At 45.0% G+C, this 56,116-nt stretch overlaps 1 protein-coding gene and 2 long non-coding RNA genes across 3 annotated transcripts; 2 read left to right on the top strand and 1 right to left on the bottom strand.

Moving 5' to 3' along the window:
- Nucleotides 1–10,660: 10,660 nt before the first annotated feature.
- Nucleotides 10,661–34,465, bottom strand: LOC147652056 (uncharacterized). Its single transcript, XR_015288929.1, has 3 exons — nt 34,339–34,465; nt 26,293–26,439; nt 10,661–22,460 (listed from the first exon to the last, which is right to left on the bottom strand). It is a non-coding gene; the product is annotated as an uncharacterized LOC147652056 (long non-coding RNA).
- Nucleotides 34,466–34,587: 122 nt separating this feature from the next.
- Nucleotides 34,588–39,629, top strand: LOC111922443 (uncharacterized). Its single transcript, XR_015288930.1, has 2 exons — nt 34,588–38,655; nt 39,489–39,629. It is a non-coding gene; the product is annotated as an uncharacterized LOC111922443 (long non-coding RNA).
- Nucleotides 39,630–40,622: 993 nt separating this feature from the next.
- On the top strand, nt 40,623–43,486 carry LOC111931770 (sushi, nidogen and EGF-like domain-containing protein 1). The gene is made up of 6 exons (XM_023930489.2): nt 40,623–40,639; nt 40,989–41,101; nt 41,495–41,625; nt 42,097–42,384; nt 42,516–42,653; nt 43,074–43,486. Exons 1-6 carry the CDS (start codon nt 40,629–40,631, stop codon nt 43,353–43,355), a joined length of 963 nt encoding a protein of 320 aa, XP_023786257.2. The 5' UTR covers nt 40,623–40,628; the 3' UTR covers nt 43,356–43,486.
- The last annotated feature ends 12,630 nt before the right edge of the window (nt 43,487–56,116 follow it).

Genomic DNA, 56,116 nt, shown 5'->3' with positions numbered 1-56,116 from the left:
CCTTTAAGGGAGTTGGAGTTGCAGGGAAGTGCTTGGAGTCTTTTCTCCTGACCAATTATCGGTCATTGCTGGGAATTGACAGCAGTTTAGGCCATTGAAAAGTGGGATCAACTTGTGAACCCTACCTTAAAGTGTAAAAGCAGAGCTCTCTGGGTTCTCTTTGTTTTCTGGCTGTGGAGGGTGGCGGAGCTCCAGGCCTCCCGTTCCCTGCCCAGGCCATGCGGCCGGGCGGGGATGGGGCCGGGCCTGCCCCGTCTCCCGGCCGGGAGATGGGGGGGCCTGGGGAAGGTTTTCCCGGGCCGGGCCGAGCCGATCTCTGGCTCGGCTGCAGATTTTGCTGTAACTACATTCACTAGAAACTGCCCAGTGAAGAAAGAGAGAGGCCCTGGACTTGCAGCAGGTTGGAACAGCGACTACACGCTCCAGAGCAGCCATGAGGAACTTCCCATCGCAGACGGCTCCAGCTCCTGTTCAGCAGAGATCTCCGAACCATCTACAAAAGCCTGGGCAAGATGTTAACTCTTTCATTACCCAGGTGAGACTTGCGGATTAATCTTTTTATCCAGAGAGAGAGAAAAAGAGAGTGATCAACATGAAAAGAGACTTTATAAACTACCAGTGACAGGAAAGAAAAGAAGCTTCAGGAAAGGTAGAGAATTAAGAAGATGCTTTAATTAAGCTGAAATATCTCCCTGTTAAAACTATGGAGATGGACAATGAAGTCCTGAAAAGAACTCATTTAATTCATGATATAGGATCTAGAGAAGAATAGTGTTCAAAGTGTAAATTTGAGTAAAGAGTAATTATAGTATAGTGAAGTGCTGGGAGATTAAAAGCCTTGAGAGGCAATGAGAAAACTGTTGAGAGATTTGAAGCCCTGAGAGGCCATGAGAAAACTGTTTTCTGGTGAAGCTCACAGAAACAGATGAAGAAGACTTTTTTTTTTTGCCTTTGAATAACTTATCCTTAAAAATGCTATCTCTAGACGCATGGCCCATACACACACTTCAGAGTGATGTGAAAATGGGAAGAGTGAACTCTAATAATAGCAGCTCTGAGCAGCTAACATTAGGGCAATAGAAAACTATAACAAAAATAGTTTTCTTGTGAGAAACTCCATAAATTAACAGGAAGAAACTTCTGTTTCTCTATAAAGATAGGTGAAAAGACTAGCAAGAATTGGGACTGTTTTAACCATCAGAATTCCAGAGTTTTTGTCTCTGTTGTCATGTGAACAAGGGAATAGTGGGTAGATGGGGGATGGAAAGGTTTTTCTGGAAGTTTATTCTGGTGTTCTTATTATTGTGGTTTGTCAATAAACTTTTTTTTTTTTCCCTTTTAAGTTGTATGCCTGTTTTGCTCTTATTCTAATCCATATCTCACAGCAAAAAGTAAGTAATTTTCTTAGTTAGTGGTTTAAAACCATGACACCTCCCCTCCGAGATCCTTGCAAGTCCCTGCACTGCTGCCCCAAGGAGCGCTGCTGGCCCCGCGGTACCCAACCCCCTCTGTGTCCCGGCCCTGGTCGCCAGGTGAGCCACACTTCCGCACCTTAGATGGCATTGACTTTGACTTCCAAGGAACCTGCACCTACACCATGGCTGAATCCCATGGGAATGACCCTGGGCTGGTGCCCTTCAGGGTTGAGGCCAAGAACAACATTCATGACAGGATCCAATCTGTGTCCTATGTCTCCTTGGTCATTGTTGACCTCTACGGACAATGCATCTCCTTCCGCTGGAATGAAGATGGAAGAGTCAGGGTGAGTTGGGTGGAAATGTGAGAATTTGGTCTTTTTCCCAACTTTTTGCTTCATCCAGCTCTTCCCTACCTCCTTCTTCATCCAACCAGTGCCAATGTTATTTTGGGATAAATCAGTCAGATTGGGAGGCACATTGTTGAAATGTTGGGATATTTTAGGAATAAAATGTTGGGCCACATCAGCAATAAAAAGTTGAGAAATGGTGGGAACAAAATATGTGGAATAGAATATTTGGATATGTCAGGAACAGAATGTTGTGTTAAGATTGGAATAAGATTTTAGGATGTGTTGGGAATAAAATGTGGGTATACGTCAGCAATAAAACAGGATATGACAAGAATAAGATGTTGGGATAAACTGGGATAAAATGTTGGTGTGTCTAGGGAATAAAATATTAGGATATTTCAAGAATAAAATGTTGGGATGCAGCAGGAAGGGTGGTTGGATATTTTGGGAATAAATTATTGAGTCATAGTGGGAATAGGATGTTGGGGTATGTCAGTAATAAAATATGTAAGGAATAAAATGTTGGGATATGTAAGATGTAGAATGTCAGGATATGATGGGATTTAGTGCTGGAATATGCTGCGAATAAAGAATTGTGATATGTGGTGAATAGAATATTAGGATACATTTGGAATAAAATATTGGTGTATGCTGAGAATAAAAAATTGAGATAACTTGGAAAGTTGGGCCACCAGTAGGTGAACAGGGAGGTGACACTGCTCCCAGTGCTCCTTGTGGATGGGAAGTTGCGGGTCCATCCCAATGAGCTCTGTGTTGCTCTGGAGACAGATTTTGGTCTCCAGGTCTCCTACAACTGGAACTGGCACCTCCTGATCAATCTCCCCAGCAGCTACTTCTGCCATGTCCATGGCCTCTGTGGGAATTTCAACCTAAAGCCCCTTGACAACATCCCTGTGGCTGGTGGCAACATCACTGCCATTGTCACATGGGCCAAAAACTGGAAAAGTGCTGACTCCAAGGGTGACAACCCAATTTGTTTGGATTATTGTGATGGAGAATGCCTGGTGTGTGATGAGGAGAAGAGGAAACTTTATGGTGGGAACCACTATTGTGGGATCATAAAAAAATCCTTCCAGGGGCCCTTCAGAGCATGTCATGACATAGTGAAACCTCATGACTTCTATTGCAACTGCCTGTCTGACCTGTGCCTGAGTGATGGGGTGAGGTTGATCCTCTGCCAGGTGCTGGAGACATATGCGGGAACGTGTCAGAAGCGTGGGGCCATGGTCCATGACTAGAGGACGCTATTGGGATGCCGCAAGGGCTGGGGTTTTCTTTGGGAAGGAAAGGAGCCAGAGTGGTGAGAGGAGGGGCATGGGATGGGATCCATTTTGGGTTGAAGCTCTCAAATCCCTCAGGTGATCTTTGGAAGTTATCTAGAACTTTCTTCTGGTGCTCCAGCTGCTTCTTGGGTTCCAGAACCCACCCCATTCCACATTTTCCAGGTCTTTCCTACATGATCCAGACCCTTATCTTTGTGTCCCAGACATATCCCAGACCCCATCCTGCATTTTCGAGGTCCTTGCCACATGTTCCAGGCCTTTATTCTTATGTCCCAAACCTCATCCTGTGCATTCCAGACCCCATCCTGCACGGCCCAGACCCTTGCAACATGGCTCAGACCTCATCCCCCTTGTCCCAGTCTCTTCCCACATTTCCCAGACTTTTCTCCTTGCAATCCAGACCCTTCTTCTTTTCCAGACTGTTCCCCATGTTCAAGACCCTTTCTCAATCCCTAACATTCACTCTGTTGAATGCTGTCCACTCCCTTAATCTCTCCAGTTTGACCTTGCCTTGAAAACAGCCACTATGAGCCTTGTGGCAACACCTGTCCAGCCACCTCTTCCAGCTGGGACAGTCCAGCCACCTGTGACCAGCCCTGTGTGGAGACCTGTGCCTGTAACACTAGCCATGTGCTCAGTGGCAGACACTGCATGTATGTGTCCCACTGTGGCCACACCCATGATGGCCACTATTATCACCCTGGCAAGGAGTTTTGGCGGATTACACCTGTCACTCCAGGTGCAGGCGTAACATGGAGCTGGGAGTAGTGATGTGTGGGGACTCCAGGTGTAAGCCAGGTGAAGTGTGTGCGGTGGTGAAGGGCATGTGGCGGTGCATGGCCAACAGCCGTTCCATCTGTGTGGCCACTGGTGACCCCCACTATACTACCTTCGACGGGCACCACTACAGCTTCATGGGTACCTGTGTCAACCTGTTGGCTGGGCTCTGCTCTACTGACCCCACCCTCATCCCCTGTGCTGTCACTGTGGAGAACAATCACTGCACCTGGTCTCCTTCACCAAGGTGGTCTCCTTCACCAAGATGGAGGTGTACACAAGACCCTCAGCCTCAGCCAGGAACATCCCCAGGAGGTCAAGGTATGGATGAAGGAGATGATGGGGGTGGGTCAGTATGGCATCTGGGGAGGGCTCAAGGTATGGTCTTCAGGTGCATTTTAAGGTCATCACATGACACCTGGGCGGAGTTTCAAGGCCCTTGTAAGGTGTTTAGGTGGGTTTTGAAGTAATTTCAAGACATCCAGTGGGGTTTCAAAATCCTTCTGTTGTGTTTAAGCGGATTTCAAAGTCATTGGGGTGGCATCTGGATGGGCTACAAAATCACCTTGGTGGGCTTCAAAGTAATTGCATGGTGTCTTGGTGGGCTACAAAGCCCTTGTGTGGCATCTGGATGGGTTTCAGGGTCATTCCATGGCATTGGGTTAGGTTTCAAGGTCACTGTATTGTCTTCAGGTGGGTTTCAAGGTCATTCTATGACACCTGGGTGGGTTTCAACTTCATTGCATGACCTCATGCCACCCACAACTCTCTTTCCAAGTTAATGGTGTCCTGTTGGACCTTCCCTGCACCCACAGCCACCAGCTCCAGGTGTCTCTCCGTGGCATCCACAACTTCTTCACCACTGACAAGGGTGTCACTGTCACCTTTGACTGGTACAGCAACGCCCGTGTCATCATTCCCAATACCTATGCCAGTGCCATCTGCTGCCTCTGCAGCAATGCCAATGGCTACACCCATGACGGCTTTGTCTCCTGCGATGGCCACCGTGCTGACAATGAGACCCACCTGGGGGACAGCTGGAAGGTCAGTGAAGTCCCTGAGTGCTCACCTGGGTGCAGTGAGGGCTGCCAGGTGCACAGCAAAGCCCAGAAATGTGCCTACTGTGGGGACAAGCGCTGTGGGCTGCTGGGGAAGAAACGGGAACCCTTTGACACCTGCCACAACATCATCGACCCCCCCCCCCTAGTTGGATGACTGTCTCTTTGATGCCTGCCTATACGAGGGACATGAGGACACAGTGTGCCAGGCCATTGGTGCCTATGTTGCCATGTGGCTGAGCCAGGGCACTGCCATGCAGCCGTGGTGCAAGGCAGCCTTCTACAGTATAGGGGGTGATAGTAAAAGGTCTTAAAATCTTAGAAAATTCGGGGACTTAGAAAGAAAGTTAGGTTTGGAAAGCCCTGGGAAAAGTAGGTCCTGGGAAATGTTAGCCCTTGTGCTTGCTAAAGATCAGGTCAAACTGCACCTGTGTAGTCAGTATATGATAAATGATGCCATTGTTAGATGTGATTAGATATAATTATTGTTTAGAGAACATGAGGAACAATGTTAGGGGGCTAGAGGGGTGTCTTGGTTCTAGAAGACAGGTGTCTGCTAGGGAGATCAGGAGCCTCCCTTGGGATGAAAGAATGTAGACCCCCCCCCCTCTGAATTATTATAATTTTGAAATCAAGGGGCCTTTAGGCACAGATCTGGGGATAGGAATAACAGTTCTTTACTAGTATAACCAGGCAAACAAACAACAATAACTACAGCATTAGCAACAAAACAGAACCAGGGACCCCGTGACAGCTTTCTCAGCTGAGACGGGAAGGGATGGAGGAGAGGCTTTGCTTCACAAACCCCTCGGGCGGGCAGTCCCGGTGCTCCTGCAGGGCTCCAAGAAACAGTCGGCTGGAAACAGCAGGGATGAGCTGAGATCCTGGGCCGGTGGCTGAGGTGGATCAGCAGGGATGAGCTGAGATCCTGGGCCGGTGGCTGAGGTGGATCAGCAGGGATGAGCTGAGATCCTGGGCTGGTGGCTGAGGTGGATCAGCAGCTCCACGGTGGTGCCTGGCACTGCCACACGTCCCAGCAGGACAGGGGGTGTGAGGCCACCAACGAAGAGGGGAGAAGGAGAAGAAGCAGCAGCTCCGTCTGGGTGATGGCGAAATTCCCTTCTCCCCACCGCAGCTCCGCAACCCAGCAACCGAATGTCTTTCCCCGAAACCAAAGAAAAACCCGCCAAAAACTGTCCCCACCCTCCTTTTTTCCTGCCCCTTCCTCCCCTGGGCCCGGCCACTCTTTGTCCTTTGTCGAGCACCCACTAAATATCCACAGTTAGGTTGTCTCCGCAGCTAATGGGTAAAAATTCCACGGGCAGGCCAGAACAACAAAAAGGACACCTAACCCTCAACAGGGGGGATCACGAAAAATCCATGCTTGGGTAAAAACAATGCATACAATACAACAATGTAAGTTTAATAATTAACATGTAAGTTGTATAACAATAGAGTATAAAAACATGTTCAACTCAAAACCAAATCGGGTCAGGTTTGGGTTTGTGTACCCCTAACACCCAGAGCTCTTTAAATAAAGCACCTTCATATAATCATTTGTGATTATGTGTGATCCTGTGAATGCTAACAGGGGGACTTGGGGGGGCTTGGGAGAGGAGAGGGGGTTTTGGAAGGCAGAGAAGGACACGGGGGTTTGGCAAGGAGTTTTGGGCTGTCCATGGAGGATTTTGGGGTGTCTGGCAGGGAGAAGGGGGGTTGGGGCTGTCTGTAGAGGCTTTGAGGTGTCCAAGGCAGGTTTGAGGAGTTCCCAGGGGTTTTGGGGTCTCCATGGAGAGCTTTAGGGTATCAGTGGGGGTTTTGGGGTCTACACAGGTGTTTTTGGGCTGTCCATGGTGGGTTTGGGGTCTGCATGATGGAGCACTGAGGGGTTAGGTTTTGGGGTTCAGACAAGGGAGTTTTGGGCTGTCCATGGCGAGTTTGGGAATTCGGGGGTCTGCATGGGGAGTTTTGAGGCATCCATGGGAATTTGGGGTGTCCATGATGGTTTTGAGGGTTTGCAGGGAGTTTTTTTGTGCTCATGGGGGTTTTGGTGTTCCCAACCCTTTTCCCTTCCTGACAGGCCCCATGAGCCCCCCAAATCAGCAGTATGAGCTCTGCAGCCCCCCCCACCCCCCCACCTGCAAAGGTGGAGCTGGACCTCAGGACTGCTCTGATGCCTTCACATGCTCTGAAGGTTGTTTCTGCAATCCTGGATTTTTCCAGAGCAGGGATTGCAGTGTGGCTGTGTTTTGGAGGGCTGCTACTACCCCCAGGGGGTGAAGTTTTATCCTGAGCCCCCCTGCACTCAGTGTTGTGTCTGCTCTGAAAATGGGAGGCTGGAGTGCCACCCCAGTCCAGGCTCTTCCAGTGATGAGGAATGCACAGTGCAGGATGGGATGCTGGGGTGCGACCCCTGCACCTGCAGACAGTGCCAGGTTTTGAGGGCAGGGGCTTACAGGAACTTTGATGGGAACCTGGGGAATTCTGGGGGGTCCTGCACCCTCCGGCGTCTGGAGTTGGAGAGGGGTGAGCCCGAGGAAGATCTGTTGCCCATTGAATTGTCTTTAGAGAAGGAGGACACAGAGGTGCAGCAGGTGACGGCAATGGCACATGGGGATACCATGGTGATGGACAGGGGACAGCAGTGGGAAGAGATGGTGAGTGGAGGTCCTGGGGGCTTAGGGGTATAAGCCCTGGTTTTGGGGGCAAAAAGGTATTTAGGGGGCAAAAAAAGGAATGGAAATGGGGTTTTGGGAGATGCAGCAGTGAGGAAAGGCCTGGTTTAGGGTGAAAGCTCTGACTTTAAGGTGCACGCCCTGTTTTGGGGGTGCAAGCCATCTTTTGGGGGCAACACTTTTGGGGGTTCTAATCTGGTTTGGCAGGTACAAACCATAATTTTGGGGGTAAAAAGGGGTTGGGTGAAAAAGAAGGGGGTGAAATTGGGGTTTGGAGGGCTATGGCAGTGGAGAAGGAGCTATTTGGGGGTGCAAGAGATGCTTTTGGGGTGTACACACCACTTTCGGTGTGCACTCTGAGGTGTACAGACCCTTTCTGGTGTGCTAAACCTAGGTTTGGGACACAAATGATGATTTTGGTGTTGAAACCCCTCTTTTTTGGAGTGTAATCATCATCCCTTTTTGTCATATAAACCATGGGTTTGAGGTGTGCAGAAGGAAGTCCAGATTCTGGTTTTGGGAGTGCAAACCCTGTTTTTGGGGATGCAAACACTATTTTGGTGGATGTGGTGAGTTTTAGCACTAGCTAAAATCACTTGCTCATTTCTTGCTGTGAGATATGGATTAGGAGAAGAGAAAAATAGGCTTAAAAGGAATAAAGAAACTTTATTAACAGGATTACAAGAATAAGAAACCAGAATAAAACCTCCAGAAACCTTTTCTCTCCCACCCAACATTTTTCCTTTCCCACCTGATAACGTAGATACAAAACCTAGGATGTTATAGCAGTACTAACTATACAACAGTCTTTTCATCAGTCTTTGCAGGGAGAAGAGTTTTCTTTTGTCATTCCATGGGGACTTCTCCAGAAGAAACAGTTTTCTCGTGGTATTTCTTTTCTACAAACGGCACCTACCCAGGAATAAATTCTACCATCATAGAGGTATATATCTGAATATATTTACTAAATTGTACTCTTCTACTAAATTGTATTCCTTTCTATATCACATTGCTATTTACTATTTTTGTATCCAATTTATTAATTAACTAGACCTAGTTGTCTAAAATTTGAAAGTCATTAATAACAGTTTGGTGCATTGGCCTGGAACTCCAATCTAGGGGAAGAGCAGCTAATCATGGGAAGGAGCTCCTCACCAATCTTGTAAGGTGGTGCCAAGGTTAGATTGTGCTAGGAAATAGGAGTTCCAATTAGGATAAAGCACAGGCAAAAGAAGCCAGCTGTAGGAAGCGTGCAGAAGAGCTCCCGTAGGGGTGCCAGCCAGAGATAAAGGTGCCTGTAAAAATGTCTTGTGCACAAGAACCGCATGGGCAAATGGAGTGTGTGAGTACCACGGGGCTGGGCAGGGGGGAGCTGTGTGCCTGTGTGTGTGTGTGCAGTGTCTGAGACGGGGCTGGGCAGCCCGGACCCCCAGAGGGAGTGCAGACCTCCAACCGCACCATGTTTTTGGCTCTCCATGAGAAGACCATCCAGGAAGGGAGGGAAGTGAAAGAGAAGAGCGAGTGAAAATCCCTGGGAGGGACATGAGGGAGAGTCCCAGTCTTGAAACCCACGGGAAAGTCTTTGAGAAGAAGAGAGCGATCTGATCGCTGAGTAAAATGACTCAGGAGGAGAGTCAGGTTCAACTTTCTTTGATAAGAGAAAATAGTAGGCAACTTAAGTACGTAGTTAAGAGGGATTGCGAAGGAAGTAGTCAGAAAAGAAGTAGTGGGGGGGGGAGGGGAACAAATTGAGAAAGAGAAAGAATTAGGTGGGAGGCAAGTAGATGGCAAAAGATGGGATAGTGCAACAGGATAATATTAAGGGAGGGGGAAGGTTGAACCAGGGAGCAAGTGAGGGGGATCAAGATTCTCCTGGTACTGGAGATTTCTTGGTTGGTTGCCGCCAGAAATGGGTTCAAGGGAGAGTAAGTCCTTGAACCCAGGGGCTGCAAATTATAAGGGAAATTTGCAAGAGCCCAGAATATCTGTGAACCATGAGGGGGTTTCTCAGGCAGGGAGCCTTCCTCAGGACAGTCCACTGGGGATGATGTTACAATTTTGGGATACATGGGAATCCTGGAGAGGAAAAAGTAAACAGAAAATGATTAATTATTGCATGTTGAGATAGACAAAAGAAATGACCCGAAAAGATAATTTATATTGGCCAAAGTTCAGATAATTTGAATTGTATTTGTCAAGCTTTAAATCAGTATGTAAATTCAAAAGAACCTTTTAATCAGGAAAAGAGTGGTTATACTGCCCTGTGGCTTCCCCGGGGGAAGGATGAATTGATTACTAGAAGACAGGGAAGCGAGGGTTATCCCTTGTATCCTTTACAAACCAAAGAGCAAGTAGCCAAAAAGGATAGACAGGAACCATGGGACCTCCCACCTAGATCACCTCCCACCCCCTTACAGGCAACCTGATCAGCCCATTCAGCCCCAAGTCCCCAAAATTCCTCCTGTAAATGCAAGTGCACCCCCCATTCAGGAGGAGCCAGTAGCACACAGAACTAGAGCTAGAAGGGGATGAGGAGAAGAAAGGGATGAGGGAGACAGAAAGGGAAGGTTGATTATATCCCCTTAGGGAAGTTCCGATGGCAAATCCAGGGCCAGAGCAAGGACCTATTGGTTATGTGAGTGTTTGTCTGAATACAGGGGATATCAGAGAATTCAAAAAGGAGATGGGAAAGCTGTTAGAGGATGCTATTGGAGTGGTAGAGAGGTTAGATCAGTTCTTGGGACCAAACATATACACCTGGGTAGAACTGCAGTCTATCTTAGGAATCCTATTTACAATAGAAGAATAGAATAGAATAGAATAGAATAGAATAGAATAGAATAGAATAGAATAGAATAGAATAGAATATAAATGATTAGACATTCAGGAATGCGAGTTTGGGATAGAGAACATCAGGGGCCAGATGGGGGAGACCAGAAATGGCCTATGCAAGATCCAAATTGGAATAATCAGGAGGCAAGAGATAGACAGAATATGAGTGATCTTAGGTGGATGATTATCAGAGGAATCCAGGAGGCAATGCCTATGTCAGCATTCAGGAACACACATAATCATGGATTGGTTATATGCAGGTGCTTTACTGAAGCATGCAGGAAATAGGGGTATCAGCAACCCAAATCTAGCTACATCGTCTTTGTCCAAAGTGCACATATTTATACAATTTCAGCTGTAGCAGTAATTACTATAACAACCTTATCAATATTGCTTCATTAATAAATCTTCATTGGCTTTATCAATATTGCTTCATGAGAGTTAGCTCATCCTTGTACGAACATGTACAAATCTTATCTCTGAGTGGGTATCTTGGAGACCCCAAGTACCAGTTCCTGTTACCATAAACATTCCAGCTTGCTAGACCATCCCTAATACCAAGCATTCTTGCAGCCTACTTTTACAGAATTTTAAGAAACATTTTCAGAGACATTTAACCCCATAGTAACACCTAGGGGAAAAAATATAGGGAAAGCTTTGAATGAGCATCAAGGAAAGGATGAATCCCCAGCAGACTGGTTGGAGAGACTGAGAAAAGACCTGCAGTTATATTCAGGCATAGACTGTGACACTGCAGCAGGGTACGTCCTTTTGAAGACACAATTTGTAGCTAAGTCCTGGGGGCACATTAGGAAGAAGCTGGAGAAATTAGAAGATTGGCAGGAGAGGGGGCTTTAGGAATTGTTAAGGGAAGCGCATAAATGGTATACAAGAAGGGAAGAGGAAAAGCAAAAGATGAAAGCATGGATTTTGATAGCAGCAGTCAAAGCAACACAGGCAGCTATGAAAACAGGGAAGCTCACAGGAAAGTTTAAACAACAGAAAAAGGTGGGTTCCACCTCTGGAGACACAAGACCTGTATGTTTTTCCTGTCACCAAAAAGGACATATGCAGAATTCCTGTCCTGCCTCAGGGGGTACAAGACGCACCTGTTTTTATTGTCACAAAAAGGGACATCTGCAGAAATCTTGTAAAAATAGACAACAGGACGTAAAAATAATTTAGGAAGATTGGGGGGGGGGGGGGGGGGGGGGGCGGGGGGGGGTCAGGGGCTCTATTTACTTAGGACCAAAACATCAGAAGAGCCCTTTCAAGTTCCTGTAATTAAGCATGTGCAAACAGAAACAGATAAAAAGTTTGAATTGAATGATTTGTTGTTCATACATGAGACTGATAATAATTTATTAGGAAGGGATCTAATAATAGCCTCAGGGATTAAAATAAAACCCTACGAAGGAAAATTCAGAATCTAGTCTCTAACCGAGAAAGATAAATTGGAGATTAGCAACACTGTGTGGTATTCTGGTGAAATAGGAAAGCTGAACATTCAGCCCATCAAAGTTGAAATAAAGAACATGAAAATTCCTATTCAAGTAAAACAATATCATTAGAAAGTCAGAAGGGATTGAAACCGGTAATTGAGAATTTAGTTAATCAAGGAATTTCAGAACCTTCTATGTCACCACATAATACCCCCATTTTGCCGGTAAATTAGCCTGATGGTAGCTACCAACTAGTTCAGGATCTCCGAGCAGTAAATCAAAGAACATGCTTCCAGTAGTAACCAATCCATACACATTACTAAGTCAAATACCCCCTAATTACACCTGGTACAGTGTAGTAGACTTAAAGGATGCCTTTTGGGCTTGTCCACTGGACGAGGGCAGTAGGGATTATTTTGCTTTTGAATGGGAAGACCCAGACACAGGCAGGAGAGAGCAGTTAAGGTGGGCTGTATTACCCCAAGGTTACACTGAGTCACCAAATCTTTTTGGAAGAGTGATAGAAAATTTTCTAAAGTCCTTTGAATTACCCAAAGGAATTAAGTTATTACAGTATGTTGATGATTTGCTGGTAGCAGGAGAAACTGAAGAAGAAACCAGAAGGGGTACTTTAAGCTTTTACATTTTTTAGGAGAAAATGGGCTGAAGATATCCAAGTCAAAATTACAGTTTGTGGAATCAGACGTACAGTACTTAGGTCATTGGATTTGTAAGGGGAAGAAAAAACTAGACCCCAAAAGAGTTTCAGGGATACTAAACATGGGACCCCCAAAGTCAAAAAGAGAAATAAGACAGTTCCTGGGTCTTCTGGAATACTGTAGGCAGTGGATAGAAGGGTTTAGTGGAAAAGTGAAATTTTGATATGAAAAATTAACCACAAATCACTTAAAATGGACTAAAAAAGACCAGAAAAGCTTTGAGCAAGTTAAAGAAGCCCCATTGCATAGACAAGTCTTTTCAATCATTTGTTAATATAGCTGATCAAATGGCTTATGGAGTATTGACCCATATTGCAAGATTGGGCGAAAAAACGTAAGATTTTAGGGTATTATTCCAGATTACTAGATCCAGTTAGTAAGGGCTGGCCAACATGCTTACAAGCTCTGGTAGCAACTCCTATGTTAGTGGAAGAAGCCCGAAAGGTAACCTTTGGGGCACCACTAGAAGTATACACCTGCCACAATATTAGGGAAATTCTTGCTCAGAAAGGTGAAAAATGGTTGACTGATAGCCTAATATTAAAATATGAGGCTATTTTGATAACCTACCCAGAACTGGAACTAAAAGTGACAAATGTACAAAGCCCTGCTCAGTTTCTCTACGGAGATCCAGGAGCGGGATTAATACATGACTGCATAGAAGTTATAGAATTACAAACAAAAGTACGCCCAGACGTAAGAGAACGAGAATTACAAACAGGAGATGAATTATTTATAGACAGATTATCTCAAGTAATAGACGGGAGGAGAAAATCTGGGTATGCCATAATTAGTGGAGAAGAACTGGAAGTAAAAGAATCCGGTCCTCTTAGCCATCCTGGTCAGCACAAGCCTGTGAGCTCTAGCCACTATCACCTGCATTGCAGTTATTGAGAGATGGGGAAGGGACTATTTATACAGACTCGAAATATGCCTTTGGAGTAGTGCATACCTTTGGAAAAATTTGGAACGAAAGGGTACTTATAAATATTCAAGGGAAGGAATTAATACATCAAGGATTAATAACTGAATAATTAATAATTACTATTATTATTATTTTTATTGTTAGATACTTGAAGCATTGAAGGGTCCAAAAAAGATAGCAGTAGTTCATGTAAAAGGCCACCAGAGGGGGAGAGATATTAAGACATGAGGAAATAATTTAGCTGATGAGGACGCAAAGAAAGCAGAACTGAAGGAGAACAGAAGTGTAATTATGACTTCCCAAGAAGCAGAAATACAAAATGAAACACCGTATTTTTCTTGGGCAGAAGTAGAAGCCATAAAGAAACTAGGAGTCACTCTTAAGGAAGGAAAATGGATTCTTCCTGATGGTAGGAATATGATACCAAAGCCTCTGGCCCGACAGATCCTTGACAATTTACATCAACAAACTCACTGGGGAACAAGGGCACTTTGTGATCAATTCCTAAAATTTTATGGGTGTATTAGAATATTAGAGATCAGAAAAAAAATTAGTAGGGGATGTTTAACTTGCTAAAAAATGAATAAAAGGTTGTTGAGGAGTCCTCTTTCTGGAGGCCGCCAGACAGCCTACAAGCCTTTTGAAAAGATTCAAGTTGATTTTACTGAACTACTCAGAGTGGGCTGATGGAAATATCTATTAGTTACAGTAGGTCAATTAACTCAGTGGGTGGAAGCATATCCTGCAGCTCTAGCTACAGCTCAAACAGTAGCAAAAATTTTGTTGGAACATATTATTCCAAGATTTGGATTAGTACAAGTTATTGATTCAGATCAGGGTACTCACTTCACTGCAGGGGTAATCAAAAGTTTAAGTCAAGCATTAGGAATCACTTAGGAATATCATACCCGATCCTGAAAGCTCCGGATGAGCTGAAAGCATGAATCAAATTATTAAACAGCAATTAACAAAATTAATGATAGAAACTAAATTGCCATGGACCAAGTGTCTTCCCTTAGCCCTGTTAATTATTAGAACTAAGCCCCACTCTGAAACAGGGATTTCACCGTATGCGATGTTATATGGACTGCCTTATCCTCAAGGCATGATGATGAATCCCTCACTAGTCAGGGACAAAACTGCCCCTCTCTTTTTTTTAAAAAAAAAACAATAAAAAAAATCAACCCAAATCTTTTCCTGGATTACTTTTCAAGAAGGGATATTTTTCCTTCACTCATGTTTTAACAAATGAGGCTTTACAATATTAATTTTCCCACTCTTTCACTTGAAATCCAAAGTCCATTGCTCTTGCATGTGGGATCTAAGCTGTTCAGCTGTCAACTGTGGTCTTGATACAGTTCACATCTACGTGCTCGCTCTTCTGCTCTTTGGGCTGTCTGCTTGTCTCTGCAGCTGTTGAGTTTCCATGTTCTTTGCTGGAAGCCACTTCTGCTTTGAACCTGTGAATACAAAAACTTACGCTTTCCTCCAAATTATTAATTGAAATTAATTTTAATCTTGCTTCTGAACTTTTGACCAGAACCAAAGAATTTTCTCTCAACTTTTCTTGAGTACTGTTAGAACAATACCTGATAACTGATGGAATTGGCTTTGTAACAGCCTTATTTAAAAAAGACTGTTCATAAAATTTGTAGTATATATAAATATATATAAGTTTTTTATGCTTTTTTCAAAAAATTTTGATATATAAGGTTTTTATACTTCTGAGGCATAGCCTTGGTTCCCCCCCATTTTTTTTGTAATTAAGTAAGGTATTTGGTTTTTTTTGTTATGACAATGAAAAACCATCAAAGTAAAACACTTGCACATGTATAAACATATAGGAAATAACACCTTTACAGCAATCAAAAACTTATTAAGAAGATGCATAATTAATATTATATGATATTAAACTTATCTGAATAATCTGTAATATGAATTGTTGAATATACTAAATATATACTCTCATCTCAGAGTCTGCCACAGCTGATAAATCAATGGAAGATTGGAAAAACATGTCCGGATAACAATTTTCCAAGCCCACTGTAAAATCCAGCTGCTTTATTAATTCACTAATTGCTAAGTCAAATTGACCTGAATATTGTTTTGATGCAGAAAACTTCTGGGTTTATTGGTAAATTCTCTATCCAGGTAAAGTCAAAGCTTCGCCAGGGCCTAGGCTTTAAACTGGAAAGATGCCTCTTAACTTATTTTTAAAACAAGGTTCTCAATGGTAGCAGCTATGAGATGCTTACAGCACAGCAAACTGTTAAAATGCATTTGTACAAAGCAAATGATCAGAAGCCTCAGGTACCAGACCAATTAAACCATTCAGCAGTTGGTTTAATCTGAAGCCTCTCCTATGGCAGCTGATCTTCAACAATGATACATCTTCTTAAAATTCTGGAAACACTGAAAAATAAGAAAGCTATAACAAACAAAAACTGCAGAGATTGCAACAACCCAATAGAACTCCCGGTGAAGTCAAGGGTGTCACAGACTGCATTCACTTCTATTCACAAGCAGGTGTTCATCAGCATTCTGTCACAGCTGTTAGTTGCAGTTATCTTCCTCTTCTCTAGGAAAATAACTATACTTTGCAGTTTAGACAAGTGTCTCCAATAAAACATAAAACAATTTAAATCAGACAATATTTAAACCTAAAAAAATTTAATTATAACAAAAGGAAATAACAAAACTTAACCTAAAAAGAATATCTAAGTTATAAAACTTAACTTAAAAACATTCAAGTCTAAACATAATAAAACTTGACTATTCTTAATTCTATTAACACTTAATCTATACTAAATAAAAACATAACTTAATCTTATTCTGTTACTACAATAAGCAGCTAAAAGTTTGATATATACCTTTTAAACACAATATAACAGTAACATGGATTCACTATAAAGATTATAAAAATGTAACAAATACATCACAATTCTATGTCATCTAGCTTTGAGAATAACCCACAATAACTGCAAATGTTACTAAAAATACTTATTTATAACCGGAATTTGCTTAGTATATGCTTAAATTGGTTAGGATTTTAAAGTGCAGTTTTTCTAGAGAAAAACCACAACAACACAGGATTTGGCAGGTTGCCATTCAGCTTTTGTAGCACTTTTCAGAAGCATCAAGTCCAATTTTTAAACTAAAATCCAAAATCCAAATTGGTATATATGCAGTTATATGTGTTTTATATAACAAAAGGACTCACACTGAAATTACCTTATTAAAATTGTAAAAAAAACCCAAGCAAATGGGTAATATATGGTTAACATAACTTTGAGATTACTGAAAACTGTATTGAATTAAATCCACAATACACTTATTCAAATGAAAGAAAGGTTAAAAATGAAAGGAACTGACGCTGCCCGCTGTGGCCCGTACCGCTTTAGGCTAGCTCTGCTCACTGGCCGCTTGCAGCGTCAGGAGTGGGGAACGGTCTGGGAGCCGTTTTCCCCAGACCGAACCTTCAGAGCCCTGGTGCCACTATAGGCTCTGCGGATCACGGCGTCGTGGGCTTCGGCGAAGAGATGGAGGAGACCCAGAGTCCAAGCAGCTTTCCAGGAAGAAGGGTTTATTAAAGGAAAGGGAACAGTGACGGGACAAGGGCTGGAAAGGTGCACAGGAACCCCAAGGCTCTGGGCAAGCAGCACTTCTGTGCGCCTCAATTTAAGGTGGGGAGGGTACAAACACAGGAACCAATCAGGGTATCTCAGGGGAGGAGTTGGGGGGAGGGCTTACAATGTTGGGGACCAATAGGAATCACATGTGGGAGGGGCGGCAATCACAATGCCAATGGGGCTTCGAGTGAGGGATGAATGACAGGGAAGGAGCTAGAACAAGAGGTGGGGTTTACATAGATTGATGGGGTTCAGGGGCAGGAACAGGGTGATAGACAAGGAAGGTTCAGGAAAAAGGGGAGGGGTTTACAAAACTGACAAGCGGGTAAAACCATTACAACCCATGGGGGGAATAACATCAGGAGCAAACCATTTAAATTAATAATCAGAACAAAATGAACAGGCAGCAACAAGGAACCTGTCATTAAATCCTTTTTCTGTAGGGTTAATCATATGATCTTTCAACTCAATTTTAAAAAAATGCATCTTGCAGAAATTAACTGTAACTACAGTAATAATACTTGTTGATCATTCCATATCATACAATATTATATTATCAGTAGATGTATAGAGAAGATAACATTTTCAAAACCTTCATGTATTGGGAATACTGAAACATAAGAAAAAATCTTTTAAATTTCTTGGGATGCATAAGTATCATCATTTTCTATGTTATTTTGTAAAAACAAAACTAGCAGATATCATTAGAAATACAACATCCATATATATTATATTATGCAACATTTTTAAACTTTTTGATCCATTTTTGAAGGCACTTCAATAGGAGCTCCTCTCTGAAGCTTAACTGACTGCAATCATTTGCAGATTAGTCAGTAATGCATCTTACAATGCTTTTGATTTTTGCCTTTCGGCTATTTTTCTGAAACCATTCCAGAGATACTGGACTTTGTATTGACACGTTCCATAACCCCGAGTCCATGTCTGTGGGAGGATTTGTAGACTGAAAGAACTGTGGATTAACACGGCTGTGCTCAGAAGACCAGTGATCCAGTGAATCTATCTGCTGCGGTGAAGCTGTTGTTTTTTCCAGTTGTTGTTGCTCTGCTGCAGCTGTATTGCAAAGCGAATTCAATTTTAAAAGTGTCGCTGCAGCGCTCGGTGCAGGCCGCGGCTCCGCTTGTCCACCTGCCTGTGCCCCGGCTCTGGGCTGGGCACAGAGGGATGGGACCACGCCCCCCTGTGACATCACCATGCCTCCCTGTGATGTCATGGGCGCCCCTGATGAGGGCTGGCCTGGGGGCGGTGCTGCAGGCGGGGTCTGGAGCTGCAGCGGTGGTTGCATCACTGTGACGTCACTTTGACTGACAGCTGTGGCTGCAGGCCCAGCCCTGGCAGGCGGGGCGCAGGGGCCGCCATGCCTGTGGAGGTCCCGGACCGCTCTGGGTCGGGCCGAACCCTCCCGAACCCTCCCAGGGGGGACAGGGCTGTCCCCTCCACCCCCCTGGGGCCGGAAAGGGACTCGGCTGCCGGCACGCAGGTGGCCAAGGAAGTTTCCCCTCCCTCTTCTGCCTGCAGCAGCACACCGAGCACTGGAACAGCTCCAAGAGAACTCAGACACTCTTGCAAAAGCTCCAAGCCCCCTTTTTGCAGATTCTGCCCGCGTTTTAGAATCACCTCCTCGCCTCTGTATAGTTGTTTTTCTGGGCTTTCAACAGGCTTAGACGTTCCCTTTGCTACGGTAAAATTCAGGAAGGCTGCCACAGACTTTACAGCGTGCGGGAACAAGGATTCCGCATCTGACTGGGACAAACCCTTCTGTTTTTCTGGAGCCATCGTGTCCCTTGCCTGAGTTTCAGAGTTCCATTTACTGGCCATGACTTCATAAGTCACTGCAGAAGCCATTAGAAGTTCAGTCGCTGCCTGGTCTCTAAGAGTGTTTTTTTCATATATTCTCACCTATATCTTCTCCCACAGGCTTGGGGTAAAAATTTTCTGTGAATCCACGTTCGGGAATTCTACCCATACCCAGGATAGAAGGCTTTTAAGCTCATCCATGGACACAGATCGGGTGCTCCTTTACCATAACTTCCAAGATAGCCAAAACCTCCCCCTCAGGTTTGGACATGTTTCCCATGTTTTCGCTCCCTTTTGATGGCTTACCTGACCTGAGGGTCAGCTTTCTCTCAGCTCCTCTATCTGTGATCCATTCCACAGCTCACAGATCTTAAAAACGAGATTCACTTAATAAATTATAAAAAGAATTTAATATAAACAAAAGACAATTAGGAGACAAAAGAAATAAAGCAAAGGGTTAAAACGGCCGGGTGCCCTGGCGCCTTGCCAGGAACACCCCTGGTATCTCAGGAATACCCTTTTTATACCATCTTTGCTGTGAGAGGTTAATGCATATTCAAGCATGTCCCCTCCCTGGTTCCACCTTCTTGGATCATGTTATTTTCTGCTGGTCAGCATAATTTTTGCTGGTTATCGTTCTTCTAGCTGGTCAGTATTATTTTGGAGTTTGGTTTCCTTTTTGCTGCAGATGGTCACTTGTTGATAACAGCCTGGGCCCCTCATCCTTTCCCTGAGGGCAGCTGGTCTTCATATCTTCTGCTGATAACAGTTTGGGTTCTATTGTTCTCCTGATAACAGCTTGGGCCCCAGTGTCCTTGCCCTCTGGGGTTTCCTTGCCTTGTACCTAGGAAATTCTTTTAAACTTAAGACTTGTTAGCATAGCTAAAAAGTATTTAATATATAATATTCATCTGCGAAAGCCAATATCACAATACAAATTTATAACAAACCCCTCCTCTTCTTTTTTTATAAATCATTTGGCTTGAGCAATAATACTTGTATTCTAGCTTCTAGCACTCGTTCATCTTTTTTTTTTTGTGACATTCCAGATGTAGCCAATTTTGAGTCTGTAGGCATTACTTCTATTTGCATGCCTTGCACTACTTTGGTGATTAGCCAAATTAAACAGGGGATTAAACAAGGAAGAAATATTAAACCAGCTGTAGCATTGCTACAAGGAGAAGAAACTTAGCTTCTTCTACTACTCTATCCCCGATATAGTATCCCACCAGTTAGTGGACATTACTGATTTTCATTTTTGGACTGGCACATGGGCCATTTTTCTGATTTCTTTGGCGATATCTAGAATGGCATTTTTATTGTCATTGAAAACAACAATCTTATGTATTAATTTTCTCACAGAACACCCCTTCTTTTAGCCAATAAATAGTCTAAAGCCAGCTCATTTTGATATATTGCCACTGTGGTTTTCATCACTGACTGGCTATTAATTCTATAGCTCCAGCTATTTCACTGGTTATGATTTCTACAACAACTTGGAGTTTCATAATGCAAAAATTGGGGTTTGATATCGCCAACTTCCATCTTGTGCCCAAGAATGTTTCTAATATGTGTTCAGGGGCTATTTCTCATCTCCCCATTTTTGAGGTGCTCAAACTATTCCCTTTTATTTCTTTTTAGGACCTCAAAAACCAACACCTCGAACTAATTTCTGTCTCGTCCTGACAAAAAGAAAAATCCTAGCTGAATCATTCTCAGAGTACAATTCCCCTTCCATTGCAAAGGGAGCTTTGGGTATGCCCTTTTCTCACATATCCCAAAATAAGACATCTGGTGCTTTCTAATAGTCATTTTTCTGTTGATTTATATTTCCCCAAAATTTGGCTATTTCCAGAGTAAGGATTTTTCCCTGTACTATTACACTGGAAGAATCTGGTTCTATTACTATGTACACAATTTTTTCTTTTACTTTCCTTTGGGTCTAATACTGAGTTGGTTTTTCTGGAACTTACTATGTACAAGTTTTATTACCAGCTTTATACTTTTTACTAGGAGTATTTCTCACTTCATGAAGAAGTTTTCTCCATTTAGTTGCTGTTTGAGCTTTGCTTACATGTCCTGATGTGAGGTTAATACAGGTCTAGGTTACTGTGTTGGCTTTATCTTTTCACTTACCATTTGCTCTCTTACCAAATCTTGGTTATTTCTCCTGGCAACAACTGTGAAGAAAATCCATCTTTTTCTCTTTTTTGGGCAATTGTTTTCTAATCTGTTGCTACTTGTTCCTAGATTTTCTGTAGTCTAATATTTTCCCTTTATTCATACAAGTACTTAATTTGGATGGGTTATAGCAGTGATTATCGATACTGGTGTGGGTAATAAGAAGCCCCGGTGTCATTCCATGTAAAGCTTTTGATAGCATTTGTAACATGGCTTTGCTGGTGTCCCAAAAGGGAGAAGGATAAGTGACAGAAGAAGGAATAATAGGGGTCCAGTATGGCTTACACCCCCACCCATCCTGCCTATGAGGTTGCAGCTCACAGCAGGTGTTTTATATTCTTCTCGGTGGCAAGTTGTAGTGGTCAGTCTGGTCTTGCCCCCTTATTTCCTTGTCACTTCCTCTTTTGTAATTTCCAAGCAAATTTCTTTTGACACCTTTTAACAGCAGTTTCCCACCGTTCCTCAGGTACTTCCCACTCAACACGCACTAGTAATTTCCCATCTGTAAAAAAAGTTATCATTTAAATTATCCTTAATAGATTTGACACCTAACACTTCCTGCAATGAGAGGCTTAACTTTGTGGACCACAATACCTATTATTCTCTAATTTAAACACTTATATTTAATCCAGATAGCATGCCCCGTATTGGTATGATTTAGACAATATATATGATGTGGCACTGATGGAAGTTGTGGTTCTCCCCCCTCCTTTATACAAATCACAGGCAAAAGTAAAAATATACGAGGATTTCTCAACCAAAACAGCCCCAGTCCTCCTGTTTGGAGTGGGAGTTTTCCTCCCCAAGGTGGATATCGAAAGTGTCCCAGAACTTATCCAGGCAGGACTTGAAACTACTGATACAGGCTTGGTCTTACTTCCCAGTTAGGCATGATTCTTAGCTCATTCCTTGGATCATTTAGATTGTTTCAGTTCATTACCGCCGGTCTCTGCTCAAGAGTACATTTGGTATTATCACTTGGTTTGGGTGTTACAGTCCAGTCCTCAGCTCTTTTGATCTTATTGGTGTGAATCCAACTTCACTCTTTGGTCCAGATTGCAGCTTCTCTGCCTTAATTATCAGTAGTACCTGAAAACAATTTCTTAATAACACAGGGAGAATGAAAACATCACATCAAAATTTTCCATCAGCGAAATTTAACAGTTAACATAGGAGCCAATCTCTTTCTGCGCGTTCAGATTAGTTAAACAAGAAAGTCTAGGTTAGTTTTGACTTCAAATAAATTACATTCATTACCTTTTTTACCTTTTGGTTACTATTTGCTTGTTTAGCTTCACAAACTTCTTTTATCGGTTTCTTAGAACAAACCCCTTCCTTTTAACAACGAGAGTAGAAGAAAGAAAGAGAAGAAAAAAAAATAAGTGAGAAAAAAAAAGATCCTATTTCAAGAAATTTAAACTCCTTGATGAGGTTTTCAGAACCTAACGAGCAAGACTATTTTTGCTTTGGTCTCATCATCTACCGGTCTGTTTCTCGGCTTTTGTTCCGTTCCTTTCCCATTCACAGCAGTTTTTTTCAGGCTCTCTCCCCCACTCCTGCTGCCGCAGCTCTGGGCCGAGCAGGCTGTTTCAGCCGCTCGCTCTGCAGGGGCCCACTTGCGTCCTTGCCAGTCACTTGCGTGCTGACCCTGGGGCAAAGCTCGTGTCTCCTCTTTCCCTGCTGTGCCGTCCCTTCACACACAGGACTGGCATTTTCAAACACACTCAGCTCCCGCCACAGCCGAGGGGCAGAGCCCGGAGTCCACAGCGCTCTGGTCTGCGGCTCCTCTGCTGGGCTAGCTTGCTCCTCAGCAGCAAACCTCACCCAGCACCGTTGCCGGGCCGGCGAGCACTGCCGGCACTTCGCACCCCTCGAGACCCTGGCACAGATAGGGCGGGTCCCGCTCCAGCAGCGCCACTCACGAACCGCGCTCTGCACCCTTCACATCGGGTGGGAGAGGACCGGGAACCGCCACACTGGGCCCTGCTGTTCGCCACTCACAGGGACCGGGTCCTGCTACAGCTGCTTTACGTAAAAGCAATAAAACAACACCTAAACCTAGCAACTCTTAACCCAGCGCTCCAGATGCTCCTAACATCTCCTATTTCGGGCACAATTCTCATCTCTAATCGCGCTTGAAAGTTTTTCTCCCCACAAGCCAGTGCTTACTCTTCAGAGCTAACAAGACACTTCTCGCTCTCTTTCTAAAAATCTTTACAACTCTTAATGAAAGAAAACGCAAACTCCTCTCTCTTTTTTCCTCTACCACTATCATCTTGCCACTCTTTACACCACATCCCTCCAGAATCTCCACTACACAAATTACTTTGCCTCAGAATCAACAACAAATTCTAACACCTCCTTTGGGGGACGCTCCCCAAAGCCATCAAAGGCACTAGACACAGAGACCAGTCAGCTAGCAAGCTACTAAACAAAACTTGCAATTTCTATTTCTACTTCCTTGAACAGATCTTCAGTCAAGCTAGAAATGAAGACACAGACATCATTCTTCTCTAAGTTTTTTTCTACAGGTACAAAGGAGTCTATCCTCATACAGCTGCTTAATGTGAATAATCTCTAGTGTAACTTTTCCCATGAAAAGATATGATCAGGTCTTTTATTCTTACAGGCATTTAGATACATTGACAAGTTTCTGACAATACCTTTATGTTTCAACAGTACTTGCAGCTTATATACTATGAACAGCCTATAGCAATAACTATTCTTACAATTGTTTTCAAACTCCTCTTTCACAAAATAAGACTCATCTCCAAAAACACATGTACTTATTAAAACAGACCAAGTTTAGAGTTTCCACAATTCTCTTCTCAATTCGAAACACCAACTATCTTAATTTTAATCTTTTAACTGGGTCCACTTCTGCTTCTGTAATAAGCACAGCTGCAAAACAACACAAATACTCCTAGAGACATATGCACTTTCTTGGCAAATTCAAAAGAACAAGAAATCATGGCAGTTCTGAGCCTGATCTTCAGCTAAACACACTATCGCAATAACTCCTTAGCAATCATCAGAGAGATGATCAGCATTTCATATTGTGAAAAGAGACAAAATAATTTTCAGCAGCAGTAAAAAGATTTACAACAATCCACAGGATTTTGCTTTTAGGCTGGCACCAGGTTCTGCTGTTAAGAATCATGGGCTGTGCCCATCAGCACGGAACACAACATTAGGATTAACAGCTCTAACACTTATTGACAACCTGATAAGTTTTCACCTCAAGGAGTGAGTACTATGCAAATTACTGTAACTTGCCTTTAAAATTAAAATCAACCACAAAATTCTACGATATTCACTAAAGTAAAGAAATTGGAAGGCATACTAAGAAATGGATTTGTTTCTCTACAAAATAAATATTGCAGTCATTCAAGAAAAAAACAAACAGAGCTCACTTCTTTTTCCATTTTCTCCCAGGATGCATACTCTTCCTGAAATCTCAAATTTTAAGCACTGACACAACTTATTGCTGCAGAAGGCCACAGCACCATCATACATGGAATTCTCTCAGAACCCGGTAAAACAAAGGCTTGCAACGTGCAGCTCCCTTGGTTTGGAGCTGATACCATACGTCAGTACTGCTCCATATCTCACTCACACATATGGCTAAGAAAAAGCTCTATGAGACAGTTTGACACCAGTCCTTACTCCCGAAATCACAGAACTTAATGTGCCCGAGGTCTCATAAGACCCCGGCATAGAAAACCTGGGTCCCAGAGAGACTCACCCAGCTCTATCACCATTGGGCATGTTCCTGGCCTGTTTCACAGCTTCAGGAGGTTCCAGGAGTCACTGAGAGCTCCTCCGATCCCCCTGTGCCTGGAGCAGGGAACCCGAACCAGCATCTGTGGTTCAATCCAGCCTGCCTGCAGCCACCTAAACACAGCTCTGCGGCTTGAGAGCTCCAAAGTAAGTTTAAACAATCCAGGGGCACCAAGACTTAGAAGGCCCCTGCCCTCACTTTACTCAAAAGGGATGGGCTGAACTCATCCCCTCAGGGTACCCTCCGTGCCCTGATCTTATCAGGGTCTGGCCGGACTCACCGCCGGCCGGAGCTCCAGGAGCTCCCTTGCACTCCTGAGGCTGACCTGCCACTCCATCTCAATAGCTCGGCAGGGAGTAGCTCTGGGAGCACCATCTCCCAGGAAAACCTTTCACCGCCGCTACAGTGGGGCAAAGAAAACTTCTAAAAAAACCCAAAAAAACCAAAAAACAAACAACTTCAAACACTGAATCACATACCAGCTCACCAAAGCGACCCCTCCCCCGCAAGCAGCTCTTGTTGCCCGGGGGGGAGGAAAGGCACAGAGGGAAGATCACCACTAAAGATAACCTTGGCTTTGCTCTGAGACCAGAGCTGCTATCCTGCTGAGAACAGATTTGATAAAATACCCCCGCGGTTCCTGGGCTACAAGCCCCAGTTCTGGTTTGCCACCCCGGGGCTCCAAGACGAGCTCACAGAGAGGAAGCGAATCCCTCCATGTGTCCCCACCGTGATCCAGTCCCTGTGGAAGCATTGACGCGTGTTCACTCTTACTCCAGCACAGCACAGAAAACCTTTCTTCTTTAGCAACACAATACAATTGCTCACCCTCACTCCAGCACAGCACAGAAAACCTTTCCTCTTTAGCAACACAATACAATTGCTCACCCTCACTCCAGCACAGCACAGAAAACCTTTCCTCTTTAGCAACACAATTGCTCACCCTCACTCCAGCACAGCACAGAAAACCTTTCCTCTTTAACAACACAATTCTAAAAAAAACCACCAAAATTTAACGCAACAATCACACCTATTTACGCATTCTCACATCTGTTCATTCAACTCCACCCAGTCACAGCAAGACAATAAGGTGCTCTTTACTTCCCTTGTTAATATCCGCCCATGGGCACTGTAATATGTCAAATATCTCAAGTTTCTTGGATTATTCCTCAATTTGGCAGTTTTAAGTCCAAATTTCTTGGATTTAATCCTCAACTTGACAAAGTTTTAGAGAATCCACGTTTTACTCTGTTTTCCCAGTGGATTGTGCCAGGAAAACCTTGGGCTCCCTTTCCCGAGGGGCTCACCCCTCCCCTGAGACCCAGTCCCAGTAACCCCGGGGGTGTCTTGCAACCCCCGCTTCCCGCTCCCCCAAAGATTACTTACAATCCGTCTTCTTCTTTGGGTCTTCGTGCACAAGAATTATGGAGCAAAAATACCGCGGTTTTTAGGGAGCTTTTATTTTCCCCTTTTCTTTGCTTTAATCCTCTCCTTCTTGTCCTCGGGATTTTGACCTGCAGCCGCTGGCCCACGCTAGAAGAAACAGAATGGGATCTGCTGAACTCAGCAGGGGCGCGCCTGTTTCCCCGTTCTGGATCTCCGGTGGTCCTAGAGGTGAGGTGCTTATCCCGGACGGAGCCCCCAAAAATTCTTAAAAACGAGATTCACTTAATAAATTATAAAAAGAATTTAATATAAACAAAAGACAATTAGGAGACAAAAGAAATAAAGCAAAGGGTTAAAACGGCCGGGTGCCCTGGTGGGTTACCAGGAACACACCTGGTATCTCAGGAGTGTCCTTTTTATCCCCTCTTTGCTGTGAGAGGTTAATGCATATTCAAGCATGTCCCCTCCCTGGTTCCACCTTCTTGGATCATGTTATTTTCTGCTGGTCAGCATAATTTTTGCTGGTCATCATTATTCTAGCTGGTCAGCATTATTTTGGAGTTTTGGTTTCCTTTTTGCTGCAGATGGTCACTTGTTGATAACAGTCTGGGCCCCTCATCCTTCCCCTGAGGGCAGCTGGTCTTCATATCTTCTGCTGATAACAGTTTGGGTTCTATTGTTCTCCTGATAACAGCTTGGGCCCCAGTGTCCTTGCCCTCTGGGGTTTCCTTGCCTTGTACCTAGGAAATTCTTTTAAACTTAAGACTTGTTAGCATAGCTAAAAAGTATTTAATATATAATATTCATCTGCGAAAGCCAATATCACAATACAAATTTATAACACAGACGTCTGGCTTGGCTTGTCCGCTCTCACCAGCACTGGGATTACTGAGATCTTCTGTTTCCCCTTTCCAGGGGATTTTCCAGCTTTTCCCTGTCTTCTCTTTTTTTTTTTTTTTTCCTCAACAGGAGCCTTCATTTTAAAGTGCCCCAAGTTTGGGAGCCATTTGTCTCATTAGGGACTTTTGGATTAGGTTCTTTTTCCCTTTGAACTGAAGATTGACAAGAGGGAGGCAGTTTTCTCTTGTTCGGTCTCAGTTGTTTATTCTTTTCTTATCAGCATTACAAGGTACAAGGAGCTATGTGCATTATGATAGAAAAGGGGTAAAATGGGTTTTACCATCCAAGGATATGTTACAACCATCACTAGAAATTTGAGAGAGTTAAGGGAAAAAGGCATTTTAGCTCAGACAACTCCCCTTGACTTTCTGATACATTCTATTCAACCAGGACAATATGTGTTGATAAAATGCTGGAAAGGGGAAAGTCTAGAACCTTGGTGGGAAGAATAATTTCTTGTTCTTTGACCACAGAAACCGCAGTTCAAACAGCAGAAAAAGGCTGGACTCATGCTACATGGATAAAAGGACCTATACCAAATAAAGATTGGAAAATTATTTTGACATCAGAAGACCTAAAAGTAAAATTGAAAAATAGTTAAAGTAGATTGAATCACTTTACTAAAGTCTGAAAAGTAAACAGTCTAAAATGAATTTGTAATTGATCAGCGCATGGCTGAGGAGAGTGCTTGGTGCCCATAGGCCATAGGTCATATGTGTTATATATTTGTATTGTGATATTGGCTTTCGCAGATGAATATTATATATTAAATACTTTTTAGCTATGCTAACAAGTCTTAAGTTTAAAAGAATTTCCTAGGTACAAGGCAAGGAAACCCCAGAGGGCAAGGACACTGGGGCCCAAGCTGTTATCAGGAGAACAATAGAACCCAAACTGTTATCAGCAGAAGATATGAAGCCCAGCTGCCCTCAGGGGAAGGATGAGGGGCCCAGACTATTATCAACAAGTGACCATCTGCAGCAAAAAGGAAACCAAAACTCCAAAATAATGCTGACCAGCTAGAATAATGATGACCAGCAAAAATTATGCTGACCAGCAGAAAATAACATGATCCAAGAAGGTGGAACCAGGGAGGGGACATGCTTGAATATGCATTAACCCCTCACAGCAAGGATGGTATAAAAAGGGTATTCCTGAGATACCAGGGGTGTTCCTGGCAAGGCGCCAGGGCACCCGGCCGTTTTAACCCTTTGCTTTATTTCTTTTGTCTCCTAATTGTCTTTTGTTTATATTAAATTCTTTTTATAATTTATTAAGTGAATCTCATTTTTAAGATATGGAAAATCCTTTTCAGCTATGGATTTCATGTAATCCTGCAATAATTTCAGTGTGCCATCCACATGTAGGAAGAATAACATGATTCCAGGATATCCAAGATATCCTTAGTGCAGAAAGATCAGAAACTGTCATCCCACAGAGAGTGGTTTCTTTGTCTCAGTTTTACAAGACAGGTGTCTGCTAGAGAGGGCAGGAGCTTCTCTTGGAATGAAAATGCAGACCCCTCCCTCCGAATTATTATAATTCTGAAATCAAGGGCTCTCAGGCAGAGATCTGGGGATAGGAATAACAGTTCTTTTCTAATATGTATAACAAGGCAAGCAAACAACAACTACAGCATTAACAACAAAACAGAACCAGGGACCCCGTGACAGCTTTCTCGGCTGAGATGGGATGGAGGAGAGGCTTTGTTTCACAAACCCCCTCGGGCAGTCAGTCCCGGTGCTCCTGCAGGGCTCTGAGGAACAGTCGGCTGGAACAGCAGGGATGAGCTGAGATCCCAGGTCAGTGGCTGAGGTGGAACAGCAGCTCAGTGGTGGTGGCTGGCACTGCCACACATCCCAGCAGGACAGGGGGTTGCGAGGCCACCAATGAAGAGGGGAAAAGGAGAAGAAAAAGCCGCAGCTCCGTCTGGGTGATGGCAAAATTTCCTTCTCTCTACCACAACAGCTCTGCGCACTCAAAGTGTCCTTCTCTGAAGCTGAAGAAGCCACCAAACTGTTCCCACCCTCCTTTTCTCCTGCCCCCTTCCCCCCCGGCCCAGACGAACTTTTTGTGTTTTCTTGAGCACTCACCAAGTACTCACAGTCAGGTTTTCCCTCATCTAATGGGTAAAAATTCCACAGGTGAGCTAGAACTAAAAGGAGGACACCTAACCCCCAACATTTATTTCAACAGGGTTGCAGCAAACATGGTCATAAGTGTGCTCCTTATTGTATAGTAAAATGTGAGCCGTGTGAAGCGATAAGAATTAAAAGGATAAGACAACGACATTGGTATAGGACAGCTGTACCCTGGGACCAAAGAGATGTAGCTTTTGTAATCAGTTGTATACAGTATTTTAGCATGGTGGAGCAAGACTTTAGACTGGGAAATTTGGCTTCAGCACAAGTCAGCATCAATACTCGCTTGCAGCAATTTATAATAGAAGATCAAGCACAAAGAGTACTTGTTTATTTAGCATATCACACAGAATGAATAGTAGCTTTAAGGACACTACAAGAGCAACAAAGAGTAATACAAGTGAGATGTGGATACAATAAGATCTCTTTTAATAATTAATCAGTAAGAGTTTGTGTTTTATGATGAAATTAATTTTAAACTGTTAGAGAAACTAGGCATTTCAGATTGGCTGCTGACAGCAACTCCATTAAATCCAGAAGCAGAACAAGACCGGTGGAAAGGAATTTGACACTTTTTGGGTCTGTGGGAACAATCTAGACGAATTGAAAATCTTCTAAGACACCCTCAGGGAATAACATTAATAGATTCTGTTGGCAAATTACAACTCCAAAGAAAGAAACTAGTAATGCTTATTACTAAAAAGGTACTGGAACAAATAACACTCTGGGGTTGTACTAAGCATGGATTAGAGCATCACCCATGGATTCATGTTATTTGTAATATTTGCCTTAATTCATGGTGGAGAGTAACTAAAGCAAATGAAAGAGAAAGACAATTGATATGTTAAACTTGCTTATATCATGTGCATGAACAGTTAACTTTAGGAAGCTTTTTTAGCGATTTTTTAGGAACATGTTTGAGATATGAAGATGGATCTTTATAAGCAGTCCTTCGATTAATAGAGAACTTTGACCAATGAATCCTTGCTGTATTAGCTTTTGAACAGTTAAGAGAGAGAACAATTCATAATATTATAAACCAGAGTATCATAATTAACAACTGCTGTGGAGATTTGTGTACCGTGCCATAGTCACATTTCTGATAAAAATTGGCATCGTGAATGTACCTACTGGTGGTGATGAAGACATAACAATCACCCCAACATCCAGAAAAGAAGATACCCCACCAATTGGGTTGTAAATTGAAGTTGTGGTTGGCACATCTCTGGAACATTAATAGTTTAATAAATTTGATTTATACAGGTAAGTTTTAGTTTTAAAAGCAAATTAAAGCATAAAAAGTAGCAGGCTAGCCCAAAAGGAGAGATAAGTCTATGCTGCAAAATCTGTGCCATTCTTGAATCAAACTTAAATGCTTGATTTGGTTAAAACGGCTCATGCAAATATAATGAGACCAAAGGTACCAGTGAAATGGAACATGCCAATGACTAGATCCCAGTATCTAATCTTTGCTACCAAGAAGACTGGCACCTCGGCCATTAGCCGCAACCTGAGGGGCCTTGAGGAAGGTAGAAAGTTAAAACTCCTGAAGATTACTTCCACCTTTGGTGATGGGCCAAAGCTGTAAGACTGAGTGAGACAGAAACCATGAAGCAGCACATAGACCAACCATGAGAGAGCAAACTATGCAAAAACAAAATATCAGTAACTCTGATCCATGTGACAAATGCAATCAATCTATGTGGATCACAGGTAAGATGGAGTCTGTGTTTGTAGCACATCCATATGTTAACGTGGCCTGTTACAATCACAAGAATTTTCTTGATATTTGTGTTAAGAACAGAAAAATGCATTGGGTAGGGAAAAACTTGGGATTTAATGGACAAGTTCCTCATCCTTATAATGATCAAATCTGTCCTCAATATGAAAAATTGTTTTGAGAAAGACAAAAATGGAAATGAGCCAAATATAAATACAGCATCAAAAGAGAAAAAAGAAGAAAAACAAAGAGAAATAAAGAAAAGTTTGAAAAAGATTCCAGGGAAAGAATCAGAAGAACTGAATAAATTGTATGAACAGTTAAAACAGCAGTATAGGGACTGGGACTTGCCAACTGCAACTAAAAGCCTTTTTGTAGATCTGATGCAAGAAATTGCCACAGAACTAGGACTATCCAAATGCTGGATTTGTGGGGGGCACAGAAGGACTGAAAGATGGCCATGGAGAGGTGAGAATTTAGCTCCAGAGCAATTTTAAAAATGGAACCATACTCAAATCTCCAAGACATTAAAACGACCTGGGGGATGGATTTTGAGTCATCAAGTAATTGGGACAGTTTGTATAACTCGAGAAATAAAGAAATACAATGAGGTGGTAGGATATACCCCTTGTACATCTACCCTAGTAGTAAATTCAGATAAGAATACAAAAACCTGGCAACCAAAACCTCCTGCTGGATATTGGGGAATAATAAAAGAAACTAATTGCAAGTGAGATAACCATGTTGATTTGTGTTGGTATAAAAGTCCTGGCGCTAACCTGTACCAATCCATAAGTCACCTAAAATTCTATTGGGAACAACCAGGTACAACAAGTAATAAATGGAAAGTCCCTGATGGAATATATTGGATTTGTGGGCAAAGAACATACAGTGAATTACACCAAAAGTGGAAAGGAACCTGTACCTTAGGAGTTATACAACCCTTCTTCTTTGTTATACCGAGGTCCAGGAGCAATATGTTAGGAACACTACTTTACAAAACATTAGAAAGGAATAAAAGGGACTTGAACTTTGACTTCCCAAGAGCAGGATGAAAACAGAAATGGGGTGAGGACAAAAGGCCTTCAGAGAGAATCATAGCATATTATGACCCAGCCACTTGGGCCGAGGATGGATCTTGGGGATATAGAACCCAAATTTATTTAGTGAATCAGTTAATAAGGGTACATGCAGTAGTTGAAGTAGTTTCAAACCATACGTCTACTGCCTTAAAGTTGCTGGCCAAGCAGCATTTGCAAATGCGAGCATTTGTATATCAAAACAGAATTGCCCCAGACTACCTGTTAGCTGAAGAAGAGGGAGTTTGTGGAAGATTTTAACAAGTCTGAATGTTGTGTGGAAATAGATGATCATGGAGAAGCCATGATGAAAATTGCTGAAGAAATTAAAAGAGTAGCACATGTACCAGTTCAGAAATGGAATTCTATTCTGAAGACTGACTGGTGGGATAACCTTTTTGGAGGTACTTGGTGGAAATAACTAGGATTTATGATATTGTGTTCTACATTAGGATTATTGTTTCTACCTTGTATGATTCCATGCCTTTATTAGACTAATCATTCAGTAATCCAAGGAATGCAAGTTACTGCCATAACCACTGATCCAGAATCAGCAGAAAAAGTGAAGCCAAACTCTTTGATGATATTAAAAGCAAAATCTACAGGCACTCAAAAGAAAAGTAAAAATATGTTAACTGAACAAAAAGAAACGATAATAGCTCAAGAGATGTTAACCAAATTTGAAAGAGAGTGTAAAAAGCTTGATGCAGCATGAGAAATGTTAGAAAAAATTGAAATGGAAATAAGGACAACACAAGAAACAGGATTAAGAATATAAAGGAATACTAAAATTCAGAAGCATGTATCAATGTGATCAAAAAGAGAAATGAGGGATTGTAATAAATTGAATTGATTTGCGCTAACTAAATTGTAACTATTTGGAAAGTTATTATTAGAAACAATCAAGAAAATTACTGTTACAAAGCAGATGTACCCCTTTACAGATGTTACATGTCAAAATTGAGGTACAGTGTGTAGTTTGGAAGATAAGCGGTGTCTCAAGACTAAAACAGCCTTGAGGTAGACTTACATAACACAAAGCTTAGTACGTATGCACAAACCTGTAAGGTTATCCAAAGGACAACGAGGAAGAGGAGAAGCCTTCGCCAAAAGATCACCAAAAGAAGCCTGAAGACCCCCCTAACAAGTGCAAGCCTAAGTGAGGCATGCGCCGTGAAGAAAAGTGACATAAAGTCAGAAAAGTTGAAAATAGGAGGAAACTTACGGGAAACATTAATGAATATGTATAAGCATACAGTATGTAAGTTTAGCTTGAAGTGCTTTGTTTTGTACGTGAAGTAGGGTAACAAGCCCTCCCTGTACCCTGGTCAATTTTGCTTATGCCTTAACCATACTTAATTACTGGCCAACTATATATTCATATACACAGACAGATATCTGAATATATTACTAAATTGTACTCTTTTGCTATATTCTATTTTTTCTATCAAATGGTTATTCACTAAATTGTACTCTTTTACTAAATTGTATTCCTTTCTATATCACATTGCTATTTACTATTTTTGTATCCAATTTATTAAAGTGTTCTATTAATTAACTAGACCTAGTTGTCTGAAATTTGAAAGTCATATATAACATCCTCATTCTCTTTCCATCTGAGGCTTGACTCTTTCTTTTACTGACTTTGATGTTTCATGTTGTTTCTTTACATGTCGATTGCTCTGTCTTTTCTCTCTCTGCAGAGAGGATTAAAGTCTGCATGTCTCAACTGTGTAGTGAAAGGGTTAAATCTGCCCCAAGGCGCGGCAGGCAGTCACAGTGTCGGATTTCAGGCCGGCAGCCGCTGGGAGGGAGGGGACGGTCTTCGGCCTGGAGCCGTCAGTTCCGGCCCGGGAGGGAGGGGGAGAGGTGTCGGCGAGGGCTTGGTCCGGCCCAGCTTGGGGCCCGGAGCCTCCTGGGAGTGAGCTTCGGCCACCCCGCCAGAACGGGACCCGAAGGGCTTCCCGGGAGAAGCCAGCACCGCAGCACAGGCTGACCCAGCCTGGGCGGGGTTGGCCTGAAGACTCCATCCGCCCCCCAGGAGCTTCTGGGGACCAGCCTGGCCCTGCCCAGCCCAGGCCGCACGGGCTGCGGGGGAGTGTGCCAGCCGCCCCAGAGTTTTGCTACCTTTCAAGGCCGGACGGAAAGAGAAAGAAGTTCCCGGGCTAGAGTTTTTAAGATACGGAATTCACAAAGGTGGACTTACTTTTCAGTAGTGCAAAATGCTGTCAGTTCTCAGAACTGGCTAGCTATTGGCTTGATCTCAGGCACAGAAAAAACTCTCAGCAGTCTTTCTCAGAGAAATCACTTCCGTGTTTCCCTCTTCTTTCTCTAAATGCCAAACTAACCAGACGGGATTAACCCCTTTGGTTGTCTGACTTCCATTTCGTGATCCTCACCCCTTTCTCCCCCATGTTATAAATGAAAATAGAATTTTGACAACTAGGTCCCTTGGGTTAATGGCAGTTTAATTAAAAATTAATACCATTTAGTAAATTGCATAGTAATTTGGTATAAAATAATACAGTTTAGTCAAAGAAAACAATTTAGCAGAAAAATTACAATTTATATATATAATCTGCCAGTAATTAAGTATGGTTAAAGCATAAACAAAACTGACCAGGGTACAGGGAGGGCTTCTCACCCCACCTCACATACAAAACCCACCAGGTATGGAGGTTTCCCACCCAGCCTCATGTACAAAACAAAGCACTTCAAGCTAAACTTATATACTGTATGCTTATACATATTCATTAATGTTTCCTGTAAGTTTCCTCCTATTTCTGATTTTTCTGACTTTACGTCACTTTTCTTCACGGCGCATGCCTCACTTGTTGTTAGGGGGTCTTCAGTCTTCTTTTGGTGATCTTTTGGTGAAGGCTTCTCCTCTTCCTCGTTGTCCTTTGGATAACCTTACAGGTTTGCGCGTGCGTACTAAGCTTTGTGTTACGTAAGTCTACTAATTAGTCTTATATTTACTAATCTTTAGGCCCAATGCCTAAAGTTGTTCTAATTTTGTCCATCTCAAGGCCATTTTAGTCTTGAGACACCGCTTATCTTCCAAACTACACACTGTACCTCAATTTTGACATGTAACATCTGTAAAGGGGTACATCTGCTTTGTAACAGTAATTTTCTTGATTGTTTCTAATAATAACTTTCCAAATAGTTATGTGAAAAACAAGGTTCACACAATTTTTATAGAATTTAAAAGTTTAGTAAAAAACGATTAGGAGAAAAAAAATAAAGTATACAGATACAGCCAGGTGTCTCTGCATTCAGCCAAGAGAGCACACCTTACTAACAAAGGATTGTCCCTTAAAAACAGAACCCTACTACATATCCATAAATTCTCACACATATTCATACATTCTTCTTAGGATCTTTGGTGTTCCCCCGTTTAGTTTTCTCTTGCCCCCTTCTCAATAGATCAGTCTTCTTGGCGCCATCAAGATTTACATTCCCTGATACCAGAAATGCAATAAATTCCTCCCCCCAGAGTTCTGGTCACTGCTGTCTTCATCTGGATAAGACAGTTTACAAATGCAGGTGTTCTCTAGCTATTTTTTTTTCTCAGTCTTTGGGTTATAAAAACAAAAGCAGTTTTTATTTTAATATTATGCCATAGCCTAACATATATGTATTATACCACTATTTCCAAGTTTCATCAATAACAGAAAGGAAACTATGTTAATACAACAAATTTTTCTAATCTTATACATACAACATTCATTACAATATTTGTGAAAAGCCAACAATATAATATGTATCTATAACAGTTACAATTTAGTTAGCACGAATCAATTCCATTTATTACACTCAGGTGGATGGTGAGCGCCACTTGCTGCCACTGTGACTGCGTGAGGGCTCGGTGGGGGTGGTGCAGGTGGGGTCCCACCAGCTGCTCCAAGTCCAGAGGTCCCCCAGATCCTCTATGATTGCAACACGTATGTGGTGCTGATGCTGTCCCAACCCAATCCTGATGCCCCTGGGCCTCTCCAGCAACTTTAACAGGGACCCCAACAATGATGACCCTGACAGGGAGGCTCTGGGCAGCCCCCCTCCCCCCCCAAACTGCAACCACATTCCTGCATGGAAAAATGTCCACATTGCTAAAGCCCCATCTGGTGAATGCCCAAATCACACCCCCAAAGGGGACACCCCTCAAAATGGGAAGCCTGAGTCCCCCAGTGGAACCCTGGGCAGTCAGTGGGGCCTCCCCAATGTCCCTAGATGGCACCCCATGGCACCACCCACACCAAAGTTGGGATGGCATTGATTCTAGGAAACACCTATTGGCCCCAGATGACCCCCCAGTAGCCCCACTGCCCCCCATTGACCCCTTTTGTTTCTTCCCTCCCTTTCCCAGCTCTCACCTGCCCCCCCAAGGGCCACTACCAGCTGTGTGCCCGAACCTGTGAGCACACCTGTGCAGGTGTGCGGGCCCCGCCCCCCTGCAGTGAGCGCTGCTTTGAGAGGTGTCAGCAGTGCGCCGAGGGGCTGCTGTTCGATGGGGCCCACTGCATCCTCCAGGGGACTTCGGCTGCCTCCACCAGGGGCGCTACTTCCAGGTGCACTGGATGTGGCCCCAGTGCCTCCCAGTACAGACCAGTTCCAGCCCTAGCTCCTTCTAGGCTCCCCATGTTGATCCTGGGCCCCTTTAGTGTGCTCCCCACAGTGTTCCCAGGCCCTCCCAGTACATCCCAGTTCTCCACCAGTCCTTTCCAGTTCCCTCCCAAGTGCTCACCAGTCCCCAGTCCCTCGCAGTACACCCCAGCATCCCCCATGTCACCATTTCTCCCCAGTGTTCTCTCCACTTCCCCCAGACACGTCCCTCAGTGCGTCCCCCTTTACTCCAGCATCTCTCCTCATGGTGAGAGACCCCAGGATCTCTCATCCCCTCCAGTCTCCCTCGATATTCCCTGTATTATCCAGAGTCCCTCCAAGGGTATTTGAGTCCTCCCCCACTTTCCCCCACAGTGTTCCAAATCCTTCCCAATTTGTCTTTGTTCCCCCACAGTGCCTCCCAATGCATCCCAATCACTTAGTGGGGGAACTGAGTGTCCTTCCAGTGTCTCCCAGCATGTTCCAATGTCCCCCTGTGTCTCCACCAGTGTTTCCAGTGTCCCCCAGCAGGTCCCAATCCCCCCAGTGTGTCCCCCTCCATGGGGGACATGGGGCTATGTGTGGACACGGGCACACACTGGGGACATACTGGTGGTCCCCATGGGCACTCACTGGGGATATGGAAACACATAGGTGATGTGGGAGACATGGGCCCCCTTCCCCCCTCCCACGACACCTCACAGCATCATCATCCCCATTTTTTGGCCATTTTAGGCCATTTTTCCCTACTCCCCACATTTTATCCAAGGAAAACAAATCGCTGAGACCATCCTGACCCCTGACTGTTCCCAGGCCTGCACCTGCTGAGTGCCTGGGGGCCCCCAGTGCCATCCCTTCACTTGTCCCTTTGGCCACACCTGGGGCCTCTGTGACGGCACCAGCACCTGCACCTGCATTGTACGCCCAGGTTGCTGCACTGTATCCCCTGCCACCCGTTTCGTCACCTTTGACGGTGTCACCAGGGCCATCCTGGCCACTGGCATCTATGTGGTGGCCAGCACGTGTGACCTCTGGGACCCTGCATGGCTCCAGCTCCTGGGGGACGTCAGGGACATTGGGGACTATCCGGCAGTGGTGACACTTCACCTTTTCAGCTCCCACAGGCTCATCACCATGCAGAGGGACAGGAAGGCCTGAGTGAGTTGTCACCACCCTGGGTGGCACCCAAAAATGTTGTCACCACCATGTGTTGTTGACCTAAACATCCACTTGATCTTCATTTTAATAAAAAAATCAGTATAATTCCCTAACTTCACACCAGGTAAGAGTCCACATGGGTTGTCCAACCCCACCAGCACCACAGGATGTTCTTACCTTAATTTTGCCCCAAATTCCTCTATTCTGCTCCCAGTTTCCCAACAGTGAAGCTCCTGTGCAGGTGCTGGTCACTAAGAGACATCCATAAATTGACACACCCCATAATTTTGACCAAAATTTCTTTTTTCCCCCAAATTCACATCAGAGAAGCACCTACATGGGTTGTACTTTATCCTACTCTCAGCATGCTTTGATGCATCCCATCATTTTTCCACAAACTCCCTTTTCCACCTAGATTCCTCCAGCTACCCTTCACCCCTCTATCACCCCAAATCCCCTTTTTTATTCTCCTAATTTGATATTGTCCAGCTCAATGGGGTCCCCACACCCCTGCCCATGGAGCTCCCGGGACCATTGACCATCACGGAGACACACATGACCCTCTGGATCAGCTGAACCCCGGGATTTCTGGTGTGATAATGGAACTGGCTCCGCAGGGGTGACAGTGGAGGTGCCCAGGGAAGCGCGGGTGATGCTCTGTGGCCTCTGCAGCGACTACGACGGTGCCACCAGCAATGACCTGCAAGCACCTGACATGCAGGTGCTGGCCGAGGCCTGGCAGGCACCTGACTTCAGCCAGGTGGGTGACACCAGGGGGACACTAGGGGAGGGGAGATTGAGGTATTTGGGTGTCTCGGGGCTGGCACTAGGGGTAACAGTGCCAAAAAAGGGTGGAAAAATTGCCTAAAAAAGAGTAAAAGAGCCCCCAAAAGGAAAAGCTCCAGAAAATGGAAAAGAGACCAAAAAGGGGAAAAAGAGCTCCCCCAAAGGGAGAAAAGAGCCCCAAAAACATGGGAAAGGAGGTCAAAAAGAGGAGAAAGAGTAAAAACTGGGGAAGGGACCCCAAAATGCAGGAAAAGAGACCAAAAAAAGGAGCAAGAGCACAGAGTGGGGAGAAACAACCCCAAAAGATGGGAAAAGAGTCACATAAGACTCTTTTATATGGGGAAAGGAGCCTAAAGAGGAAAAGAATTGAAACAAGTGTAAAGAGATCAAAAAGGGAGAAAACGGGGGGAAAAAAGGTGGAAAAAAAACCCCAAATGAGAATAAAAGTTCAAAGAGATGGGAAAAACACCAAAAATGGGGGAAAGAAATATTAAAAAGGGAGCAAGAGCACAGAAAACAGGGGGAAAGAGGCCAAAAAAGAGAGACACCAGAAACAGGGGAAAGAACCCCCCACAATGGGGGGAAAGCAACTGGGAGAGAAGCACAAGAAAAGGGGGGAAAAGAGCCCAAAACAGGGGAAAAGGGAATAAAAAAGTGGGGAAAGAGCCTCCCAAAATGAGGAAAGAGACCAACAAGAGAGGGGAAAGAGTTCAAAAATGGGCATAAGTCCAGAAAAGGGAGAAAAGACCCTAAAGTGAGGGAAACAGCCATGAAGTCCCCCATGATTTTGCCTTTCTTCCCACCCAGTGATGTGGAAAATTGACATTTCATCTGGGTGGCCGCGCCTCACCGCTGACGTCATCCTCAAATGCCTCAGATCCGGAAAACCCGGATTTTTATAACCCCCAAAACTGTGCTTTCGCCCCCAAAATAAAACCTTTGAGAAAACCCCGTTTTCGGGTGCTTTGGGGATAAAATCCTGGGAATTCTGGGAAAGCAGGAGCGTGGTAATGTGCTGGAGGGCAGCTGGGGGACGAGGAGGGCTGTTCCCACCCTGTCCTGCCGCGGGCAGTTCCGTGTCCCCACTTCCCCGCCCCCACCCACCCCCCCCGCGTCGGTCAATATTTCCCAACGCCTGAGTCCCACGGGGAGGAGGGCGGGGGGGGCACCAGGATGTTTGGTGCCGGGGAGGGGGTTCCCGGACATCCGAGTCCACCCGGGAGGTGTGTGCTACGGCACACTTGGAGGGGACCCCTCACCAGTATTCCCAGTTCCTTCCGGTAGGAGGAAGCCAGTAGCCACCCCCACCCCCCCCCCATCCCCTCCAGTGTGCCCCCCGGTATCCCCAGTCTCTCCCAGTACAACACCTGCATAACCCTTCCAGTCTCCCTCAGCTGACCCCAGAGTAACCCCATTGTCCCCAGTCCCTCCCAGTGTGTTCCAGTCTTCCCCCACTATTACCCATGATGTTCCCAAATCCCTCACAGTTTGTTCCAGTCCCCCCCAGTCCCTCTTACTGCATCCCAGTGTCACTCAGTGTTCCCCCCAGTGCCCGTTTAATCCTTGCAGTGTCCCCCTGGTGTCCCAGCATCCCCCAGTGCCTCCCCGTGTCCCTCCCCAGTGGCCCTTCAACATTCCCAGTGTCTTCCAGTATGTTCCAGTAACCCCTAGTGCCTCCCAATGCATCCTAGTCACACTCAGTGTCCCCACAGTGTCCCCTCCCATCTTCCCAGTGTCCCCCAGCACATCCCAGCCCCCCAGTGTCCCCCCCCATGTCAATTCCAGTGCCCCCCAGATGCAGTCTGGGCAGAGACGGAACTGCCTGGGGCCCTGGGAGGTGCCACCTGGGGGTGTCCCGTGTCATTCCCCCCCTCCCCCCCCCCCCCAGGCTGTCCCCTCCCTGGGGATAAAGTGGCTCCAGTCACAGCACTGGGACAGACTGGGACCATGGGAGTGCAGTGAGTGGGGACATTGGTGGGAATGAGGGACATGGGGACATATGGGACATGGGGGCAGATGTGGGACATGGTGGACATAGGGGAATATGGGGACCAGTATGTCCATATGTGGGAAATGGGGCACATAGGCACCTGGGGGGACATGAGGGACAAGGAAGGGGGACATGAAGGACATGGGGGAACATGGGGGGACAAGGGCTCATGGGACAGTCATTGGGGACATGCAGGATATTGGGGGAGACATGGAGGGCATGGGGGGATATGGGGACACTGGGGACATGGGCAAGATGGAGTGGTCACAGGGTACATGGGGACATGGTTGATGGGGAGCCCCCTCACACTCCCCCAGGCCTGGACACACGAAGGTCCCCCCCATCCTCCTCCTCCTCCTCCTCCTCCTCCTCAGCCACGCAGAGGAGTGGGGACCCCTGAAGACATCGGGGGCTCCTGTGGGACCCATAGGTGAGTTCGGTGTCCCAGGCTTACACTGGGGAGGTGCCAGGCCCATACTGGGAGGTTCTAGAGTGGGGGTCCTAGGCCCATAGTGGGAGGTCCCAGTTCCACACCAGGAGGTCTCAGGCCCATAGTGGGAGGTCCCATTCCCATACCAGGAGGTCTCAGGCCCATACTGGGAGGTCCCAGCTCACAGTCCCCTACCAGCAGGCCCTATGCCCCCACTGGGAGGTTCTGGGGTGACACTGGAGGTCCCTGACCCATATGGGAAATCCAGGCCCATACTGGAAGGTCCCACCTCCATACTGGCAGGTCCCAGGTGCCACTAGGTGTGTCTCCCATGTAGGGTCCTGTGTGCCACTGGGTGTGTGTCCCAGGTGTGTGACAGGTGTGTGTCCCTAGGTGGGGTCCTGTACCCCTTTGGACCAGGAGTAGGGGATGAGGCCACCCACCATGAAGATGATGGGACGAGCCCTGAGATCTTCCTACAGGAAAACTTCTCCTTCTTTGGACATGTCCACCGCTCACTCTATGTGGGTCATGTGACTGGGGGGACATGGGGGAGGTGACATTTGGTGGGTGACACAGGTGGAGGGTGACACGAAATGTAGGGTGACAAGTTGGATGCAGCCTCCAGAGTTGATGTCACCACTTCCTCCTCCTCATCCTTGACTACATCGGTGAGTGGGGACTCCTAGGGACATCAGGGATACCTGTGGGGGTCCCTGAGGACATTGAAGACACCTGTGGGATCTTCAGGTGGTTTTGGAGTTCCAGGCCCATAGTGGTAGATTCTGGGGTGACACGGGGGCTCCCAGGCCCATACTGGGAGGTGCTGCGGTGACTGACTGGAAGTTGGGGGTCATCACAATTGAGGCCACCATGACAGGGGTCATCATAGTAGGGATTCCCCATGACTGGAGACACTGTACCTGGGACCACCATGGAGGGTCACTGTGGTTAGTGCCATCCAGGTGTGTCCCATGGGTGACCTTTGCCTGCAGGTGAACAACAATGGTGTGGTGTCCTTTGGGATGATGGTCCCAGAGTTCACCCCCCAGCCCTTCCCGCTGCCAGGCCACCGCCCCTTTGTGGCACCGTACTGGGCTGATGTGGACACCCGTCTGGGAGGGAACGTCTTCTACCGGCAGAGCCGGGACCCCCAGCTCCTGGCACGCCTGGCCCAGGACCTTGCACCTGCTGTGTCACCTGGGGACCCACCCCCACAGCCTACCTGGGCATTTGTGGCCACCTGGGACCATGTGGCCTATTTTGGAGCTGCCTCGGACAAGGTGGGACATGGGACAAAGTGACCTTCAACCATGATGTCCCTAACCATGGTGTCACCAAATGTTTGGGGACACAGGGATGGAAACATAGCTGGGGGTCATCATGGTGACATGCTGACAATGTCCCCCGGCAGGTGAACACTTTCCAGGCTGTGCTGACCTCCGATGGTGTCAACTGTTTTGTCCTGCTCAACTATGAAGACTTGCAGTGGACAACTGGCATTGCTAATCAGGGGGATCCCCACACTGGCCTGGGGGGCATCCCTGCACAGGTGGAGACACAGAGAGGGGCACTGGGCACGGGGTCATCCCTTTGCAGTTGAGGACAGTCCAAGGGATGGGGGATGCTGGGCTAGGAGGGATTCTGGGCTTGGGGGAGGTAAAGCATTTTGGGGTGGAATTAAAGGGATTTGGGTGGAATTAAAGGGATTTGGGGTGAAATTAGGGGGATTTTAAGAAGGATTTATGGGAATTTGAGGTAGAATTAAGGGGATTTGTGGCAAAATCAGGTAGATTTTATCTGAAATCAGGGGGATTTTAGGTGGAATTAAGTGGATTTGGGGTGAAATGAAACACATTTTGAGTAAAATTCAATGGGAATTTGAGCAGAATTTACCCCTCACCTTCTCCTCCTGTCCCCCTGTTCCCCTCCCTTCATGTCACACCCTGTTCCCCCATCTTCCCCCCTGTAGGCTGGGTTCAACGCTGGGGACGATGTCCACTACTACAATGTCCCGGGGTCACGGACACCCACAGTGCAGAGCCTCAGCCACCGCAGCAACCTGGGAGTCCCAGGGCGCTGGGCTTTCCGTGTTGACCACTTTAAGGCCACTGAGGAACCCCCTGAGACCCCTGGCACCCTGCCAAAGGCATCTGAGGCCCCCTGGAGTCCCTTGGCACCCCACAAGACCCCTTCAGTATCCCCCAACCCCCCCAGGACCACAGAGGAGCAGGTGTATGTCTGTGGGTTGTGAGCAGGTGACATCTGGGACATTTGAGGTGGGGGGGGGTTGCCTAACAGCCCTCAGCCCACCCCCACAGAAGGATTTTCCCCCACAGAGGCTGCATTTCATGATGGAAATAGCAATAAACATCTGTTGAGCAAGACCTGTGTCAGGTGTGTGTACGCAGATGCATGTGAGCAGTAACATAGGTGTCATGTGTGAAATGTGTGCCCATCCCCGCCTGTTCCCATGACGGCGACAGAATCAGCTGAGGGGGGAAATTGTCAGTGAAGGGTGACAACATCTAGGTTGTATATGGGTGTGACAGACAGACACCTGAGTCACACAGAGGTGTGACATAGATACACCTGGGTAACATATTTTGCCAGATGCACTACACCTGGACAGCACCCAGTTTAGACACTCCTACATGGTGTTATCTGGACAACACCTGAGTTCCACACAGGTGTGGATCCACCTGGATAACACCTGCTGCAATACAGCACTCCACCTGGACAACATCTGGGTTGCACAGACGTGTACCATCACCTGGACAACACCAGCCCAGCCAAGGGACCCAGCACTGAAATCGAGGGCAGAGGAAAGGGTTTGGGTTACAGTTAGGGTTAGAGGTTTGTCATGGAGTTACTTTACCTTTAAGAAAGTTGGAGTTGCTGGGAACAGCCTGGAGTCTTTTCTCCTGACCAATTATCAGTCATTGCTGAGAATTGACAGCAGTTTAGGCCATTGAAAAGTGGGATCAACTTGTGAACCCTACCTTAAAGTGTAAAAGCAGAGCTCTCTGGGTTCTCTTGGTTTTCTGGCTGTGAAGGGTGGCAGAGCTCCCGGCCTCCTGTTCCCTGCCCAGGCCATGCGGCTGAGCGGGGATTGGAGCCGGGCCTGCCCCGTCTCCCGGCGGGGAGATGGCGGGGGGGGCCTGGGGAAGGTTTTCCTCGGGCCTGGGCCGGACCGAGCCAATCTCTGGCTCGGCTGCAGGTTTTGCTGCAACTACATTCACTAGAAACTGCCAAGTGAAGAAGGAGAGAGGCTCTGGACCTGCAGCAAGCAGAGACAGCCACACTCTCCAGAGCAGCTATGAAGAACCTTCCATCGCAGACGGCTCCAGCTCCTGTTCGGCAGAGATCACCGAACCATCTACAAAAGCCTGGGCAAGATTTTAACTCTTTCATTACCCAGATGAGACTTGCAGATTAATCTTTTTATCCAGAGAGAGAGAGAGAGAGAGTGTGATCAACATGAAAAGAGACTTTATAAACTACCAGTGACAGGAAAGAAAAGAAACTTCAGAAGAGGTAGAGAATTAAGAAGATGCTTTATTTAAGCTGAAATATCTTTCTGTTAAAACTATGGAGATGGACAATGAAGTCCTGAAAAGAACTCCTTTAATTCATGATAAAGTATGTAGGGAGGAATAAAGTGTTCAAAGTGTAAATTTGAGTAAAAAGTAGAGTAATTATGGTATAGTGAAGTGCTGGGAGATTTGAAGCCTTGAGAGGCAATGAGAAAACTGTTTTCTAGTGAAGCTCACAGAACCAGATGAAGAAGACTTTTTTGCCTTTGAATAACATATCCTTAAAAATGCTATCTCTAGACGCATGGCCCATACACACTTCAGAGTGATGTGAAAATGGGAGGAGTGAACTCTAATAATAGCAGCTCTGAGCAGCTAACATTAGGGCAATAGACAACTATAACAAAAATAGTTTTCTTGTGAGAAACTCCATAAATTAACAGGAAGAAACTTCTGTTTCTCTACAAAGACTGGTGAAAAGACTGTAGCAAGAATTGGGACTGTTTTAACCATCAAAGTTCCAAAGTTTTTGTCTGTTGTCATGTGAACAAGGGAATAGTGGGTAAATAGGGGATGAAAAGGTTTTTTCTGGAAGTTTATTTTGGTGTTCTTATTATTGTAGCTTGTCAATAAACTTTCTTTATTCCTTTTAAGTTGTATGCCTGTTTTGCTCTTGTTCTAATCCATATCTCACAGCAAGAAATAAGTAATTTTCTTAGTTATTGGTTTAAAACCACAACAAGGTTACAGTTAGGGGTTAGTGATTAGGGCTGTGGTTTGGTTAGGAGTAGGGTTAGTACTAGGACTTACAGCTTGGGTAGGTTAGATTTAGATTAGAGGTTATTGTTAGGGTCAGAGGTGTAAGAGCCTGACAGAGATGGGAACTTCAGACAGCTCTTCTTTAAAATGCTGTTTATTCCAAAGACTAAGATACAGCAGGGGGTTGTGGGTTGTCCTACAGCTGCTGGCTATAGGCAAGCCATGTGTCCTGAAGCCCCTTTATTTCTAGTTACGCTGCATTATATATTTTTCTTTGCTATTTGTCTGTGCATCTTAATGCATGACAACCAATCAGCATCATACACAATACCTTTACATTTACATATAACCTATCAAAACTACTAAAATTACCATATTATGTAAGTGACCAATCATTTGAGTTAGTAGTTACATGTTAAACTTTGAAACTTGTTTTGCAGTGCAAAATTCTTCTTGCTTTGGTAAAAAAATCTTTCTGTTTGCCTATGCTTTTTTACTTGGTAGAAAAAATGCTTTGTTTGAAGACCACTTAACCTGTTGGACCTTAGCCATAAAACCTCCTTCCAACTCGACTAAACTTTGTTCTCCCAGCTGTTTCAGCAACAACTGGCCCTAAAAACATCTTTTATATATCAGAGCTTCCTTTCATTTCTAGAGAACCTTCTGCTAAGCATTCATATCTGTAAAATTTTTCTGTTAAATTCTCATCCTTCCCAACAAGAGGTTAGGGAAACTTTTATTAAATAGCTGTAAGCTTTTATTTAATATTGGAGTGGTGTAATTGTACTTTATTAATATTTGTAGTTATCCTTTTTACACAGCACTGTCCTTTCTTACAGATCTCTGGTGAAGACAATGGGATCAGGGTTTACTTTCTAAAATAGTTCTACTTCCAAAGATGTGTTCATTAACTGACACCAAGATCATTTAGGAACAGCTTATCATTGGTTAGCAATGGGGACCAAAGCGACATGGATGCCCTTATGCATTCGAAGAAGATTGCTTTACTGCAGAAATTTCCCCTTTTTATAGCTTTAACCTCTACCCAACATAATTGAAACCAAACCGAAGCTTAACAGAACTTAACAGAAAGAAGGCACCCATTGGCTGGCCCAGCTGCAGAGCTGCAGTCCATGCATCTTATCACCCAATCAGCTTACCGCTCATACACTGTCTGGGTATCCTATCACCCAATCAGCTTCCTGCTCATATGCTGTGCATGCATTCCTCCAGCCAATCACAATCTCACTTTCATCTCTCACTTAACTGACTCTCTCCTCACTCCTAGCTGCCCTTCACCCCTCAGCTTACTGCCAACTGTTGGGTCTGCAGCTGTGCCTTCCCATAGGGCCTTCTGGTGAGCATAGGCCTTAACAACTTTAACAAATGTAGCCCCAAATTCCACAGCTCCCCCTTGCTTTTTTTTTAAGCAACAAAAACCTACTTAGAAAAACCTAAACAAATCCTAAAACATCAATAACAGTGACAACAGTAATAACTATAACAACTTTTCAAAAACTGTAACATTTGCCTATAACATAGCAACTATATACACATGATCCCAATACACATGGGATCAGGATTGTTATAGATATTATATTATATATATATGTATAAAATATTATATTATATTATATTACATTACATTGTATTATATTATATTCCTAGTTAATTATATTATATTACATTACATTACATTGCATTACATTACATTATATTATATTCTTTTTGCAAATATTAAAATGAATGCTATATGTATGTTGGAAAACTTTGCTATATTAATATAATTTCTTTTATTTCTGCTATTGATGAAACTTAGAAGTAGTGGTGCAATACATATATATTTCTTAGGCTGTAGCATAGTATTAAAATAAAGACTGCTTTTGCTCATATAACCCAGAGAATGAAAAGATAGTCAGAAAACTTCCCCTGCATTCTCAAATTATCTTACCCAGATGAAGACAGCAGTGACCTGAGCTCCAAGGGAGGAATGTATTGAACCTCTGTTACTGGGGAGTGTGAGACTGCATGGAGCCACAATAAAGATTGATCTGCCAGGAGCGGGGGGGGGGGGGGGGGGGGTTGTTTGAATCATGCATAAGAATCTATGAATATGCAAGAGATAGGTGTTTTTAAGGGAGAATCCTTTGTTAGTAAGGTGTGCTCTTGGCTGAATGCTGAGGCACCTGGCTGTATTTGTTCATTTTGCTTTATTTCTGTCTCCCAATTGTATTTTTAAAATAATAAATATAAAACTTTTTAAATTATACCAAAAAGTTGAATCTCACTTTTCACACGATGGTGTGACAAAAGGTGGCACACACCATGAAGGAACCCACTCCACATTGTGGCCTGTGGAGATGCAGGTGTGACCCCCCCCCATGATAATAAGTCCAGGGGTCCTTTCCATTGCCCAGTTAGTAAGTCATTCACCATTACTGGAAGTCTTAGTATTCCTTTGTGTCAACGGAATACTGCCTCTTGCATGTAATCTGTCCAATCTTGTCCTGATTTAAAAAATTGAGGACATACAAGGCCCATACAGGCTAGTCAGTTGTGAGGGCACCCCAACTCCCCCTTCTTTTGGTTTTCAAGCACAGTCCTTAGGGTTCTATGGGCACACTCGACAAGAGCTTTTCCTGTGGGAGAGTGGGGAATGCCCATATTGTGAGACACACCCCATTGCTGCAAGAAGTTACTAACTCACTCTGAGGTGTAGGCAGGTCCATTGTCTGTTTTGATGGTGTTGGGAATGCCCAGAGTGGTAAAACAGGAGATCCAATGCCAGGTAGCATCACGGACCTTTTCTCTGGTCTGGGAAGTTGCCATTAGAAAATGAGAATAGGTGTCTATGGTAAAGTCAGAAAGTATTTTGGAGTTGATTAGCATAAGAGATTTGATAGTCAGGATGTCTTGGTGGAAACAAACAGAGCTTTGAAGATTGCAAGGAGCCTCGTGACAGGAAAGAAGACTGAATCAAGTGAAACAGAGAAATTAAGAATTAGAAAGAAATGCTTGACTAAAATGGGGGGTTTGGCAAAAACCATACACTGACACCCTGATCCATGAGAACAGGAAAAGGGTCAGACTGCAAGATAAGATAAGGAGCTAGACTACACAAACAAGATGCAAAGACAAAGGCACCACAGGATAAAGGGGATTCCTCGGACCCTAAGCCAGAAGGAACGAATTTAAAGTCCCAAAAAGTGGCCAAAGGACTGTTATAAATTTGTATTGTGATATTGGCTTTCGCAGATGAATATTATATATTAAATACTTTTTAGCTATGCTAACAAGTCTTAAGTTTAAAAGAATTTCCTAGGTACAAGGCAAGGAAACTCCAGAGGGCAAGGACAGTGGGGCCCAAGTTGTTATCAGGAGAACAATAGAGCCCAAACTGTTATCAGCGGAAGATATGAAGACCAGCTGCCCTCGGGGGAAGGATGAGGGGCCCAGGCTGTTATCAATAAGTGACCATCTGCAGCAAAAAAGAAACCAAACTCCAAAATAATGCTGACCAGCAGAAAATAACATGATCCAAGAAGGTGGAACCAGGGAGGGGACATGCTTGAATATGCATTAACCTCTCACAGCAAAGAGGGGATAAAAAGGACACTCATGAGATACCAGGTGTGTTCCTGGTAACCCACCAGGGCACCCGGCCGTTTTAACCCTTTGCTTTATTTCTTTTGTCTCCTAATTGTCTTTTGTTTATATTAAATTCTTTTTATAATTTATTAAGTGAATCTCGTTTTTAAGAATTTTTGGGGGCTCTTTCCGGGATAAGCACCTCACCTCTAGGACCACCGGAGATGCAGAACGGGGAAACAGGCGCGCCCCTGCTGAGTTCAGCAGATCCCATTCTGTTTCTCCCAGCGTGGACCAAGCGGCTGCAGGTCAAAACCCCGAGAACAAGAAGGAGAGGAATAAAGCAAAGGAAAGGGGAAAAAAGGCTCCATAAAACCGCGGTATTTTTGCTCCATAATTCTTGTGCACGAAGACCCAAAGAAGAAGACGGATTGTAAGTAATCTTTGGGGGAGCGGGAAGCGGGGGTTGCAAGACACCCCCGGGGTTACTGGGACTGGGTCTCAGGGGAGGGGTGAGCCCCTCGGGAAAGGGAGCCCAAGGTTTTCCTGGCACAATCCACTGGGAAAACAGAGTAAAACGTGGATTCTCTAAAACTTTGTCAAGTTGAGGATTAAATCCAAGAAATTTGGACTTAAAACTGCCAAATTGAGGAATAATCCAAGAAACTTGGGATATTTGACATATTACAGTGCCCATGGGCGGATATTAACAAGGGAAGTAAAGTGGACCTTATTGTCTTGCTGTGACTGGCTGGAGTTGAATGAACAGATGTGAGAATGCGTAAATAGGTGTGATTGTTGCATTGAAGTTTGTGGGGGTTTTTTTTTGGTTTTTTTTTTTTGGAATTGTGTTGTTAAAGAGGAAAGGTTTTCTGTACTGTGCTGGAGTGAGGGTGAGCAACTGTATTGTGTTGTTAAAGAGGAAAGGTTTTCTGTGCTGTGCTGGAGTAAGAGTGAACACGCGTCAATGCTTCCACAGGGACTGGATCATGGTGGGGACACATGGAGTGATTTGCTTCCTCCCTGCGAGCTCCTGTCCTGGAGCTCCGGGGTGGCAAACCAGAACTGGGGCTTGTAGCCCAGGGGCCGCGGGGGTGTTGTATCAAATCTGTTCTCAGTGGGATAGCAGCTCTGCTCTCAGAGCAAAGCCAAGGTTATCTTTAGTGGTGATGGTCCCTCCGTGCCTTTCCTCCCCCCTGGGCAACAAGAGCTGCTTGCGGGGGAGGGGTCGCTTTGGTGAGATGGTATGTGATTCAGCGTTTGAAGTTGTTTGTTTTTTGGTTTTTTTTGGTTTTTTTTATAAGTTTTCTTTGCCCCACTGTAGCGGCGGTGAGAGGTTTTCCTGGGAGATGGTGCTCCCAGGGCTACTCCCTGCCGAGCTATTGGGACGGAGTGGCAGGTCAGCCTCAGGAGTGCAAGGGAGCTCCTGGAGCTCCGGCCGGCGGTGAGTCCGGCCAGACCCTAATAAGATCAGGGCACGGAGGGTGCCCTGAGGGGATGAGTTCAGCTCATCCCTTTTGAGTAAAGTGAGGGCAGGGGCCTTCTAAGTCTTGGTGCCCCTGGATTGTTTAAACTTATTTGGAGGTCTCAAGCCCCAGAGCTGTGTTTAGGCGGCTGCAGGCTGGATTGAACCACAGATGCCGGTTCAGGTTCCCTGCTCCAGGCACAGGGGGATCGGAGGAGCTCTCAGTGACTCCTGGAACCTCCTGAAGCTGTGCAACAGGCCAGGAACATGCCCAATGGTGAGAGAGCCAGGTGAGTCCCTCTGGGACCCAGGTTTTCTATGCCGGGGTCTTGTGAGACCCCGCACATTAAGTTCTGTGATTTCGGGAGTAAGGACTGGTGTCAAAACTGTCTCAGAGAGCTTTTTCTTAGCCAGATGTGTGAGCGAGATATGGAGCAGTACTGACGTATGGTATCAGCTCCAAACCAAGGGAGCTGCAAGTTGCAAGCCTTTGTTTTTATCGGGTTCTGAGAGAATTCTGTGTATGATGGTGCTGTGGTCTTCTGCAGCAATAAGTTGTGTCGGTGCTTAAAATTTGAGATTTCAGGAAGAGTATGCATCCTGGGAGAAAATGGAAGAGAAGTGAGCTCTGTTTTTTCTTGAGTGACTGCAATATTTATTTTGTAGAGAAACAAACCCATTTCTTAGTATGCCTTCCAATTTCTTTACTTTAGTGAATATCGTAGAATTTTGTGGTTGATTATAATTTTAAAGGCAAGTTACAGTAATTTGCATAGTAGTCACTTCTTGAGGTGAAAACTTATCAGGTTGTCAATAAGTGTTAGAGCTGTTAACCCTAATGTTGTTTGTGTTCTGTGCTGATGGGCACAGCCCATGATTCTTAACAGCAGAACCTGGTGCCAGCCTAAAAGCAAAATCCTGTGGATTGTTGAAAATCTTTTTACTGCTGCTGAAAATTATTTTGTCTCTTTTCACGATATGAAATGCTGATCATCTCTCTGATGATTGCTAAGGAGTTATTGTGATAGTGTGTTTAGCTGAAGATCAGGCTCAGAACTGCCATGATTTCTTGTTCTTTTGAATTTGCCAAGAGAGTGCACACGTCTCTAGGAGTGCTTGTGTTGTTTTGCAGCTGTGCTTATTACAGAAGCAGAAGTGGACCCAGTTAAAAGATTAGAATTAAGATTGTTGGTGTTTTGAATTGAGAAAAGAATTGTGGAGACTCTAAACTTGGTCTATTTTAATAAGTACATGTGTTATTTTGGAGATGAGTCTTATTTTGTGAAAGAAGAGTTCGAAAAATAATTGTAAGACTGGTTCTTGCTATAGATTGTTCATAGTATATAAGCTGCAAGTACTGTTGAAACATAAAGGTATTGTCAGAAACTTGTCAATGTTTCTAAATGCCTGTAAGAATAAAAGACCTGATCATATCTTGTCATGGGAAAAGTTACACTAGAGATTATTCACATTAAGCAGCTGTGTGAGGATAGACTGCTTTCTTTGTACCTTGTCCTGGGTTGCAGTATATTCTATCACCATCCTCATGTACTGTTGAAACCAGGTGAGGCAGTGCTCCCTGCCTCCCCCTCCCCCCCCCGGGCTACCTTCTGTTAATGGGCCCATCAATGCCCTGCCCCATGACTCATAGATAACTTCCCCCTGTATTGTCCCCTGTTAATGGGCCCACCACTGCCTTGCTGCATGACTCAGAGATAACTTCCTCCTGGACTGTTTTCTGTTAATGGCTCATCAAGGCCTTATCTCATGACTCACCATCCCATTGTGAGATGCTCCTCCCCGAGGGAGGAGCCAAGCATTCCATACTGGATATAAGCTGAGAATTCGAACACCACAGCAGCCCTTACCTACGGGACTTCCAGAGGACAGGAGCTACTGCTGGACTTTCAGCTGAAGACCAGACCCCCTTTTCTTCCAGAGGATCACGCTTCAACAAGACCACCTCATCTGGACGACTACCATCACCCTAACAGAGTTCCAGGCTGTATTCTGACTCTGTCAGTGTTTTTGATATTATTGCATTTATTCTTTTTATCATTTTCCTATTAAATTATAATTCTGACTTGCGATCTCTCACTGGTTTGATTTCAAACTAGTACATATTTTGGCGCCCAACGTGGGGCATTAACCTGAGAGAAAGTCAGAATTGCAATTTCATATTAACAGAAACCTATCCACCATGGTGGTTGGCTTGTCTATATGGGTACTGTATCTTGCTCTCTATATTTTCCCTCACATGGGGAACTACTTGCCTGTTGTATTGCTCCTGTTGAGACCAGGGAATGGTATGAAAATTGCTTTATTGGTTTATTATGCTTATGGCATGATAACCTGTGAAGCAATGAATACCATTCGGAATATATACTCAATTTTGTTTGCTTGTCCTAGTCTGAGCTGCTACATCTGGGACCTTCTCAACAATCGCACCCTGCCCTTGGTGGGAAGAGTGGAGAGTGGTTTCTTCCAGCCTTTCAGGTCAGGCACAGCAGTTTTTAAAAATATTGAGTTCTCTCTGGATGCCAAGGACAGCCTAGTCTTGCTGTTTTGTTTTCTCTGCATGGCCTGCACCATGTACACCATGCTTAGAAACAAAGCACTGTTTGGTGTAGTACAGCGTCTTCTTGAGGAGGAAGAGAAAAGAACCAAGAGCAGAGCAACAGCATCCATGACCACACAGACTGCCACAGAGGAGAAAGGAACCAAGAGCAAAGCCACAGCGTCCGTGTCTACGCAGACTGCCACAGAGGAGAAAGAAACCAAGAGCAAAGCAACAGCATCCGTGTCCACTCAGACTGCCACAGAGGAGAAAGGAACCAAGAGCAAAACAACAGCGTCCATGTCTACGCAGACTACCACAGAGGAGAAAGGAACCAAAAGGGCCATGAGCACCTCCACACAAACAGTCACCGAACCAGAGCAGCCTAAACCGGTAGAAGTTGCCCCCATTCAGAAAAAGAAATCAAAAAGCAAATCAGTCCGCATAGTGACTGATGAGGGTGAGGCAGGACCTTCACACGCAGCGGAGGAGACAGAACCAGAGATTATCACTCGCTCTCTATCCCTAGGTGAGCTGCGTGACCTGCGGAGGGAATTCACCCGCCAGACGAACGAGTCCATCCTAACCTGGCTGCTCCGCATCTGGGACGCTGCAGCAAACGACACCATCCTGGATGGAAGTGAGGCCAGGCAACTGGGATCGCTGTCCCGGGATGTGGTCATTGACCAGGGGATTGGGAGAACCCAAGAAACTCTCAGCCTCTGGAGGCGACTGCTGACAAGTGTAAGGGACAGATACCTCTGCAAAGAAGACCTCCAGGTGCACCAGGGAAAATGGAGCACAATGGAACAGGGTATCCGATGCCTGAGGGAGTTGGCTGTGCTGGAGATCATTTTTGCAGAAGATGAGAGATTTCCTAAGAGCCCAGATGGTGTCCAGTGCACGTCACAGATGTGGCTGAGATTTGCACGGCTTGGACCAGAGATGTACTCCCGTTACCTGGCAACACTGCAATGGAGGGAAGGTGAGGACAGGGTGGGTGTCCTGGCCAATAAACTAAGAATCTACGAGGACACTGTCACTGCCCCGTTTCGCACCCATGTCTCATCTGTGGAAACAAGACTGGCTGAGCAAGTCCGGAGCTTGATTGAAGAGGGCCATCAGAAACTAAAAAAGGAACTTAAGGAAGAAATTTACCACGTCTCCCCAGAACCAACAAGAGTCCAAGCTGCCTCAGAGGTCATTGGTACTGAAGCGCAGCTGCTTCTGGCACCCCGACTGCCGGTGCTGGAGTAGATGTTCAAGAGAAAGATTCCTTCCACGCATCATGCCACCGATGCTACTTGGAGCAAATGGATTGCCCTCATTACACAGCGTGCCCGTATTGGAAACCTGAACCGACCTGAGATTCTGGAAATTATAAAAAACTGGCCTGAAGGTGAGACTTTTGGATTATCTTCTGAAGAAGAGGAGCAAGTGACACGTGCTGAAGAAGCCCCACCATATAATGAGCTACCAGAGAGTGAAAGACGATATGCCCTCTTCACCGATGGTTCCTGCCGAATTGTAAGCACTAACCGGAAATAGAAAGCTGCTGTATAGAGCCCCACACGACGAGTTGCACAAGCTACCGAGGGAGAAGGTAGATCGAGTCAGGTCGCAGAACTTAAAGCTGTCCAGCTAGCTTTAGATATTGCTGAAAGAGAGAAGTGGCCGAGGCTCTATCTCTACACTGACTCCTGGATGGTAGCTAATGCTCTGTAGGGATAGCTAGATCGCTGGAGAAAAGCCAACTGGCAGCGCAGAGAGAAACCCATCTGGGCCGCTGAGATTTGGCAAGACATCGCCGCTCGGGTGGAGAAGCTGATCGTGAAGGTTCGACACGTGGATGCTCATGTACCCAAAAGTCGGGCTAATGAAGAGCACCGTAACAATGAGCAGGTGGATCGAGCTGCCAAAGTGAAAATATCACAGGTGGATCTGGACTGGCAGCACAAAGGAGAATTATTTTTAGCTCGTTGGGCCCATGATGCCTCTAGTCATCAGAGACGAGATGCAACGTACCGATAGGCTCGTGAGCGAGGGGTGGACCTTACTATAGACAGCATCTCACAGGTTATCCACAACTGCGAGACCTGCGCTGCAATCAAACAGGCCAAGCGGGTGAAGCCTCTGTGGTACGGTGGAAAATGGTCCAAGTACAGGTATGGGGAAGCCTGGCAAATTGACTACATCACCCTTCCCCAAACTTGCCAAGGCAAGCGCTACGTGTTGACCATGGTAGAAGCAACCACTGGATAGCTGGAGACATACCCTGTGCCTCATGCTACTGCCCGGAACACCATCTTGGGCCTGGAAAAGCAAGTCCTTTGGAGACATAGCACCCCTGAGAGAATCGAGTCAGACAACGAGACGCATTTCAAGAACAGCCTCGTAAGTACTTGAGCCAGAGAACATGGAATTGAATGGATCTATCATATCCCTTATCATGCACCAGCTACTGGGAAAGTTGAACGGTGCAATGAACTACTCAAGACTACCCTAAAAACACTTGGTGGAAGAACCTTCAAAAATTGGAAAGTGAACTTAGCAAAGGCCACCTGAATAGTTAACACCAGAAGATCCATCAATCGAGCTGGTCCTGCCCAGTCTGAACCCTTGCACACGGTGAATAGAGATAAAGTCCCTGTGGTACACATGAGAAGTATGTTAGGAAAGACTGTTTAGATTAATCCCACCTCAAGCAAGAGCAAACCTATCCGTAGGATTGTCTTCGCTCAAAGACCTGGTTGCACTTGGTGGGTAATGCGGAAAGATGGGGAAACCCGATGTGTGCCACAAAGAGACCTCATTTTAAGTGAGAACTGTGTGTAAGGTTCCATTGTACATATATATATATATGTGTGTGTGTGGAGTTTAAGGAAGGTACTGATTTGGAATTATGTAGATGGTAATAGAATAAGGGGTGGATTATGTCCTGGGTTGCAGTATATTCTATCACCATCCTCATGTACTGTTGAAACCAGGTGAGGCAGTGCTCCCTGCCTCCCCCCCCCCCCCCCGGGCTACCTTCTGTTAATGGGCCCATCAATGCCCTGCCCCATGACTCATAGATAACTTCCCCCTGTATTGTCCCCTGTTAATGGGCC

This window comes from Cyanistes caeruleus, chromosome 7 (assembly GCF_971803275.1).
Source record: "Cyanistes caeruleus chromosome 7, bCyaCae1.hap1.1, whole genome shotgun sequence".
Classification (NCBI taxonomy): domain Eukaryota; kingdom Metazoa; phylum Chordata; class Aves; order Passeriformes; family Paridae; genus Cyanistes; species Cyanistes caeruleus.
The sequence above is the reverse complement of the archived record's forward strand: the minus strand, read 5'-3'. Positions and strand labels throughout refer to the sequence as shown.

Excerpts from the sequence above, each read along its gene's own strand:
- LOC111931770 (XM_023930489.2), top strand. Across the intron at positions 41,626-42,096 it reads ATGTCCACCGCTCACTCTAT|GTGAACAACAATGGTGTGGT; the intron begins GTGGGTCATGTG and ends CTTTGCCTGCAG. Across the intron at positions 42,385-42,515 it reads TTGGAGCTGCCTCGGACAAG|GTGAACACTTTCCAGGCTGT; the intron begins GTGGGACATGGG and ends GTCCCCCGGCAG.